We start from the raw sequence: 72089 nt of genomic DNA on the forward strand, positions 1-72089 counted from the left end.
GCAGACTTGGCACTTCCAATGTCCATTTGGAGACCAATTCCTGGTTTCCTGGCCCACACACTGTTGCTGCACTGTGCTGCTTTTAATGTCAGATCTCAGTATCAGAGCTGGGGGTGCAATGAGAAAATTGTGAAGGATCTGGACTGTAGAGAAGGAACATTTCAAGTTCTTCCAGGCATGATGTGATCAAAAAAAAACTGATTTTTTTTTAATAGGCTCACTTAACCTGGCATTATTGTATTGATTTTCTTCCCAACGCTACCAGTACACAGCAGCGCAGCTTCCCTCCACAGGAGCAAGGACACAGCTCACCACGCAGAAAGTCACAAAGTCCTGCTGTGCCATGGATGTGCTGCCTCAGGGCATGCCAAGTAACCAAGCAGAGAGCTCATGAAACTCAGCATCAGTCATCAAATCTTGTGTGCATTTCATTTCCTGTCACACTGATAGCTGGCACCCAAGGAACTGGATGTTGAGACAGTTGACAAGGTGTGCCATATGGAACAAAAAGATAGAAGGAAAAAACAATGATAATTTTAAGCACAGCATTTCAGTTGCTATGGTCTGGGGTAGGCAAAACAAAAGGTGATTTTTTTTGCTCACTCAATCCTGCATCCACTGAAAAGTGTGTGAGCAATATTGATGCAATTAAACATTTGGTGTCAGGGTCATGCCCTGCATCTCTAATTGAGTCACGGCACAGGTACTACCTTAAGCAGACAGTAGCACTCAAAACTGTTGAACTATACTCTTGTTGCAAAATGGAAGGGAGGGAATGAAAACTCAGGTGCATAAATCACCTCCAACTGTAATTTCAGATCTCTGTTAATAGTGGAAGTGTTTGCTGCCTCCCAACTCCTGGCACTCCAAGGATGTCCTATTAATGGGCAGACTCTCTAACTTCCATATAAATCCACAACTGTATTTTCCACCAACTGCTTAGGATTCAATGTGAAAAAACAATAGTTCATTGTCACATCAGCTGCACGCCTTTGTCTGACAGAAAAATAAATCACAGAATGGTTTGGGTAGGAAGGGAACTTAAAGTTCATCCAGTTCTAGATGAGTGACTGAAGGCTCACTCAGTTGACATCCTCATGACAAAGGGGAGGCATCTCACGACTCACTCCTTCAGCCCACATACACAGAGTACCACAGAGCCCACAAGGCAGCACAAGTGCACAGCCCTTCGTGTCCTGTGTTCAGCTATTCCTCTGCTCCAGCTGGCAGAGTCAGCCCTATGGCATAAGCATCTTCAGTTTTACCTGTGCTCCTGTAGAAGCCTTAGGAGGGCTTTAGTTTTACAAAAATAGACAGCAGCAAATAACTGGAAGAGAGATTCAACCCTATCAGGCCTGGGCAGATCCAGCCAAAGCCACTCCCCTCAGATTTCCACAGGGGCTTTTAACTGCTCAGTAGAGCTGTGCTAGATTTAGAAATGTGAAAGGTTCATGTCTGGGCTCACTGATATAACCCAGAACAGGTGGTTCTGAAGAATATCTGTTTGTTGTCCCCTTTAATTTTCTTGACCAGGAGGCCTTTCCACATCTGGGCATTTGCAACGGGCTGGCAGCTCTGAGCACCACTCCTGAGAATTCTGATCTGAGCTCCTTTTGCCATTGCATCTCAGTGTTCAATAGTTTGTGGTGCCAACCTGAATGATCCTCTTGAAATTTCCTGTAAACCTGGCCTTAATGCTCTGGTTATTGATTTTTTAAAATGCTCTTTAGTAAATTTATGTTGGGTGGACGCACTTTTTACATATCTTGCTGATGCAGAAAACACTGTATTAGCAGCCTCTCTTCTGGCTCTTACTCTGGTTCAATACAGTCTGAATTGATTTTCAAGCTGAACCACACACTTTATTTTATTTGTTTATTTTTGTTTAACATTTATATGTTAATTACTTTACTAATTTCTGCTTCAATAAGCATCCTGCTGAAAGCTTAGTTAATTATCTGATGGGTTTGGGAGATCTCAGGTTGCATGCTGAGCACTGTTACTCCTGCAAACACTGCATTACATTGTGTTCTGTTACTGACTATAAACAGGCATTGTCAAACTGAGTAGAAAAGGTTAGAAATGTTACTGTCTTACAGCCTTTGGCACACACTTAACTGCATACACACCTAGAGAAGCTTCCTGCTTCACAGAGTTTACCTGACTGATTCAACAAGTCGACAGGTACCCTGCTGCTGTGACAGGGAGCACCAGACAAGAAAGGGGAGCAAACAGAATAATGCTAGGATTTCCCCAGCCCTTCATCCCCAGAGATTGTGTTAGAAGGGGACACCCAGAGGAATGCTCACATTCACCTCTGAGGCTCCCTGGGTGTCATCATGTCACTGTCTCAGTGTGATTACAGAGTCTTTGATGTGGCTGCCTATTCCAGCAACTCACATGATGTCCCAGCCTAAAAAATCTATCCTGTGCTGTGGGTCTGCCCCAGAGACTGCTGCTCCTGGCCAGGGGGTCGGGGAGAGCAGGGTAGAAAGGCTGCCTCACAACTCCTCAAGCAGAAGTGTTTTGGATGAGACAGCTCGGTCCAACAAATCAATATTTTTACTGGAATATTGTTTCATGGGTCTATTTCCAGCCATATTTAGCAACAGAGCCTTGTCCTCAGGAGCCTTCATGTGCTATTAGAGTTTCTTCAGCTTCCTTCCACAAATGCCCCTGCCCCTTCTAGGCTTATGTAGGGCCAGAAGGCACCTCCCTTGCTGGTGAAACTTTCCCAGTCATGAACAGCCAAGTGCCCATGAGCAGGCCAACTCCTCCCAGAAGGGCAGGAAGAACCGGGTTTCCTGCCTGTATCCATATTTTCACTCTGGGCAAATGAGCTGCTGCTGTCAGTGAAGAAAGTAATCCAAGCATTTTAACTGTGGTGTTTTTCTGGCTGAGCCTTCCCTTTTTCTTCTTTTTTAAACAGAAAGTCATTTAGAAGACTTTGCTACACTTTTAAGATTCCCTCTAAACTTTTCTGCAAGCCACAGGGAGAGGTGCAACTCATCCATGCCTCAGCTGTCTGTCCCCACGTGGCTCCAGAAGGATTGTTCAGTGCCTTGCTTGTTATTTGCTGTAGATAAGAGACATGCACACTGCTCTCGTAACTGTACAAAGTTCACAAATCAGGCAGAGCAATTACTAAAGTAAAGGAAATAAAGAAATGGGTGTGAAAACTAAGCTCAGATTACAATGCTTTGAAAGGTCAAAGGAACATGGAACGAAGAAAACAGGGATTAGAAAGTGCTAGTTTGAAGACATTTTAATGAGGCTCCCAAACAAAAGAGGACATTGAGAGAGACTGAGAGGACTCAGCATTAAATCCATACATCATTTTTTCTAATTCCAAATACCATCAAGCCATGGTGATGACAAAGTCAAAATGAATTTTGTACAAAATCGGTCTTACAGGTGCAATATTGAGAAATAAGCTGGATGTCAGAAGAACAGAATGCCTAAATATTTGACAAATATTTCAACAAAAGTTTAGAGAAGGAACAGCGTAAGTCCCAGACACCTCCTGCTTTCCTGCAGGTTACTGCATGGCCCTGACTGCTGCGAGCTGCAGCCAGCAGAACTCACCCATTTTCATTCCCCAAGCCTAGCAAGGCAGAGAAAGACAGGTTTTCCTCTTTTGTGCTGGAAGGACACACAAACATGTTTTCCTGTGACAAACTGCAGATGTGACCAGAGATTTATAGCAAACAACTGCTACTTTCATGGTCATTTATGGACAGACTCACAGGACTCCAAGAGAAGCCATCCTAGACTGTTTCTTCAATTTAATGATCTCTCCTGCCTGCCTACTTCTCATTGCAATGTATCTGTGAAACAGGACAAATAGCCTACTAAATAAGGCCTATTTGTAAAATATTAGTTTCTTTCCTGAAGCAGTTTAATGTATAAGGAGACATCTTGCTTAAATTTTGAACACTATACAACTACAGTGGCGCTAACAGGAGTTACCTGCAGAAAACTAAGTCCTTTAGATAAACAAAAATAACATTATTCTTATCTGAGTATTTAGCAGCTATCAGAAGAGATTAAATGAATTTTCAATACCACACAGAGTGATGAGCAGAACTAGAAATATACATCTGAATTTGTGACTCCTTGACTCCTCTCTTAAAACAGGAGAAAACTCCTTGTTCTGAGAGAAAGTTTCTCAAATGGGGGAGGTACATCCACCAAACTCCTTAGAGCACCCATCCACCTCAGGCTGTCTGTCTTTCTGGTGGTGGCTGGCATCAGAAGTTTCATGTTCCTGTCCTGTCTCACCTGCAATGATCTCCAGCATTGCCTAGGAAGGGCTGCTGCAGGCAGGCAAAAGCAGAAGTTATCTGGCTCCATCCCTGTCTTAACTATGTTTTGTCTCACGTAAAACGCCAGGCAGCACAGGAGAAGTGTAGCATGATAGTTCCTTGAAGGATGGCTTGCTGAGAAGGGATACAGATGGCTGCAGAGTGTTAGGTGCAAGTTAGAATGAAATACCAAGCCAGAGCTGGAATTAGAAAGGGTGGAAGAGATAGGTTGGCATATAGAGGCTGACAGGGAGGACCCCAGCCACAGCTACTCCCTGACAGCCAGGAAGTGCTCACCTGACCATACAACCTGGGGGCAAAGGCAACACAGGAATCAAGATGGAAGGAAACACTCTAGAAGTGGAGTTGAAACAGAAGAGGGAGGAAAAACACCATGTAAAAGAAAATACATGATATGTCTTCCTATTCATGCCTTTTGATGACAGGCTGTGAATGAATGTCCATGGCACAGAGTAGCACAAGGCACAGCACCACCCTGGGGAGGAAGGAGCCTCGCTGCCAAAGTCAAGATGCTCCCTCCCAGTTCCCAGCACTGCACCTGGGAATGGCAGTGGTTCCCAGGTGGCAAAGACACTGAAGCAGCATTGATTCTCTGCAATAACCGTGCCCACAGGGAGATGCTGACCTTATCTCACACTGATGGAAGCAGGTGCCAGGCACAGCCACCATATGGCAGAGAGATTAACTGCCAGCATGTGCTGAATAGTCACAGTCCCTTATTAGCCAAGCAGGGAACATGCCGTGAGCCGCACACACAGTGCCATTCACAAGCTTTGTTGTCCCTTCCCAGCAGCTCCTTTGTTACTTTTACAGCACAGGTGCTTAAAAATCAGATTTTCTCCACATGAGGCCTGTCTCTGCCTTGTTTTTCTAACTGTGGCTTTGTACTGCTCCCACTCATTTCCATAGCAATACCCTGTCCTCTCACACGGGAGGTTCAGACTTCATGACAGGAAAACACTGTTAGGGTAGGAGTACGAACACAAAGGTTCCAAACTTATAAAGAAAAGGGATTTTTTAAAATATTTTTTTTTGGGGGGGTGTCATGGGTGGGAGAGCAAGATGTCACTTTACTACTGTTATGTAAGCCCACATCAGTCTTACTCTCCTGGTGATCTCCACAAGCACAAAGAGGAAGGCACATCACCCCCTGGTATGTCCAGAACTTCTCACCAAACTGGCAGAGGTACAGCTCACAACAGGGAGAGTTTGAGCCATGGACGGAACAGCAAGCTGAGATCTTCACTAAAAAACACAGTTAATTTAATTTCTAGTTTAATTATTTGTTTCTTTCTTCTCCAATCCAAATTCCTGCTCATTAAAAGATATTCATGAGAAGCACCAGAAAAGAGACATCATGTCTTTTCCTTTACTATTATCCTAAGCAGCACCTGGGGCCAAAAGCAGCTCCCAGCTGCCTCCAGGTATCTCAGAGGTAGCTCAGCTGTTCACAGGCAAATGAACTTGTAGTAGTTCATTATGTTTACAGCTACTGGGGTGACTAGAAACCAGACTATTTTTCTAATCCATTCTCAGCATTTTCTCAGGAAATCCGAGGTCCTTTTAATTGAGCTGGTTTTTCCTCCCATAAAGGAGCAGTCTCTTGCTCCAAAGAAAACATTTCAATGCAGCCCAGCACAATGGATAGCAACTAAGGGAAATATAAACATGCACAAAACTTCTATAGGTCACAAAATCTTCAAGGCAAAATATACAGGAAGAAAGCTTAACTGAATTAGCAACCCTTTTTAATAAGCCAATTTAACAAGCTGTGAGTTGAACCATATCAGAACTGCCCCAGTCTCTCACTGAAGTCTGGCAGTGATGCTCTGGGGCTATTCAGGGGCATATACCCTGTGCAGTTCCCATTCCTGGAAGCACTACCACCATCAGATATTCTGGTGCTCACCCTGATACCAGCTGCCTCATGACTCCTCCCGCTTTCAAACACCTGGATTCCCTGAGAAGCCCACAATAGTCTCATGATTTTGGATCTTGGCTGAGCTGTGTTCAAACCAGAGCAGTGACATCAGTGCCAGCTCCAGCTCCAGCACAGCAGCTGTGGAATTATGTGTGCCATCCCCCAGAACACCACCTCAACCCCTGCCACTTGTGTCTCTTCATTTCCTGCCAAGTATCATGCCAATTTCTTCCACATCAATTTCTAAGCTGAGACCATTTCTCTACTTATGTCTCTCTCCTGCTTGCTATTGGAGATTGGAATGATGGTGAAATGAGACACACAGTGCCACTTTTCATCCCCAGCTCTCTGTCCTGATAGTCTCCCACAATGCTTATTTGTGTACCTCTTCAGCCCCACTTTTAATTGAAGCCATCACATGTCTGAGGCTGTTTCTGCTCTTGGCAGCCTGGGAAGCTGAGGAGTCAGCATAAGGGGAACCCCCCTGCTCCCACAGCTTCAAATCTGCACCACCAGTCTCACAGAATCAAAGAATGGTTTGGGTTGGAAGGAACCTTAAATACCATCTAGCCCCCCTGCCATAGGCAAGGGCACTTTCCACTAGACCAGATTGCTCAGGGCCCTGTCCTGCACATCATTGTCCAAAATCCCTCTTTGAGCTCCTCTGGATGCTGGAAGGATTTATAGGGTCTTCCTGGAGCCTTCTTCAGGCTGAACAATCCCAATTCTTTCAGCTTATCTTCATCAGAGAGGAATACAGGATTTTCACACAAGTCAGGAGTTCTTGAACCCCAGCTGTGTGCATGGGCTGACACAGGAGCTGCCTCCCCCGTGGTCTGCACTCGGTTTCACAGCCAGTGTCTCACCTTGACACTGTTAAAAGCATCACAGAAGCAGTGACCTCAGCCCTGAAGGGAGAGAAAGGCATGGAAGGACAGGCCAGAGGAAGGCAGGGGCCCTTGAGGCTACAGCCCAAGCTATTTACTGGCAAGATTCCAGGCCCACTCTTTCTGTTCCCAAAATAGAGAGAAGTCTGTCCCATTATTAACGATCAATAAACACCAGCTTGGGGACTTTCTCCCCCATCAGGCAAAGCCCTTCAGCCTGCTGGGGAACAGCTTGCAGTGAGTTAAATCCCTCTTTGTCAGACTCAAAATGGGGTCCTTGGAGCCTTGCAGGGTGTCTGCAAGGATACAGAATTATAAAAAGGTATTTGTTTTTGTAAATGAACTGGAAGAGAGTCAGCCCTCCTACCCACCCTTCATGCTGTCCTTTCTGGTTTTTAGCATGCTATAAATGACCAGCTTCTCTGATAATTTATGCATAATTGGGACTGATTTCAGCAAGTGGCCCAACAAAAGCTGCTCTGAACTACTAAGTAATTTACTGATTTTGTTTTCAATTAATATAGTAGCCTTAGGAACAAGCAGCCTGTGTTCCTTTTTTAGGTACAAGATCTCCAGCCTGATGGAGAGACATCCAGAGCTTAAGCAGAATCTAATCAACTGAATACCAGGAAGAAACATGTTCCCACACTCATGTACCTTATTTATTTTTCAGAAGACCCCTCCTAATCTAGAAATTTGTATCCATTTTTATCTGCTTTAGAATTTCCCTTTTTTTTTGTCTCCAGACTATCCCTTTCCTCTTCTCATGGAAATACCATTCCTGCTCTGATCTTTTCCTTGGTTGGGTGTTGGGGATTATTTTGGGTGGAGGGGGTGGTGGAGGGAAGGGCTTTCCTGTGCAAACCTGTCCTAGGAGCTGATCAGCCCACACCTCCTGTGTCTCCATGCAGTCCAACAAAGACAGCAACAAATGCAATACCCCAGTGTACTGTGCCTTGCAATCTGTGCAGGAATCAGGCCAGCCATGAGAGGATGCACATAGGAGGAGAGAGAGAAATTGTGGCTAATTCAGTGTGCTCTGAGCAGGTAGAGCACGGAAGGCACCTCCAGCTGATCCAGTTACATTTCTGCACTCTGATCCCTCGAGGGGACTGGAGAGTGGATCATGGCTGCTGTGAGTGGCACAGAAAAGCCACTCTCACCTGTCCCCTGCTACCTGCATTCCCCCTGCAGGCCAGAGCACAAAGCCTCTTGCTACTGAACCCCTCAGCAGAGCTGTGACTGGCTCTCCAAGGCTCATTTTGTGTGCTGAGGTGCTCTTGGAACCACATCTACCTTGAAATTCTGAAAAGGATGGCCCAGCCTGGCTTGGGCTGGGCACAATTTGTCTTTTGTTTAACAGACCTGGCCTGGGTTTGGCACTGCTACAGTATGAGTGTGATGACATTTATTATGACAAGCCAAGGCTGTGTACAAGTATACTTCTTCACAGACCCAACTCCCATAATTGCAAATGTTGGGTTAACCCTAAAGCTTGTCTTTCCCTTCAAAAATTCACACCAGCAGCAGCACTTAAAATTATTCTATCCGCAATTCACATGCCCACATCTATTCTCGGCTTCTGTTTCCAGCCTTGAGGTTGTCCAGATTGTCCCTTTGTCCTTTTAAGACCTCTGCACTAACCACACTAATCCTCAGTAAGCAATCAAATCTCCCCATCTGTGCTTTTACTATTTCCCTTGGCACCATGCTATGACTTCTCTATTTTAATTAACTTGAGACGGATGCCTTGTCAAGACTTAGCTGCTCTGATTTCTCATTATGTTATCATAATACCATTTAGCAACACCACCCTTCTCAGCAAGGAAAACTGATTCCAGCCCCTTGAAGACAATGTAGTGAAGCACAGAACACTCACCAGGGCCCACAGCAGTATTTGTTCTCATTTTTGTTAACCTGCTGCATTTCCTTCCCAGTGAATGCACGACTTCTGCCTACTCACAAAAGAATACTTTAGGGTATGTTTTCTTCTTTTGTTTTTGATAGTCATGATCACTTAATTTCAACTTTTAACCCCGCTGAGCACTGCTTGAATGCCAACCACATGTACCTTATTAAAAGCAGTTTTAATTTACTCATTGCCAGCTGCAGTTGGTGGTACCCCACACCACTGTTTGCCCTTTTTCTGCCAAGCAACTCATTACTTCAAATTGTCCTGAACCTTTTTCATATTTTGCAGCCATTTAAGACCTGAAGTCCACAGGTCACATCACAAATGAGAAGGAAGGCTTTTGCTTTCATGTCCTTCCATACCTGCAATGCCTCAGCCTCTGTCTCTTCCTCAGGCCTGTTTTCATCTCTTAAATTGCTGTGTGATTGCTGCAGGTGCTGTGAGTTGCCATTTGTGCACAAAGCACCAAGTCGGCACCAAGGACCTGTTTGACACAAACTCCTGGTCAGCTCCTTAATGAAACTCCCTTTGTGAGCACTTGCACAGCAGCAGAATTAGACATTCTGTGCTATACATCCCCCCTCAGGCTGTACCCAGCTTTGTAGTGGTTATGTGCACCTAATGGGCTGTGAATTGTCCTCTGGGAATAAGGAGCACTGAAAAGGCTGTTCAGGCCTCATGGCAGGAAGATGAGACTTGTGTCAAGCATGCAGCAATTTAATGCTAGGCAGCATCAGCAAAATGCAAGGAAGGGCTAATTTGGACAAACAGCAGGGTCTTGGAGGAGCAAACACAAGGAAGTATTCTCTGGCACACTCTAAGGAAGACACCTCCAAAAGCAGCCTCCTGTGGCCTGTCGTAGGCTGAATCAGAGTCAGAAGGGATCTCTCACAAAATTCCTTGACCAAAATCAACACTGAGGTTGTTTATTGCAGTTCTTTAAATGTTAATAATCCTAGTTTACATCCTCTGAAAGTCTAGTTCTGTGTTTTTCCACCCTAGGAAACCCTGCCAGATGTAAATATTTTAAGCAGGACAGGTGCAAGAAACCAACTGAGCAGGATGTAGTATCTCCCTTTTGTTCATGGACACACGCATGAGAATTTCACAGCCTAAAGTCTCTGGTCTTAATTTGTTATACGTGGGTGAAAAGCACATTTAACAGTCACTTTTATAGCTCCCACTTAGGAGAAGGCAGGATTTTAAGCATATATATTCAGGGTACAGGTTGACAGTAAAAAAACCTCACGGTACATTACGGTAGGAAGGCTGCCCAGTTTCAGGACTTTAGATGACTTGAGTTTGCCCTATGCAGATTGTGGAAAAGATGGTTTGTTGACAACACTAAGTGAAATTCAGAGCCAAGAAATTATTTCCGTGCGCTCACAGACACATTTCCAATGTTGGATGTGCAGGGCCATCTAGTGGGAAGTCTCTGTGTGCAACAACAGCCCAAACACAGGCAGCGTTTTATAGCAGCCTGAACAAAGACATCTTTGGCTGTTACATCTCAGAAATGCATTTTATGAGTTTTCCTCTCCAGATGGAATGCTTCCCTGCTGAACCACTAGAGCATCCTCAGGAGAGCCTGTGGAATAAGGAATCGAGCCTGTCTCACTGTAGAATCCTGTGCTGCAAAAGTGTGCATTTCCTAAAATTAATTTCTTTTAACTAATGACTTCGGGAAGCTTTGCTCAAAAAAAAGAAACAACAACAACAAGACCCACCACCCCCCCGCCTAACCCCTCAGTTTCAGGTTTTTTTCTCATTAATACAAGTGCAAGAAAGGCTCAGTGACACTATCAGGCAGCACAGTGATGGAGAAGAAAGGCATTAGTTTATGTGTAACACTCCATCTCTGGTGCTGGATTGAATTAATCAGATAGAGGTGCTGGCTGGGATTTCAGTAATTTTTCACAGAAATAACAAATGTTCTGAGTCAGATTCTCTGGTCAAATGACTGTGATAATCCAGGAAATACTGGTGTCCCTTTGCATTAATTCCCCCATCTGCGCAGCGAGGAGGGTGAGAAGTGGGGGTCTGCAGCACTTGCAGGGTTACCTAAAAATCCCACAGTGAATCTGGAAAACAACTAGGTTTTCCAAAAGCATGGGAAAATAGTTAATATTTAAGTTTTTACCATTTTCTCATGTTTTATTTACTACTATGTTAAAGCTTATAAAAGTGTTGCTGCTTAACAAACAGGTTTCCCCCCCTCTCTGATTTACATATGAAGTAATAGTTCAAGCACTGTAACAAAGCCTTCTTTTCTGGGAACTTGTTAATCAATTGCTTTTGCTAAGGTGTTTACCTGCCAGCAATGCAGCTTTTCTGCTTTCCAATTAAATTGGAGTTTCTTTTCCAGCCTTTTTCCTCCCATGAAGCCTATTACACAGCCTGTCTCTATCTAGTTTCATAAAACCATTAAACAAAGGCAGTATTTTCTGAGGCCTCTCTCAGTATGTCAAGTTAGGCTAAACCTGGCTAATAGTTGTAGAAGTTATTCAAAGGGGGCAAGTAGGTAGGTGCAAAGAACAAGATTTCATAAATTTTTCTGATCTGGAAATTAAGCTAAAAAGAAGCCATAATACTAAGATGAATATTCCTGTTAAAAACTCTTTAATGCTGTGCAACCAATTATTCCATGAAAGCTGACATAGACTATTTACTTCTTCTTTGCTTCAGCTTGGACACTCAAGGGATGTGACAGGCCAGCACCTCGATAATCAGAACTACATCAGACATTTCACCTGGAAACAGCAGCACACATCAGGTAGATCAGGCAAAAATTCACAACTTCTAATACCTGTTGTTGCAAAAAGACCATAATGGCATGGGGAAAACAATATTATTGTCAGAGATCTAGAAGCCCTGAACAGAATGTCTTGGGAGCATGACGCCAGGCACACAGACTCACCTGGAGGCAAAGCAGGTGATTCCTGCCCTCCTGGCTGCCCATTCCTCCTCTCACTGCCACAGGCTGCAGCACTTGTGGGAAGAAGATCACAGCAGTTCAGAGCTGGCCTCCTCCCTGACTCGTGCTTCTCTGCATATTACCTGTGTTCTTCCGCTACTCAGGTTTTGCAGCACCTTGGTATTTTAGGTAATTCTAATTACTGGACAATGCTTCCCAATCTGGAGCAGACTAACCTGGGTTTGATCCATGCTGGCATTAGGGAAAACATCTGTAAAAGAGCCAAAGGCAGGGAAAGCTGCCTCCTCCAGCCCCATCTGGCACTCCTCTGACTGGTTTGCAGGGCGTCCCCACAGATTCCCTCCCCATTGAGTGGGGGGATGCAGAAACACTAAAGCAGAACTTCATACTAAAGCAACAAATGAGGAAACCGAGGTCTTTCACCCTCATACAATTTCTGTGACAACACACGTGCCTATGTGCAAACCCAGACTTCATTCTTCACTGGGCAACTCATTTAATGAGCTGAGGAAGAGGTTAACTCACTTTGTGGCTGGCTTCTGTCCACTTTGGGATACCACTCTGTCAGCTCTGAAAGAACCAGGCTCTCTGAGACACTGCCAAGCTCCAAATGACTTCACAGCTATAACTGTGTGCAGCCAGCAGCACTCTCCACTTCACTCTCATACAGCTCCCACTCAAACTCTGCAATCATCAGTCACCTGCTGCCTTTTCTTTTTACACATAAAATCCCAGCATATCAAAGGCTTTGAAGCACCTTAAAGTGTCTGATTTTCAAGAAAAATTAGACTCCCTGTAAGGTGTTTCAAACCAGGCACATAGAAACAGGTGTATTAAGAATAAACTACTCTTTTTCAAAGGTGCATTTTAGGGCAAGAAATTGCCCTCTCCAAGACCAGGTTGGATGGGGTCTTTGAGTCATCTGGTCTAGTGAAAGACGTCCTGACCATGGCAGGGAGGTTGGAATGAGATGATCTTTAAGGTACTTTCCAACCAAACCATTCTATGATTCTATAACCTCTGTATTAAAGCTCAAGAATAATTTCTGAATCTCTTACCCCAAATCAAAGTGTCTTGTTTACAGGCTTCTCACCCTCCTCAACACACAGCAACAAAGAACAGGGCATCCACCCCACACTAACACAGCCCCACTTGCATGGCCTCACAAGGCTTGGCTCCTGGCTGTCCATCCTTCCAACTACTGTTCCTATCTCCCAGCCCTGCACTGCCACTCGACTACTGCCTCAAAAATGGCTTTTGCACATTTGTTAGAGAAACATGTAACAGATTAATATGCTTGAGTTCTGCCTAGGCCTATCAGCTGGCTCAGAAACATTAATAACCCCTCTGTGAAAAATCAAACCATTGTGAGAGGTTGTTTTGTTGCAGAATGATGGCAGCAGCCAGAACCATGAAAGGATAAACCCAAAGAATAGTACTCAGTAAATCATCCTTCTCTAAATAGCCTGCCAGCTATAAGACACATAAAATATAATATTTTAAAACCTGCTGGTAATTAGTGTAACTGCAAACCAAATTATGACCTTGGCATTGTCAATACTCTTGATCCATTTAGTCAGATGTTGAGTCCTTTCAGTTGTACTGCTTTATTTACTGTTACTGCAAAAAAATATTAATGGTCATATTTCACTAGCATAAGTGCCATGCTCTAGCACAAACAACGTTTGATGATTTCGAGGAGCAGTCAGAGGTTTCACCTTCCAGCTGTGATGGCAGCTCAGGCAGCAGCAGGCAGAAAGCTTCTGGAGTTGGCCACTACCACCCAGGATGTGGAAGGCAGGAGAATAAGAGCAACAAACATTATCTCTAGGTCTGCTAGTAAACTGCATTTAAAACTGTGTGTTTTATTATCTTCTAAGATTTACAACTTGCCACTTCAAAATGAAATCTGGCCCTGACATTGCCACTAACAACATATATCAAACTCACAGATTTATTCCCAAAATGTGTGTTCCACTGAGTAAATCAAGCAGAAGCATTGCTAACAACATTGTTACCAACTGCACTGCTGGCAATTTCAAAGGCTTCATCTCTCATCCATCTTCCAAATGTTCTTTTGTTTGCCTGCATTTAAATACTGCCTGGCAGACCAGTGGGATTTTTACACACAGCAGAGGGCTACTTCTCACAGCTCACAAACTGGCTGTAGCGCTCCTTTTCCTCGAGGACCAACCAACTGCACTCAGTTAAGACGTTTCTTCCCTCAGAACAGCACTTGTGATTTGGTTCCTGGCCTCCATACCAGCCATGAGGACTCCTTTACAAGACCATATGACAGGTATATCTTCTGCAGTGTGAGTAAGCCAGCTGATATGCAACACATGATTATTTATTTCACTGGGATGTGAAACAAAAGCATACAAGCAGTGCAAGGGAGCAGCAGCCTGTCCTGCTCACAGCTCGGTGTACCACTGTTCCTGCATTTAAACCTGAGCCTGCTGTGCCATTGCATTCACCTTCACTAACTTTATCTGACTACTCACTTCTCTCTTATTTAAGCAGTTTTGCTTTTAGGCCTCCTTTGATCCCAACTTTATCATTTGAAAGGCTGTCCCATGAAAAGTACTGGGAGAGTTGCTGGCTCACTGATAGACTATCTATTATTTGAAGCTGTGTATCTATGGCTACTTACACTGATATCTTTCTTTTTCCAGCTTCCTGACTGAGTCTTTAACAAAGTCTTCAGAGCATTTGATCTATTCAGGCAGAGAGCAATATAAAATTAAGCAGGGAAACCAAATCACACAAAACTAATAAAATATTTCCTATAACCTTCCTTCAAGGCATCACAACAGCATCTTCCGCAGCAGAGCTGAGAAAATTTTGCTTGTAGGTTGCACTGGGATGGTTGTGGAATAGCACATTTTGCCATTCTCATGCTTTATGCTGAATTCTTATTTTGCCTTTCAGACAGCAGTGCCTGTTAATGCAGTTCAATAAACTGGAGCTATTCTTGCCTCATCTGGACAGATGTCTATGACACACAAGCATATCTGGAAGGAAGAGGCTTCTGAAAACCTGCCTTGTATATTAACATTTCTGTATTCAAGTCCCTGAGGCCTCTTGTCTCTCTAAGATGTTGTCTCTGGTCTCTAGAGCCTTGGAGTTTTTCATTATTTGGTGAAACAATGCTTTTGACATAGTTCTTCATAGCATGTAATGCAGATAATTTTTCCATATTGATTTTATAGACAAATATTTATTACTCAAGAGCTTTTTGTTTAAAGCAGAAAGTTTAAGGGCAGTCATGACTCCAACACAAGCAGCTGGAGAAATGTCTTCAATACTTTTTTTCCTCAAAAGCCCTTTAAATTCTTTGGAGCAACAAGCAGTTTTAAATCAGTCACCCAGAGTTCCCAGGATAGCAATGATGAGACTGTGATCAGTCCCATTTTTGAGGCACTGGGCACTCCTTCCTGTCTCTGTCGGCATCATTATTGGTGCTGGGTGGCAGCACAGCCAAGCTTTTTAATACCATAATTTGCTCTGGTGACCCTACCTGCTGCACCTCATCATCCCCTTGGCTGCAAATATGGAAACATCAGTGCTTGACAGGGAAGACGAGCAGGAGATGTTGAAGCTGAGTACCCTTGCAGAAATCTGTGGATAAGAATCCTTTCATTTCCTTTGCTAGGTACTGATGTTATTAACAGCAATTCATGATTCTAAAATTTGCAGCATACACTAGCTCACCAAGCAACTGAGAGTGGCAATTAACTTAATGAAAGCCCTAGGAAGCAGTCAGATAAGTAGCAAGGATTGCTCCCTTCAACCTAGGGCAGGCTCCTGCTAGCAATCTGGACAGAAAAAGCTCCATATCCCATTATCAATTCTCTTTGACATGCAAACCCAAGAAATACTGATAAGAATCCATGAATAATTAAGTTTAAACTGATGTTAGCAGAAACTGGACTGGGGATGTTAGACTCTTCGTTAGTTCACTGGTAGGAAATAGCCTGGATCAAATTCAGTCTGTAAGCAATTTCCTGGATACAAATAGAGCTAATTCAGCAAACACTTTAGTTCTGAGTCTCAGGGTTAAAGAATCTGCTACATTCTTCCATGGCAGAAAATTAAAAAGTTGTATAGATTGCTTTTTGTGAGTTGCTTATGCTAATAGTTGTCTTTAATCACTGGATGTAAACATTTCCTACCCACCATGAGGAGACTCAGGCTACCATGTTCTGGGAGACTAGGCCTGCTTCATCTAAAAACTCCCTCCCTGTGTTTCCATACTGCCTCTCATGAGGATTTTCCTCCTCCTTTCCCCAAGGATCCCTGCCACCCCATTCTTCCCTCACCAGGGACTGTGCATTCCTTAGTCCCTCTTCCCTCAAGGGCCCTCCTACTACTCAGCATGCCAAGGGCTGCGTGCATCTGCTAAACCGATGGCAGCTGTGCCACGGGCCCCTCATTTACAGGTTTTTGATTTCCCTTCCCTTTTATGCCCACTGATGCCCTGAACAATTCTGGACAGACTGAATGAGTCAGAATTAATCAGAGAGGATGATTAGGTTCTCCAGTTGCCAACATTTTGAGCCAAGCTGATCAACAGCCATGGTGAAATAGCCTGAAATGAAGTGATAGCAGAAAAAGATAGTTTAGAGAACTGCAAGTTGAGGACTATTTAGGATGTAATAAAAGCTCTGCTGTAATGCATTAGGGCTACCATGGATCAGCTGCTATTCAGCATCCTGTGCATTTATCAGTGTGTACAGTGACACCATGATTTAGGTCCATGCAGGTTATGGCCATGGACAGCTGTGGCCATGGATGGCTGATGGATTTAAGCTACTTCTCATGAAGAAGGGAAATAAAAGGATCTAAAGCTGGAAATTTCTGCCCAAAGGAAACATCCTAAAACCTGGAGATCTCTCATCACAGAAGATATTTTATATGAATCTCCAAGAACAGTTTTGGGTATCTCATCCAGGTCTAGATGGATCCCCTCTAACTTCTGTAGCACAGGGACAACAGCTGCCATTTGTTAGAAATGGGGACACTACATGAGAGCTTTCCCAGTTCCTGAGGAGCAGCAACAGGCTGTTCTAGAGACTGCATGTATGGAAACTACCTGAAACAGTGTTGAAGGTAAGAGGTCCTCTCTGCCCAGGTTATTTTCTCCAAATCTTCATTTCATTGTGCTCAGTTTGAACATGAAGTAGGCCTTAAATGAAATTTTAAGTGTTCTCTGTTGCCTACATCCTTCTTCATATGGCATATTTGGGTATATCTTTACTGATGCCTTTACCTTTAATGCCTACGCTTCAGAGTTCAGAAACTCAGCTCAGAAATTGTATGTATTAATAACTTCCAAATAAAAAAATCTAAGCTCCTAGTTTTGATCAGACAATACGAACACCAGCCTGGAATCAGTGCCAGAATCACAGAATCATTAAGGCTGGAAAAGAGCTGTAAGACCATCCAGACCAAGCAATAACCCAGCACCACCATGATGCTCATGGCTAAACTGTATCCCCAAGTGCCACATCTGCATGCTTTTTGAACACTTCCAGGGATGGGGACTCCACCACTGCCCTGGGCAACCTGCTCCAATGCTTGAAATTCTTTTGGTAAAGAAATTTTTCCTAATATCTAATCTGAACCCTTCCCTGGCATAACTTGAGGCCATTTCCTCCTGTCCTGTTCCATCCCTTTTTACCTGGGAGCAGGGCCCAACCCCCACCTGGCTGCAGCCTCCTCTCAGGGAGTTGTAGAGAGTGAGAAGATTCCCCACAGCCCCCTTCTCTCCAGCTTAAACACCCCCACCTCCCTCAGCTGCTCCTCATCAGACTTGTGCTCCAGCCCCTTCCTCAGCTCCATTCCCCTTTCTGGACACACACCAGCCTCTCACCATTTTTCTTGAGGTGAGGGGCCCAAAACCAGTACTTGAGATTGGCCCCACCAGTGCTCAGCACAGAGGGATGGTCACTGCCCTGGTCCTGCTGGCCACGCTATTGCTGATAAAAGCCAGGATGCCATTGGTCTTCTTGGCCACCTGGGCACAGGTGACAGCTGTCACCTCTGATTGATTCTCATGTCTATAAGCACTTCTAATAAGCTTTGGTGTTACTTGGCTTTAAGAAGGACTTCAGCATTTTATAGGCCTTCTTCTTTCCAAAACAAAGGGGAGGCGCTCAAAAGCAACATCACTGCAGAGCAATGAGGTACCACCTGAAAATTTGGTGGCTTCATATATCACTAATGAAGAAAGGCTTCCTCCTATATTAAAATGAATATCTCATGCAGAATAAAACCCACCAAATCTATTTCTAATTAATGTGTTTCTTCTCATGATTGTTCTTTATCTACTTGCCAGAACTACTAGGATTCACCCACATCCTGTTCTTTCTTCCCACCAGACTCTTGGTAAAGTCACACAAAGGGTTTCTCCATGTTGTGGGTTAGATTTAATCCAGGGTTTTTCTCAAGATGTAATTTTCCCGTCTCTAACATCAGAGACACCTGAGTGGCTTACTGCCTGACATTCAGAGCAGGAGCACTCTGTCTTGCAGGCTTTAAAGTTAACAGGCTGATTTTTCAGCTTTAGAAGCTTAGACAGCACAAAAGTTCAAGCTCCTTTACTCCCCTCTCTCCAAGATTCAGCAAAAGCACACAACGAAAAGGAGGATGAAAACAGGTAGCGGGTTAAGGCTTTTGATCCCTTTCTGCTGTGATGTGGGGACAGTAGATATTAGCTCTCTGACTGATGCACCTGCTCCAGTTGCGAGGGAATGCTCATATTCAGTTCATGCAGAGCTGGAGGTTTTCTAAATGCCTGCAGGGATTGGACTTGTCTGTCTCAGCCATCCAAGAGCTGCCTGTTTGCTGCCCTAGAGCAGCTGTGAAGTAGCCTCTGCATCAGGAGGGCTGCTCCCCTGCAGAACACCAGCCTTCAACAACTGCCATGTTATCCTGAGTGCAGCTCTAAACTCACAGGAGAGCTACTGAAGTGGATTAAGCCACTGCTTCATGGCATCCACTCTGGCTTTTAAGAGGCTCCTATTATGCCCCCAGCAGAGGTGTTTCAATAAGCAGGAGGCCTAGAGAGGCTGATGTAAAGGACTGAGATAGGAATCAATGGGACAATCAAGATACGATCAGATTGGGAGCCCTTCAAGTGGAGAGGGCTGGGGGAAGGATGCCAGCTTTACACTTCTATGAAATTAGAGCCCTGGTGTTTCTGATGGTAGTAAACTCACCTATATAACAAAGAATGATGTTGTAACATCAGATCTTGCCTTTGCTGCACCCTGAAGCAGCAAAAGGAGAATTTGGTAAATGATTTTTGTTGAAGGCAGTATGAGGCTAACAACAGGCACTCCAGCCTTGGGCAGCTGAAATAGTCACTCTTTCCCCTCACACCACTTTGCTTCCACATGAAATCCCTTCTAATTTCAGCTTTTACTCAAGCTCTACAAAGGGTGGCGCAGTCCAATAGCCTGCATATACTGCCGGTGAAGCATCACACTAACCAAAACAGATTCAGATAATTTTTCCTGAATCCTAGTCTGAAACAAAACAACATGTGAGAAATGAAATTAATTTAGATGTATTCCTCCCTACTTAATAAGCAGTCATATAGAGAGGAACCAAAATGCTGGCTCAGAAACTACCGAGCTTACCTCCTTGCTTTTATTCCTAAAGCAAAGGAGGCATTTCCATGGCATCAAGCAGATGGGGGAAATAAGCATCTTTCCTATATCAAGCTCCATGTGGAAGCTTAGAATCTATGTAAGGTACAAAAAAGCTACAAGCTGGAGGAATGAGGGGGTGGGGATAAGGAAGAAGGAGGAGGAAAAGCCAGGGGGTGGAGAGTAACGCTTGAGAGCAGCAGTGGTCCAGCCCCTCAGAATCTGAAAAGCATCACAGGAGTCTCTGGATAAAGACCAGCTTCAGGAGCAAGGCTAGGAGACAGAGGATTTCTGCTCAGTGATAAAACATGGTGAGTAGGATTTTTGTGATCTGCCTCGTTTGCTCTGTGCAATGGCATTTCTTTTGCACTGACACAGCGACTCTGAGTATTATTTTGGGATGACTGCTTGTTTTTGAAGCATTGCTTTTAACTTCTTTTGCCATACATATGGCAAGTCTGTGCCTGTATTTATAAAAATGCACATCCTATGTCATTTTAAAGCAATAAGTGACTGAGGACAGCCAAAGCTGTCAGTGTTAACACTTTGCTGTCTGGTACCAACAGGCTGTTGGTCAGGGCAAGAAAAAAAAGCCCTGTTTCCTTCTCAGGTATGCAGTGGAAATTTCTGCTCTGCTGCCTTATCTTAGCAGTACAGTGATGATTTGAAAGCTCACTGCGCAGGAGTTAAAGCTGCCCTTTACATGATGTAATTGGAACATTTCAAGCCAGTTACATTTCTTTCAGCCTCAGGTATAGAAGAAAACTGAGAGAGGGGTGCAGAGGTTTTGTCAGAGAAAGAGCCTCCTTTTGTCATGGGCTCAGCCTCCTTCTGCCCTGCCACACACCCCATGCGTGGCTGGGGGATGCTGTGGGTGCCCCACATGGAGCCAGGGGATGCTGTGGGTGTCCCAGATGGGGCTGGGGGAAGCACTGGGTGTTGCTGTGCCCCCAGGGATCCCTTCTGTCAGCACACAGCAGGACAGTGAGCTGGAAGTAGAAACGTGGTTAATTTTACTATGAAAAATCCTGAGCTCCACAAAACAGTTGTCAGAGCTTAAAGGAAGGTTCAGACTTCCCTATAGCACATTGCTAATAAGATTAAGCATTTAACTACACATCTTTCTAGTATTCTGCTGGGAGTGTAAGATTTTACTTTGTGTGCTCAGTGGAATGAGGGTTGAATTAAAAACACATCAGTGTGCTTTTTGCTGGTTCTTCATGAGAAAGCCATTGCCTGACCTAAATGTACGTGCAAATAATTAGGCATCCTGGGTTACCCAAGAGAGACAAATGATTAAGGGGAACGGTAAGATACAGCCACTAAGGATGATGAGAGGAGTACTCCTAAGGAGAGGCATGATCTCAATGCAGGTTTGTGTGTCACACAGGTGCCTTTAAAAATAAACATTCTGCTGTTTCCTGAATCACGGCTGTCCCTGATTACATCTTCCATCCTTTCCACCCTGTTCTTTTCTGCTTTCTAATGGAGATGAGATGGTAGCAGGGTAATCAGTTTAAGGGAGAAGATGAGCCCTGCTTTAAAATCCTCTTTGCTTTTTACCAGAAGAACTGTTACGTTTATTTGCTTGCTAGAAACAGTGTTACAATAACTGCAGTTAGAATATCACTGCAATTAAAAATCAAATTAACAGAATGGAATATATGTTCATGATTATTAGTAAGTATTCCCCTTATTAACTTTCATCTTCTCAGATAGAGAGTTAATATTTTTCCCTATAAATAAACAGTCTTATTCCAAAAATCTCCCTCCCACCATACACTTTACTGGGAGCACCAGCTGTTTCTTATGCACTACTAATTGATTAGATACTAAAGATTAAAATTAGTGTTGTTCACTGACTTTAAAAGTAGCTGTGGCTTTCACCACCTCATGCTTGCTTTTTGTATTGTGTATTTGTTTTGTGTATTTTAGGACTTCTAACTGGTGGCCAGTAAAAATCCTCCTGAGGTTAAGAATCAGGAGAGCCTCCCAGAGTGCTCTGTTCTTTTCCCCTTTCCCATTACATGATTTATCAAGAAATATTAAAAAAAAAAAAATCATCTTAAAATGCATGGATCTGAATCTTAATGCATGTCCATATACCCAAACCAGAGAGATGCTTTCAGGAAATTTAATTATGCTACAATTTCTGATGAAAAAGCAGGGTAACATTTTCAAAGGTACCTCTGAAACTCAGCATCTTAAGTCTGATTGATATGAAGCCACTTGTGGAAAAGGGATTTTGGACTCACTCCAAACTTGTGTCTGAAAACATAAAAGCAGTACAAAGAGAGATTTTTCCTTATTTTTTAATTAAAAAGCCTGAGAGACTATTCAGTGTTTATCAACTTTTTCATTTAATAAAAGGAAAATGCTTGGAGCAGGTGAAATTCAGGTGCCAAGTGACATGCAGAACACTGCTTAGCAAGATACAGCATGGCACCACCTCCACAACCTGCCAATTGTAAGAGTAATATAAATGTAAAGAAAGGACCCTTCTATCTCTCCTTCAAAACCACTATATTCTGAATTTTACCTATTTCTATCTCCAAGAGAGATGATTATATATAAATTACACATCAAACAAGCAAGTAAGAGAAGTCGAGGCTGGATAGCTGATAAGATTTTCAATTAAATGCACCTCAATTACATTTTTTCCTACTTGAGCAAAATTATTTTTGAGCCAAACTTGCCAAAGCTGGAGACTTTATCTAAATTTCCTCTTTGTAATAGTACTCTTTCTATCCATACAACCTCACTGAAACAGTTACCTCTACTTTCCCAGTAAGATGGTATTCCTAGAATTACATGCAAGAGGACTGACGTTTTTCCTTTTCTTTGAAGATAGCCTAGACAAACCTTTCTACTGAGTTATAAGCTAGAAAGATACAACAGCTTTGACCCAGCCAAAAACCCAAAGTAAGGCTCTCTCACACCCCCCACAGAGGGAAACTTGTAGATGGCTGGCAGAAAGTGCTGGGGCCAGGGGAAGGGGCAAATGTGACCCTTCTCTTTGACTGACATGACAGAAGCAACATCTGCACAGTTTGAATCCTGCCTCCACCCATTTTCCTAATGAATATCTGGCTCCATTGCACCCCTCTTTGGTCCTTGTATGTTGGCCTAGACTTAGGGACAATTTAGGCCATCTGAATATGGCTCTTATTAACCAGATCAGTTACCTAACTGAGTCTTGCTCAGGTCCTCATAACCCAGATCCAGAAGCAATTGCTTTGATTGTCCTAAAATCAAGTCTCTTCACCCCACAGGAATGTGTTCATCTTTCCATTCTAAAACTTTAATTTACTTTTAGATGAATCACAGACACAGTAAAACCTCCTGGTTTTATGAAAAGGCTGTGATACACCCTTCACAGATGGAATATGTTTGAGCATGAAGCAACTCTGCATTTTATGAGCAATATTATCCAAATTTACAAGAAAACCTTACTTCCATTATAGTATCAGCCTCAAATCCGTGTCTAATTGCCTGCTTAGACACCTGTGAAATCCTAAAAGTAAGCAGCTGGTCTGATCAAGACAGATAAAAAGTACTGTTTACTGTGGATGGGAAACCTCAATGCATCTGCTGCACCCAATCTTGTTGTAAAAGACAACTAAACGGTAGTCCAGTGTAAGATTTGAGGATGTCCTCTATTTATACACATTCCATAAACAATTCTGCAGATCGTAAAAAACCATTTTGTTATTAATGAAGAAAACATGGAGACTCTCAGTACACTGACTGCTAGTTTCCACTGGTTTCTATTCTTTACAGTGACTTTTAATTGCAAGTTGTATTTCCTTTGCAAAGATGGAAATCAGGCCCTCATATATCTTTTATCCCCATGGAAGAAGTGATATCCTGCAAGTCCAAGAGAAGAATAATTGAAAAGGAACAGATTCAGGCACTAGTGTAGCTGAGTGCATGGCTCAAGAAATCCTAAAAAAATGTACTATGTTTTAAATGCCTGTAATAATTTTTTATAGAATTTTGATTTAGCTTTATGTAACTACTGGAGGGTAACTTTCCCTTACAGCACTTTAATCTGTTTCTAACTTCACTGGTACTACTTCTGGGGGTAGAGACAGAACTTGTGTCCCTGCAGAAGAGACAAAAAAAAAAAAAAAAAAACCCACAAAAGGGTATCATGGTATAATTCATTCCATCGAAAAGGGCTAAAAGTATTAATGGATATAGAAAGACAGAATCATCACATAAATAGTTCTGGTCTATTTTTGGAAAGAAGTTCATTGATAGTTTACATCACATGAGTATGAAGAGGAACTCAGATTATGGGAAGTTACAAAACAGCATCTAAGATGAATGTTTTAAAAAATCTGCAGACTATGGTAGTCTGTCCTGAGGAGCCCTCAAAGAGTTGACTGGGGAGGTCCTCTCTTTCTTTTGTTAGTTTTAAATAATATTTTTAATGGGGAAGTTTTACAAAGATATGACTGTCTTAGAATAAGCAGGATGGCACAATGAACTAGATATAAGTCTGGCATGAATCCTGAAGGACTATTAGAAATAGAATAAATAGTAACATTAAATAATTAGAATGCAAATTTGGTGATTATATATATATATATATATATATATATATATATAAGATTTAAAAAAACCCAAACAAACTCAACAAACCGAACCACAAAATCCCCACAAAACCAAAACAACAGCTAACACTTTTTTCCTCATCAGAAGAAATTGAGAAGGCAGCTACCATCAGTGTATCTTACATTATTATACTACAGATATTCTCAGTAAATATGTTACTTGGGCCATTTTGGCTTTCAAGATAAAACTGTTCATCTAATCTATAAAAAAAAAGACAGAACAAGCCTTGAAGTTTCTAGACCCAGTTATCAAACTGTTTATCCATTGTGTTTCTTATCAGGGAGATCCATTACTTTATTCCAAAGATTATCTAATTTCATCCTAAATTCTTAGCTTTAATATGTTGCATACTTGACAGTAAATAAATCCATCCCCAAAAGCCTTTTTAGTGCCTCTGCAGAAAAGTTCCCAATTATGCAATATCCCACAAAAGTGACCTTTGCTGAGTATTACTCAGAATGGGCAGAAACAGCCGCAGGATTTCAAAGAGTCCTACATAACATTGTTGTAAGGTTGGCACTTGCCAATGTCACAGACCTCTGAGGAACTTCTTGGCAGCATCAGGGACACAGGGACACAGTACCTATTTCTGCACTTGCAAAGGACTGAGGTGTCAGACATTCTGTTTCTGGGATATTAATAACTGGTCTTACATTAGGTTTTTCTGATTATTTTCACAACTCTGCTGGAGTTCTGCATGTTGAATTGCTTGTCGATCAGACCTTGCTTTTCAGAAGAGGAGTGTAATCGTGTCCCAGTGACCTATTTCTAAATATGCAAAACAAGTTTCCCGCAGCATCAGTGAACTCCAGATAGCTGACAGGGTAGTAAAATGTTTACTGGCTTTCATTAAGAATGTTCTGTAACACTCACATGGAGTGCCAAGTGCAAATGAATGTGCCAACATCTCAATCAGACTGATAGATGCCTATCTATCACTACCCACCATGTTTCCACCACATATCAAATATTCACACTTTGCCCTTATGTTCTCTACCTTTTGTCACTGACCTACATTTATTTGTAAATATTGCTAATCTCCCGTTAGTTTGCAGCTTCTAGAAGGAAGGGGCTGTCACTGATCTGCCTGCTGGAGAAGTGCTCCCAAATACACTGTCCTGCATCTTGTGAGGTGATGGTCAGACTGTGGCTGTTCCAGCAAGGCCTGACAACTGGAAAGCTTCTGGAGGCTACAGACAGCTGTTACAGTTCACAATAGCCCGAAGACTGCTTTAAGTTCTATTTTAGGAGTACAAAGCCTAGGCTTGGTGCTGAATTTAAAATCTTCTGTTCAGTGTCTCCAGTTGTTTAGTTAAGTCTAACCAATTTAAAACAAGATAAATCATTAAATGAGGTTTCATTCGGGAGAGATCCAAGCATGTTCTTTCAAGAACAGGACTTGGAGTTATTGTGCTGTTTCCCACCAAGTAAAAATTTGGTTGGTCCAACAGCTTTTAGGCAGTGCTTGCTTCATCCCTGACCTACCTTTATGGGAATCCATTGACTTACTCAATATTCAAGTTGATGCATGACAGGAAAGTATCAGAGCTTTCTACAAAAGAACTGGAAAAAAGAAAACTGGAAGGGACATGGCTAAAATAATTAATGACTAATTAGATATATGAAAACATAAAACAGGTTCAATACTAAACTATATAGGCAGAGCCTGGAACTGGCATTGATACAGATACTAGAGTATTTTTAGAAATAGCTAATCAATGCACAGTGTAGACTCAATATGGCAATGCCTCTGTGTGTTACGCTGGTCTTTGTAAATTGAAGATGACACTTTTGTCATGACTAACAATGATTTTCAATGTGGCATTTTTGATTTTTGACAATAAAAGTAGCAGCATAGAAAATGATATATTATGCTCAGAGGGGAGCAAAACCAGTAATTCAGTCTCTGCATGCTTCCAGGGTAGTACCAAGGTTTATGGATTTTCTATTCACAGATAAGGATTATTTTAATATAAAGTGAGCGTTGTGTGTCGAAAGTTTGATCCGTTTTCTCAGGAGATTTCCCAACGTAAGATTTTTGTCCTCTTCTAAGGTACAGATCTATGAACTGCTGCCTACCTGATACACACATTTGCATGTTGAAGTTTCTCAGGCATTGCTTTTTGTTGATGCCTCTTCTACCTTCAGAACAGGACCTTTACCTTGTCAAAAGCCATCCTGAAGGTCAAAATCCTCAATGCAAATCTGTTTATTTCTAACAGACGAAATATTCTCTGAGCCTCAACTACCAACCCATAATGTGCACTGTTTTCTCCATGTTGAATCTCCCAGCCAACACACCTTTAGTTTCACTCAATCTGTTTCTTATGCAGTACCATGACTCAATGGAAATGTCTGATGGCAGAAAAGCTCAGTTTTATAATGCTTAATGTCCCTTCCTTTGTTCTCCAGTTGCGTTCAAAATTTACAAGTGCTACCCACCAACCTCACAATATTTGTTTTCTGCTGTTTTCTTTACAGAAACAGATGTGAGGAAGCAGTATGGAGCTCAAGAGAGGAAAGACCTTCATAAAATCCAATGTGCATCATGAGAAAGTGCCACCAGTGCATGCAGCTCCTACCAACAAAGATGAGATGGGCAAAGACAAAAAGGCGGCTCTGGAGGGAAATCAAAGTGTGGCCGAAGTCCAGCTGGCATGTTTGGCCACACACAAGAACTACAGATTTTCTACCAGAGCAGCAAGGAATGGAGCTGGTGGTCACAACCTGGAAAAATCATCTGGCTCCTCCTACAAGCTTATAAGGAAGAGTAAAACCCATGACTGCGTTGCTGAGGCGGACAAAACAGAGAACTCCAGCCCCAGCAGCAGGGCTTGTGAGGAGGGCTTTGTTGGAAAGGGCAAGGGCCGACTTGTCAATAGCATCAGCTTTTCAGGGATGTCCAGCTCCAGCAGTAAGAAGGAGTGTGTGGTCAGCCCCAGCCAGTCTGCATGCAGCAGTCAGATGATCGATTACAGGAACTTTGTGCCACAGATGCCGTTTGTACCAGCTGTTGCAAAAACTATTCCCAGGAAGAGAATTTCCCTCAAGAGATCTAAGAAAGGGCTCAGAGATATATTTCATATAAGAAAAAATAAACCAGACAGACTCTCATTTCTGGTGGAGAAGGACAAGAACCTATCCTCTCCAGGCTGCAAGAGTGAGTTATCTGGATGTCTAGCAAAGTATCTTTTCAAAACTGGAGAAACTTGTGCAGCTGATTGCTTGTCACAGGACTGCTCAGACAGTGAACTGCAGTCTGACTCCTCCTACGACTATTGCAATGCCTTGTGTGAAGATGTTGCCTCCCTGAAGAGCTTTGACTCCCTCACTGGCTGTGGGGAAATCTTTGCTGATGAGAGCTCTGCTCACCTGGAGCTGGAGAACAGCAAAGACCTTTTGCTGAGGCGAAGCAAGCACAAAGACAGCCCTGGCATGGGCTCCTTCCAAGGTGGGGTGGAGCAGCTGGCCTCTCCTGGCCAGAATGAGACAGTGGAATTTGCAAAGTTTTGGGACAACATCAACAAATCAGTAAGGCTGCATCAGAGTGCTCTCTTTGAAAAGAAGTTACTGAAGATACCTGGTTCTGACACAGAAAAGGATAGAAGTCAGGCTGCTGTACTGGTCACAGACCCCCAGGTGTCACCTGATAAAGAAGGTGACGATTCCAAAGCCAGCTCCACAGAAACAGAAACACCAAAAAGTGAAAACCAGGAAACCACATCCACGAGTGATGAAGGCTACTATGATTCATTCTCTCCTGGACAAGATGGTGAACTGAAGGGAGCTCAGACCCCTGGTGTCCCAGGTAGATTTCCAAGAGACAGCTACAGTGGAGATGCCCTTTATGAGCTCTTCTATGACCCAAATGAAGTAAAAGTAAACCCTATCCTTGATGATGACTTGTGTGCCTCTGAAAGTGTTTCAGAGCAAGCCATTGAAATCCCTTTGTCCATTTACAGCTTTCATGTTGGAGCTGAGGAGAACATGGCTTCTCAACCAACTCTAGACATCATTAGCCAGGGTTTTTTTCACAGCACATGGAAAGGCAAAGAATGTTTGCTAAAGCTCTGCGATACTGAGCTTTCACTGACCATGGGGATAATAAACTGGCTACGAAAACACTCGGGACTCATCTCCTCCCCTGACTCTCTTCAGAGTCCTCAATCACAGCCAGAAAAATCTAATGATTCATTGATCCTGCCCAGTCACAGTCCAGAGCAGAAAGGCAGCACAGAAGCTCAGCAGGAGACACCAGGCAAGGGTGAATCTAATACATTTAATGTATGTGTGCCTTTGGAGGAAAGCAAACATGCAACCCAGGCCTCTTCAGTAAACATTGCTGGAAGAGACCACAGCCTGGACACATCTGATCTGGATTTCCAAGGAAGAGAAGGGAGTCACCACACGGACTTATCTACAGTGCCTGGGACTGTGGAAACCACCAGATCATCAAGTTATGCACCGCAATTGCAGGCTAACAGAGACAATCTGCAGACATCTTCAACTGAGAATGAGAAGATAGCAATTTCCCTGGGATGTGAGACAACCCGAGATAAAAACCCACTGCCAGAAACGCTGAACAGAGACAGTGGCTCCCAGAGCTCTGAAAATCCTTCGTTAGATGATAATCAGGAAGTAGAATCATGTTACTCCTACAAGACTGCTGCAACCTCACTCCAAGATCCCCTTGAGAGGGAAGACAGAAATAAACCAATGTATCACTCTCTCTCTATTTCCTGTGACAAACCACCGCAGCAGCCTCTAACCCTCAATCACTTCCAGAGCTACATGAGCCCCACACCAACAGAGAGCAGCACTAACATAGTGCAGCTCTTAGAGCACTGTGTAACACAGGTGGCATCATTAAAAATCAGCTATGAAAACAAGCACCTGGAAGACAAATACATTGGGAATGAAATGAACAGTATCATTCATAAGATGTCTCAGTACAAAAACAAGTTATTGCTGCACAATGAATGCAGCTGCATTGCTCAAATTCCAGAATATCCCAGCATTTCTAGCACAAACCAATACAACTATGAGACAAGTTTCCAATCTAGCAATCTGTATCATTTGAAGCAAAATGGGGAGCAAATTTGCTCTGAAGATCAGAAAAGTAGAGCAAAAATCCTAGATGGGGTTACTCAAAGCAAGATCAATTTTGAATATGCCCAGCTGAATAATCAAGCACTCTCCTATTTAAGGGACTTTGGTCCTGAGACATCTCCTAGTAGACCAACATTTTTACCTCTTTTTAACTCTGTCTGCCCAGACATAGCTGGTACCCTCTCACAGGGCTCACACAGCACGGCTGTCTGTCTGTCTGACCCGCTGCAGCCTGAGGAGGGCAAGCAGTGCAGCCCAGGGCCCTGGAACTGTGTGGAGAGCCCCTGCCATGGCCTTGCTGCAGCGACTGCTCTGTCCCCTCTCCTAGAGGCAGTGGCCCGGGATACAGCTGTGGCAGCCAGGAACCATCAGTGACACACCTGCATGGAGAAGGTGAGTGCTTAGGAGAAGGGTGAAATTAAATGTGAAACAATTCAATCTGTTCCATTTTCACAGAGGGAGATTTAACAGAAGTAGAGGCGGAGGGATTCAGGGTCTGTCATTTATGCAGGGGGTCGCATGAGAAAGCCAGGGATCTGGAGTGTGAAATCACAGTGCAGATGTGCCCTGTCCTGCAGGTGCACACATATGGGGTGCTCTCAAGCACAAGGGAAAGGCCACAGTGCTGTGCTGGTCCTCCTAAGTGCACCAAAAGTGTGGTCCTCTTTCTTCCAAACATGAAGCGTTTCTTCAGAAGGTGGAGGTTGTCTCCAGCCAAACTGTGCCGTGGCACAGCAAGAGCTGAAACCAAGACATTCTCCACATGCAGGGCTTGGCAGGCATTTCAAGAGAGGAATTACAGGGTCTGTGCATTTGAAAATCCTTCAGCCACACTCACATAGCCTAAGGAGAGTCAGAATCTGCCCTGTAAGAGGGGTAAGAAACACCTTTGCTGCAAATCAGAAGCAGCTGATGGAGCACAGCGATTGTGCCGGTTCAGGTTTGCCTGTCACACGAGGCTTTAGGCCAGAGCAGCACTATCTGTACAGAGTTCTGACTCTGTGCCAGCTGAGAAATCCTCTGGCTTCCAGCTGCTGAGAGAAATTTGTTGTAAAAGTATGAAACTTGGGTAAATTCTCTGTCATGTGCCCTGCCAAATCTGACAGATTGGCTGGACTCTGCCCAGCCTTGGCCTCTGAGAAGGCCCCTTTGGAGGTGGTGGAAGACAAAGAGGCCAGGTGGAAGACAAGGGCCAGGACAGAGAATTAAGGAACAGCTCACTATTGAACAGAAGGATACAGGGAACACAACATTCCTTTTGCTCTTGCCGTTCACAGCAGTGCGACTGCTTTTCTGGTCATCCCAAGCAGCACAAACAAAAAAGGACAGTGTTTCTCTCTGCATGAGGCAAGAACACCCTTCCATTTTCAAGTCTGGGTAGATTCAGCCACCCTCATTTCTATTTATGTCATTATGAAAATGACCTTGCCCACTAACAAGTCTTCCATTGCAGAGAGGGATATTTTTCAGGGGTCTGCATGGAGCTAAGGGCCAGAGACTGCCAGTCTTCCATATCCTTAACAAACACATTGTTAAGTTATAATATGTTCATCAGTAAATTAGGTCTTTCTCAACTGAAAGAAGTGATCTTGGTTTTTTTCCCATTTTTGTTGTAAACAATACTGCATTTGTGGTGGTTCTGCTGATTAGCAACTCACCTTCTTGTGTCACTAGAATTTTTAGCAGAACTTGCCATCCAAGGACACACCATAGTCCTTAGAACTACTCATCTCTTAGATATTTCTGAAATTATAAACTGAGTACAGATGAGGCAAGGTTTGTGCTTACAGCTAATATATATATGGAACCAGGACTAGGCACAGCTGCTTGGGGTTAGGAGAACAGATCAGTGTATGCATTGGCCTGATATTTTTATTTTGCTGTGAATATTAATCCACAGGGTACTGCTAGGAATATCGCTGCCTTTGCAGGCTAGAAATGGAAAAGAATTCTAATTTTGAGGAGTGGAATGATAGAGAAGGGAGCTGTGTGACTGTCAGGAGTGGTAACAGACTGTATCTTTACACTGCACAAGACATAACACAAGTAGACAATACTGGACCTGGGGCACATTCTTTGCATTGTATCAAGTGGCAGCTGCTGTGTGCCACCATGTACCAGCACTGATAATACCTGCCATGGCAGGAATGTGATCAGGTCACGCTTCCACCTGAGTCCCAGAGAAGACAATTCAAGCTTTTTATCCAAGAGGGAACTGCTGATTTTTGATAAAGGTTTCTCAAACAGCAAAATAAATGAAATTTTAGAATATGGATGGGATTTACATATTCATAAAGTGACTTTGAGGACTGGGCTCATTTTAAGGAATCATTTAACGGCAAGGTTGCCATTTGTTACGATTTTTTACAGAAAAAGAATTTAGACAATAGTTAAAATGTCATTTAAAAGAATTGGCTGTGGGGACAGATACAAACACTGGTGTGTGACTGAGTTTTCCTACCCGATATTTTCTTGCCTGCCCACATTAAAAGATGGCCTACAGGTTTGCCGGAAATTTTAAATCTTTGTGAAGATAACTCAGGAGCTTTGCCTCAGTCATGGGGGTGGTAGAGCAGGAGAGGCAGTGTACAAACACAGTGTCACCTCCGAATCCATGGAGACAGACAGCCCTGAGAAACACTCCTACGCTGGGCATGACTCTGCAAACTGCGAGATCTTAGACAACAAAGAGAGCTCTAAAATGCCACATCTAGGAGCTGTGAGACAAGTGACAGATCCAGAGGTGGATCCTGCTTTGTCCCTCAGAACAAATGCAGCCCCTGATGCTGCCATGGACTCCCAGGTCTGACCTGAAGGAGGTGGGAAGAAAGTCACCTTTCTTGCCATTTGTCACAGGGCAAAGGAAAAACCCTTATCAAAAGTGATTAAAATCTCCAGGTCTTGTCAGCCCATCTCAACATATCCCAGGACCCACAGTGACAAACAAGCCCAATCTCTCTGCTCCAAAAGTTGTGCAGGGTTCCCCTGGGTCATGCCTGGTCTCTTGGGCTTTGCTACCCTGACAAGCATAGACACAGGACTGTGATGAAGAGTGGTACAAGAAATGTCAGTCACAGCTCCTCTTCCATTTCTCCCTTCCCTGGCCTTTTAGAGAGAAATCCACAAATGCCTTCTATCTGAGCTCACCAGGAACCCCAGGCTCCCTCACATGGGAATATTGAAGGCTTATGTAGAAAGTGATAATTACAGATAAAAAATGCAATGAAAAGTATAATTTTCATTCTTCAGTATCTAAAGGTTAGGACTTAAAAGTGAACACAGTCCAACCACTGAATACAGAGAAGATTCCTAGATCTGTACATTCATGGATCATAGAAAACAAGCTGCAGAAATTTGTGATTTTCAACCACATGTTTTTCATGAGGAAACTTCATTTTCAGAAAGGAAGCACAGTCCTCAAGCAATGCATTGGGAGGTCTTTTCCTGACTCTTAAAACCCCTGGAACTGACCAAACAGACAACACTGGATGTCATAGCAATTGGACACATGTAGAACAAAACACTCTCTGCAAACGGCAGCATTTCAGACCACTTAGCCATTTCTACCAGTTAATGGGGTTTGAGCTGCATCTTCCATTAACTGGTAGATGTGGCAGAGCAACAAAACCTCTTGTGCCCCCAACAATATGTGCTCACTTCATTCAAATGCTGAACAGCCACATTATGCACCAGTTGAAGATTTTGGATGTGTTTCAGTGATAGCCCTGAAAGGAGTGCATTGCAATAAGCTTGCCCTCAGGTCAGAAAAAAATACATAACTGTCAATCAAACATGGATTGCTATAATGGATAGAGCAGATGTAGATAAAAGAAGACAGTATTGCATATTTGGTTGCTGTTATCAAGGAGCTGAGATTCAGAAGCAGATAAAATGCAGCCTAGGCACTGCAAAGTGACAGAGGAATGTGTATCTGATCCTCATCAACTGAAGGGCTACTCACAGTCTAGGCAATTCCTGTAATGCTTTTTATTCCCTCCTGGTTCAGCTTCACTCCCTCTCTCTTAAATAAGGTTGTATTTCTCCCAGGCAGATAATTTCTCTATCTGATAGGCATAGAGAAGGCAGACTGCAATATTTGGATTTGATAAAAAGGAAAAGCAGAATGAAGTCTCATCTGCATATAGGCAGTTTTCTGCTCAAGTAGGGTATTATTTCTCAAAATGGTCAGAGAGATACCTTAACAGGTGAAAAAATAAAGACAGAACCTCTATGCACACAGCAGGAAAAGTGTGTGATAGCTTTTGAAGTCTGGTGTAAGAAATCCTCCTATTTCCATGCTCCTTCCATGGCATGGTAAAGGGATGGTCTCTCAAGCTGCACATGACGAAATGTAACAAGAATACAGCACAGAGACAGCCAGCACATTTTCTGCACTGGAAATGCCTCTGGCTCTGAAATACACACCTGTATAAAATCAGTTACCCAGACCATGTTGCAGTGGCTATAGAAATCTCATCTGACAGCCCACCAACCATGCACACATGCACACTCCTGATCAGACAAATGCATCACAAGGTACAAATGTTGTGTTTGTCACACGTGGTACCACGGAAGCAAAGAGCAGGGAGACAGAGGTGACAGGTCACTGCCTCTGCTGATACATTTGAATTTTAGTCACCATGTGCCCAGATACTTGGGCTAAATGCTGAATTAAATTATTTTCTCCTTCATTAAATGCTGTTGCTTCTGGACTTGGCTCAGTTTCACTGCATTGTCTTCATGGTACTTTGTCATCAGTGCTCATTCCCAAAATCAGAATTCTGTCAGGGTGAAGAAATGTTCTTGCCAGTGTACTTGCTAGAGGAGGGCTTTTCCACACAGTATCAGCACAGATAATCTCTTAAATGCCAGATGCACTATAATGTGTTTCATTTAAAACTGAAGAAATTGATTTGCTGCTTTACCCGCTATTGCAGCAGGATGGTTTCCATGGATACAGCCTTATAGGGACTCTATTTTCCCCCTGTTGACAACAGTACAGAAAGCTAAATTCTCATGTTCACTGCACCAGCATGAATTTGAAGCTAGGGCAATGATTCCCAGATTTAACCCTGAGAGCAGAAGTTGGCTCCCAGTCTCCTTCAACCTTAAACTTGAGATTTCTGAGGGGATAGCAATGGAGGGAAAAAAGAAAAAGAACAGCAGCATGGTCTGAGGGACAGGACATATGAAAGATATAGTGCCTCTGTATGAGAAATGGGGAGAAGTCAAGGCAGAATGCAAACACACTAACTGCTTATTCAGTGGCTTAGTGCCTTGCCAGGCATTTAAGTGCAAAAATACAAGTCAGATTTGGGCTACAAAAGTTTGGCTATAGAATTATGGAATTGGGCCCTTTTTGTTTAAATGAATCAGTAGTTACCATTCTGAAGAAAACCTGCTTCACTTCAGGTCAGGAAGGCATAAGAATGGGAAGCAGGGGAAAGTGAGAACCTTGTATCCAGAGCAGGCTGCTTCTTTCATACAGGAGAGCAGACTCTGGCCCCCTCTCTGGAATACAGTCATGGAGAAAATGCAAAGGAGATCCTCACCTTGAGAATGGGCTGTAAGAGTCGGATGGCATTTATAGTCACAAGCCAGCAAGTAAAAAAGGAAAAAGATGAAGAGCCTGGTAACCTCAGCTTTTGGATCTCAAGTATAAAATATTTTGTTCCATTTCTTCCATCAGAAAATGCAGAGGGGCAGAAACAGAGGCCTCCAGAAAACTCTGCATTCTTCCTCTGCCCATGGGCTGCAGTATGTGTTTGGAAAAGGAGTGTCAAAAACGGGCAAATGGAGAATTTGGAAACCTGAAATAATCAATCTCCTATCTTCTGGCAACCAGCACTGTCTGAGCTAGACCTTGGCTCCTTCTGGGTGTCTGGGTTTGATGCTCCCTTTTCCAAATGCCCTTAAGCATAGGAACTTCAAAGCCTTCTAATTTCTGTTATAAACCTTTCATAGTTTAATGTCTTTAAGGCACCTCTTACAATCTTGTGTCTTTTGTGCCATACTTATCAGTTTTGATTTGCAAAACATAAAAAATATTCCTTTTGAATTTTCTAAAACAGGCATTGTCCCTTTTGTGGTCTAGCAACACTGGGGAGATTACAGACTTTTTGTGATTCAAGGCAGAGGCCATGCCTCAGTACTTAAGTCTGGGGTCTCTGTAAATGAAGACAGAGTTCAGAGAGAAGGAAAGCACAGAATTCCCCAGCATCAATAGATTTTCTGTATTTTTTCTAAAAAAAAAACCCCAAAACCCCACCAAACAAACAAACCCAACCCAAAAACAACAAGAAGAAAACCCAAAACCCCAAACCCAAACAGATAGTTTTAAATCTGGCTAAATTAAGAGCAAAAAATTGGACCATCCAGTGAAAGGCATAAAAGACCATTGTCATGAGCATTGGAGCACTGGGAGCCTGCACGGTTTTAATGAAATGCCCAAAATGAACACAATTCCCCATCAGGTCTTATGGAAGACTGCCCTGTTTTAAGCAAACTCTCCTGCTGGTCAGTTCTTCCAGGAAGACTGGACTGTATACATCTGGTGTGACAAGTTTCTTTCTGACTGGACTGTATATATCTGGTGTGACTGCATACATCTGGTGTGGCAAGTTTCTTCTGTCACTCAAATCATGGGGACTGCATCTCTTTTACATTTGAAGGTGAGAAAGATATTCACAGTTCCTGGACAGAAATAGAGCTCAGGAGAGAGGGACACAAAGAAGTGCTGTATGTTGTGGTTTTCCTGTGGAGTAAGGCAATGTTCTGAGCTTCCCTCTACATGTATGTGGCAGGCCTGCTCAGGGAAAGCTTAAAAGATCTTGTGGCACTTAAAAATAGTGTGATCCAGGGATGACAACTGCACAAATGATACCAAGATACTAGAGCCAGCAATTTCTCTCTTCCCACAATCAGCTATCCTCCACCTTGGGGTGATTATATTATCCAAGGGGAAACTGTTGGTCAGCAGATGAAGATACAGGAAAGATTACTGGTGAACCATAAAAAGGAAGGTCCTCTTTGTCTTATGGAGAACAAAGAAGGGGTTTTTCTCCATCTTCTCTTCACTAGTCTTCTCCAACTCCAATACTTTCCATGACAACTTTCCATTTACCTTGCTCCAGACAGGCTCAACTCTTCCCTATCACATGATTTAAATTCCTTCTGCCCCCTCTTGGAGACTGAACCTACTTCAAAACTCTTTTTCCTTTCCCATGTGCCTGTGAAGCTGAGACTTCCAGGCAGCTCATTACCCTTACCAGACAATTCTCCCTACCCTCAAGAGCCTGGAAACCCCTCTTCAGGCAAATCCTGCAAATGCCAGCCAAGATCAACTCCCCAGAACTTGGGCTCTGTGCTTTGCTCACACTGCACAGGTGCAGACAGTCACTGAAGGACATGGAAGGATCACAACCTATGGCCAGGCAAGATTAAGGAATTTTGACACCCCTCAACCCCTTTGTTATGTTTCTCCATGTCAGTGCCAACACAGGGGAAAAAAATCAAGTCAAGGTGGCTTTGGGTCTGTGATACACAGCCAGGGAGCTGCAGAGAAATCAATGGCAAGAGAAATTTTATCTGATGTCAGTCGGATGGAGAGGGACCCTGATTTGCAGCAGGAGACACAAGAGTGCATCAGAAATTTTCACAGCTCCAGCTTTTCAAAGAGATTGTGCCCTCTGCTTTCAGCTGCGCTTTTAGGAAAAATCTGATTGGGTGTTAGCCTTAATTAACCCTAGTGCAGTTGCATTTCTGAAGTAAGGGAAGGTTGTATTTTACTCAAGCATCAAATGGGGCTTCTCAGCAGCAAAAAAAAAAAACCACTGAGGAAAAGGAGCAGCTCTTCCATCTGTGTACTTTAAATAGAGGATGCTGCAATTTATGGCTCTTGGAGAAATAAAAGCTCAATTTCACTTCCTTAGCCATTCTGTTTTCCCTTGAACATACAGACAAGTAGGGTTTCACTCTGAAAAAAGCACTAAATAGACTGTTGCTATAGCAACCAACTCCCTGAAACCCATTTTTAATTAAGATAGTGGTCTAACCACCCAAATAATACATCCTGCAAAACCCCCCAGTTTGTTGCTTCCCAAATAACAACTGTGTGTTTTTACAGTGAGTCCATCAGATTAGGGCAAGGTTGGTTAGGTGGGATTGCAAGAGTGATTATTTCTTTGGAAGTGGTTTGCTACTGAGATAGCAAAAGGATGCCATGAAACAGCAGGGTTGCAATGCGAGGTGCTTTTTTTGGCTAGATTTCTTAAAGTTTCAATCAGTAATAAGACAGTACTTGAATCATCTCAGATCTCAAAAACACTCTCAACTATAATCTGTACAATTTTGAATAATACTTACAAATTTAAAAATGCCCTCAGCTTTTTTTTCCCCAAAATTCAAAAGCTGTTTTATATTAAAATCATGGACTATAACTAATTAATAATTTTTCTGCTAGAAAAAGGAATGTCAGTTTTCCCATTAGTGTTTATTAGAAGTGATGAGAGTTAAACTGTATGATTGAATGCAATCCTTGAAACATAAATTAAGAATGGATGAGGTTATTTTAAAAATGACATTTGTTGCTGAGGGTCATATAATGTGAATGATAGAAACGTGAAAGTTTTATGAGATTTTATAGATATAAATATATGAACAGACACTTAAAAGGAAGACTTCTCTCTATTGCGCTCTTGACCTCTAAACTTCACATTTTATATTGTTAAAGATAAATAAACTGTACCTACCAGTCTCTCTAGAAACTGTAATGCCCTCGACCCACAGTGGTTCAATAAAATAGCGCTCCACCCATGCAAACATAAAATGCTGGGGCAGCTTACTGTTTCTAAAGAAAGACTAGTGACTCTTGCAGCATGTTGCAAAAGTTACTCAATTAAAGGGCCATTAAGGTCTTAAATATTAAAAAATAATCCAAATACAAAGCAAGCTTTGAAAAGAAGTCCAGAGCCCAGGCAACTTTCATTTAACTGAAATTAAATAAAATTAAGTCTAAATATTGAATGTTGATATTTTGCTCCCATTTTCCTACTTTTTGTTTTCTTGAAAAAATGTCTTTCTTTCTGTTTCCTTAATTATTTAATCAGCCATGGTTTAAAATTTTATAGACCAGTACTAACCTCAGAACCATGAACTGGCAAACCGCTGCCCTGCAGTGTACTTTCAAAAATTCTGGATTTCATGGTCAGAAAAGAAAGGTTCCACTTTTCTAATCCCTTTCCAATAAAAGATTCTTCTTTCTAGCTTGGTTCTACCCCTTATTAGTCACCACTGTCTGCCACAACACTGTTTCCATCCTGCTGCTCCTCTCTATGCCATAACTTTTTTAGGGAAGCTGTATTATTGTAAGGCTGAACCCTGTGTCTCATTTTTAGACTAACAACCAGTAAACACAATTAGCAATTTTTATTGATTGAAACTGATACGATACTGCTCTTAATACCTGTGGGATTTTGTCAGAAATCAATTTCACTTATTGCCATCACGTACATGCTCATGTGAGCCACACTGTGTTCTATTTCCCAGATCAGCAGGGTGGCATTCTTCCCTGCACTGAAATGTGACCTGTGTCAGGAGGTGTGCTGTCTCCCTTGATTTGATAAGGAGAAAATGAAAAAATCTGTAATTGCATTAACTATTATTGGATACTATTATTGCCTTAATCCTGAGTAGCAAAGTGACCTCAGATGTGTTTTGAATTCTCTACAGACAGACAATTGAACTTCCAAGTTGCCCACACAGGCAAAACACCAAACAACTCCCCAAAAAAACCACCAAACAACCAAACCTCACAATCCTAAAAACAACCTACATCCCAGTTTCTCCATTTCTTTATCTAATACTATACCTTACAGTCTATCAAAAGGAATGGAAAGTGAGGCAACTTACATGAATGTACATAAATCATCTGGCTGCACATAGACTATAATTACAATTTTTCATCTAGGAAACACAAAAATCTTTATGCTAAAAGTCAACAGTGAATAATAAATCATTACATTTACCCATTTGATACACTTCAAGCCTTGGAGATAAATTCTTATAAGGTACAACCAGTCTCCTGTAGAATTGCACTGTAAAAGTAGCTACTTTTGAAAAGTAGTTACTTTTCTAAAAGTATCTAATGCCCCCCAGATACTTGGGGGGGCTTGGGGATTAAGGGCAGGAGAGAACCAGAGCAGCACAGCTGAGTTTTCTTCACCTGCGCTGAGCACCAGGCAAGCCAGCAGTGAGCAATCACCAAAGGGAGGACACAGTCCCGGCAAGCCAGCACCCCTTGGCTTGGGCAGGATGCACACTGTACACCAGCTGGACCTTTTGGCAAACCAGGAGGCCATGGGCTGAATTTGGAAATGGAGGTGGTGGCCAGACCTGTGCTGAGCTGCAGTTACTGTAGCTGAGCTGACTAAGGCAGGAAGTAAGGAAGGTTACAACCTATGTAACCTTAAAAAAGGCAATGAAGATTTTTATGAAGCACTGGTAGCTGGGAGAACTACCAGTGAAACATTGGCAACAATCTAAGCAGCAAATTTGGCTACAGGCACTTCTTTGGTTAGACTTCTCAAGATCACATACCTCTTTCCTGCATATACCCAGGACACACACACGGTGTATAAGACAGCTGGTCCTCCTCAGCCAACAAAACATCTGGTTTTGGGTTCCATAGATTTCTTCAAGTGCTCTCCATGATTTGGTCTTTTCAGTGGGCTGGGAACAACTGGATAGTGAGAAAAACAAAGAAAATAGGGGGTTTTGTGAGAGCACTGCAGTAGGACCAAACATGTTTTGCATGGAAAAACTTCCATTTGCCTGGCCTGCCAGAGCAGCTGAGGACCACAAGCCAGAGTTCTGGGAGAGCAGAAGCCCAGACACAGCACATTCCCATGGATTTGCATTGTGAGGCACCTTGGCTAGCCCTGCGTGTGCAGTCTGCTTAATCCTCACTCCACGGATCATGGAGCATGAACTGTCACTGGCCATCTACCGGTCCCCTCTGAATCCATGCAGGGATTTGCTGGGAAGCATTGTTCCCTGCAGAGCACAGGCCCTGCACTGTGCTTTCACATTCCCTGTTCACAATCTGCTTCAGTGCCCAGCCATGCCATTGCTGTCCATGCTGGGCTGCCTGTGGGATGGACTGGGCATGGGCTCTGGCCCAGCGATCCCAGTGCTCCAAGCAGCCCAATTGTTTTGTCACTGGGGCCGGTTCTATTAATAACTGCAGTGCTAGTCACTGCCATTTCTGATGGGATGCTCCATGCTTAAAAGAGGGAGCGCTGCACATAGGTTCCAATTAGCTGGGAAATATTTTCTGGTTCTTTGCCTAGAAGGACAGAGACAACAGTAGTATTGTTTGCAATGAACTGCCACCTCCTAATGTTGAGTTACAAGAATTAGTGGGTTACTAAACTACCACTGACCTTATTTTATTTTTTTCTTAATTACTCATGAAAGCTTTGAAAAATTCTATTAAAAAGATGTTTAAAATTAACAGAAATTGGGAGAGAATGTATTTAGAATAGATGAGTTTATTTGCACCTTTATGGGACCAAACTATTGTTAAGTAAAAAAAGGGACAGGAATCCTAAATATGTTTTAGACTGACTTCCTCACTGCTCTGTAACAAACCTGTTCAGAACAAACAGTCTTTTTAAAAATATCTGCCTTTAGGCAATTGTAGACCCTGAGCATCCTCCATCAAGGTATGATGCCAAATTTTCTTCCTTCTATTCATCAGACTCAACCTCTTCACAATATTGTGCTATGCCCTGCTTCTGCCTCCTCTTTCAGCTTTCTTAGCCCTGGTTCCTTTCTGTAGGGAGGGGAAGAGATGCAGACCTGCTCCCAGGAAAGAGGCTGCAGAGAGGGTAGCTCATTACCCACCTCTCTCTGTCTTTGCTTGTGTGTTGTTTGGACACTAAGCCACAAGGCTTCAGGAAGGTCTTCCAGGAAGGGACTTACAGATCATGTTCTGCTGGTGCATCTGCTCTCCTCTTTATGGTGTCTCTGCCTTGAAGCAGAGAGGGTGTCCAACCTTCAACCTGACCAGAGGCATTGTTGTCTCAATCCTGATTTTATTTAATCAGCTCAGGAAATCTATAGAAAGTATTCTGTTACCGAATGAGAACGTCATATGGCAATCATCCACAGCACAGGGATCAATAAACTTCCCCTAGCAGCAATTTATCACTCAGTGTATCACACAGCAATCCTCTGGGTGCTATAACTGAAGGCACAGAAATTTAAAGTGAGCACAATACAGTGAGGAATAATGGCCCAGTACAAACCACTTCATAGGTGGAAAAAAATCCTACCATGAAGGCAGCCTTCTCTAGCACCTGGGAAAGAAAACGTTACCTCAGTTAAGACCTAACTATTAATAAAATAAGTGACACAAATACTGAAAACCTTGTTTTACTGTGCTTTCTGAGAGGGGATTCATGACTTTTTAGAGGAACTACTTACTTAGTCTACAGTAACATAAATATCCAAAGCAGCATAATCAACTGAAAAATCTGCTAAGTTATTGACACACAGAATATTTCTTTGTGTTCTTGAGGCATACCTGAAAAATCCATCTCAGTGAGAATAAAAAAATGTATGTTCATGCAAAAAATCAGAAAAGTTCACCCCTGTAACTTTAATTATTTTCTTCACATTTCGACTTGTGCAGTTCCAATATTAGAGTATTGAAAAAATAATGGGTAAAGTCCCATTATTAGAACAATCTGCCAATATTTCAGGAGTGCTTTCAAATTTCTCTTTCATTAATTGGCAGAACTAGTATTTCCCCAGGTTTACCTGAGAAGTAGAGATTTGTCCATTTGGTTATTTATTGGGCAGTGGTGCTATTTCTGCTTCTTCAGGAAAACTCAGTTCTGATTTCCTGTGACCACTGTTTGATCTCTCTTGTTGAAAGTTTGAACATTTAAAATTGTTACTGGTAAGAGGCTAATCTCCCTTCTACTGAACCTTGCTGAAGATCAACCCAATGTTAGGGAAAAGCATAAACCAATCAATGCTGGCTAACAACAGATCTGATTTTGCCTAAAGGTTAGGGTTTTCTTCAAACCCATCTTCTCATGATGGGAAGGGGTCAGTGGTGGGACTGATTTCTGGTTTCCACTCCACTGTCAAATACTTGTAATGTGGCAACTCTGAATCAGTTTATAACTTGGCATTATTTCTTAACTGCTTTTCCATACCTAAGAGTGAAGCACACTGCATGTAGTCCTTCACTGATTTCTCGAAGTCCTGTGTGTTTTATGCCATGGGAGCTAACCAAAACCAAAATCTTTGTGTTTTTATCACAGTTCCAAGTTTGGAAAACATCTATCATATCAATGAGGTTTGCTTCAAAGAATAGCAAAGTATGAAGGCTTAGACTCAATTTGTAGAAAAAAAACCAAAACCAAACAACTAGAAATTACAAGATTCTGGAATTTCTTCTTAGTAATTCACAAGGCTGAATTCACACCTTCCATAATTCAAGAATACTTCTGAGTAATTCTGTTCTCATAAATGAGAGAGGAAGAGAGAGACAGTTATTATGATCAGACAGATACAATAGACAGAAATAGACTCCTGTCAGGGAGTTGTGGAGAGCAAGAAGGTTCCCCTGCACCTCCTTTTCTCCTGCCTGAGCCCCCTCAGCCACTCCTCATCAGACTTGTGCTCCAGCCCCTTCACCAGCTCTGGTCCCTTCTCTGGACTCACTCCAGCTCCTCAATGTCTTTCTTATTATGAGAGGTCCAAAACTCCCAGGACTGGAGGTGCCTTAGCAGTGCCCAGCACAGGGGAACAATCACTGCCCTAGTCCTACTGCCACACTATTTCTGACATATGAAGGAATTGCAGTAAGCTACCTACTGGTGGAACTGAGGTGTCATATGGTATCACTTTCTCATCTTCTCCAAGTTTTTTTTAGAAATTTTAGCCATAAAATATAGAAAACTTACTCCTGCTTACTGTGTCCTTTTTACCTCTTAAGCGACTTTCTGAAGAGGATGCAAATGGGAACTTGAAATAAGACACATGATTGAGTTATGATGTCTAAGTAGCCACTTTTCATCTTTTAAATAAAACAGGATGGTCACATACGGCATAGATCAGCTTTTACACTGTGGGAACCTTTTAGCTGATTCATCTGCTGGAATACAAATGCTTACTAAACACAAATTATAACTGTGTAAGTACTCTGCTTTATCAAGTAGAGTTCCCTTCCCCAGAAGGTCAGGAGGAAGAAGAATGCCATATTCAGCTGATTGGAATTAATTTCCCAGATACTGCAACCGATTCTATATTGACATCATTTAATGGACATGCAAGTTTACAATACAATGTGTCCTAATTTTTTGACTTGGGGGGGAAGGGCTACAAAACAGCCTGTGCTGGATTATGACATGAAAACAGGTCAGTGATTCAATATTTTCTTACAAAGCACTGTCTGAACAATATTAACTGGCAGTAAAGGTGATAGTAAGTGACAGGACAGATTCTTAAGATTGATTAAGGACCATAAATCCCCTGGATCCTCTCTTCAAAGACTGCCAGTGTGGCAAGGCAGTACTTGGGTGGCTAGGAAAAAGCATTCAACAGTATAATCAAAAACTGGCAACATCTCTGTCACACATTCATATTGGCCAATTTCCAGTTGGCAGAGCAGCTCTATAGGGTCTGAAACGAGAGCACAGAGAAGCCTACATTGATGACTGAAAAATAGGAATGCAAAGATACAGAAATACTGTCTTCTCCATTTGGTGCAGTGCTGGGCATAGCTCAAGTGCCGCTGAAGAAAACTCAGCTGCACTTGTGCTCCTGTCTTTTCATTTCCCTCTGGGTTGAGCCTGCTTTTAGAGCAGAACCAGTAACCCCAGTAGTACCTTGCACATTCTTCATTGTTATTGAAGCAGGTCTGCCTAGATCCAAGATCTGTTGCTCCAATACCAGACTCCTGGTAATAACTATTAACAAAAATACCTGCTAGACTTCCCACAGAAATGGTGTGTTTAACATTTAGCATTAGGAGAAAGCTTATGGTGTCCCAAGAGGAGTGTGTTAAACCACAGAAGGGTTTGCAGAATAACTTACCTAAAATGAGGTTTTCACCTGGCTGAAAAGCCAAGGATTGCTTAAGTTCTGTTGCACTCAGGACTACCAGAGTGTGAAGGAGGCACTCATTTCTCTTCAAGAGAAAGGGAAATGAGCTCATCTCTGGCACAAAATCTGCCCCACTGTTCACAGCCCTTGTGATCTGTTGTACCCCATCACTGGCAATACAAACAATTTAATCTGGCAGGAACCTAGAGGTTACAAAGCTCAAAGGAAGTAATTTGGGCATTTGCACTTTGCCTACCCCGGGGTATTTACCAAGGCACATCGTAGATGACTCACTGCTTTTCCTTCCTTTTTTTTTCCTTCAGGAGACTGCTATTGCATAAAACCCACAAAGCCATACAGGCAGTTCTAAATAACACATCATAAAACGTAAAGAACTTACTACAGCCCAACACAATTGCTGTATTTATGTCATGAACACTGCTAAACATAGCACAGGAAGACTTCCTTTTCCCTTCCTCCCCACCCCACGCATGGCTGACAGGTACGTTTTTTAGATTCACAGCCTCACAGTTAAAAAAAGAAGTTAACTACCAAAATTAAAATCACCTCCTTCAGCAATGTGAAGAGAGTCACTTATACTAGTTAAGATGTAATTTATATGCCTCTCTCTTGTTATGTGTATGACATATACTGAACCTAAAAGGAAGTTTTGAAAATAGATCTTTTTAATTCATACTAAAAGTGAAAAATTCCTAGAATATTTGCCTTTTTATCCTGCCAGAGGCAACTGAGTTTCTTTAACAATGAAAAACCTGATCTGTTGCTGGCGTTTGACTTACAATACCAAAAAAGGGCAAAATTACAACGCCAATACTTCAGAATCCTGCAGAAACTGTCTTTAAAAAAACACCAAAATGGATCAGTTCTAAACTGCAAGCTTAAAGCACTCAAAGACTTTAGCACCCTCAGTGCTTTTTCTTATAGACCTTATCAGACCATGAAGACTAAAATTTACAGTCTTGTGTGCCTAAATTTAGCTTTTAAAAGCAGATCTAAAATGCTGACTCAGCTTATATATTTCAGCTCTACATATTCCATTGGGTCAGACTATCAGGCCATAAAACAGGGAAATTCTAATTACATGAATAAAAGAAATGGAGGAATAGTCAAAATCATCCTGCTATTGAGCTAACTGCAGGCAACAGGGAGGGCATTAAGTAGATCAGTTCATCAATGATGGAATATGGAGACTTTCAGCACTAAGTAGGTCAGTGGTACATATTTCTGGTTTACCCTTGAATAGTCACTCAGTAGCCTACTCAGAGTGAACTCCCACTGCCTTCCTTTTCTTCTTACCAGACAGTCTTTAGCATCACAAAATTCACCAAATCCTCCCATCCCTGTAGAGAACTCATGATCTGAAAAATGTGTGGGGATTGGAGCTGGATATTGAAGCTGTCATCCAGGGAGGTTGCCTTGAGAGGTGCATTGTAATTGTTTATTCTCTGTCAGCTAGGGGTTTGTAAGGAAACTGCCCTTTGTGACTGCTAACAGGTACAATTCCACATAATTCCAATCCTGACTTCTGTATTTAATGGAATGCCTCCCATTATCAGATATTGCAGAGACTGTTACAAGTCCATGGGATTTTTTCAGAGATTTGAGCGGGTTCTAAATCAATGCCTAACATGACTAAACCATAACATTTTGTGGTACTTATATGAAGCAATACTGGTGACTGTGTTACTGTTGGTTCTTTGGCTAATAAAATACCAGCAGAAGAATGGAAATGCATTATTTTGAAAGTTCTACTTTTCCTTAGAAGCTGTAATATATTATTTTTCATTATTTCAGTTAAAGGAAATTTGCTCTTCCTCTTTTTCAAATTGTTGCCACAGGGATGTAAGTAGAAAACTGCCCAGCCAGCCTACCTGATACTTGCTGAGTCTGTGCTGAAATTATTTCAAAGCTGACAGAAGAGGAGCTGTCCAGTTCAAAGCCAACATCATTCAGCCCTGCAGGAGGGTAGCACAAGTGGAAATGCAGAAGTAACTGTGTATTCCAAATTGTAGGCAACCACGACATCAAATGCCTCCTTGTAGGAATTGACTGACTTAAGAAATCTGCAGCAGAATCCTTGCTAGCCACATTAATAAGAGAGGAGAGCCAAAGGCTGTGTAGAAAGTCATACAAATTACTAATCCCTGAAAAGAGTTAATGGGCAATATTTTTACTGTCACCAAACTAAATAGGAAAAACAAAACCAACCAAAGTTATTATTTTTCTGGGACTACATAGATGGTGACAGCTTAGTGTGGCATACCACATATAGGAAAACTGAGGGATTCAATAACATCATAATTCTAAAGAGTAGGTATTAGTCAGTCTGGCAATTTCAGCTGTTAAATAACACTTCTTATTTGGGTTAGTATGGGCACAAGCTAATACAGGACAAAGTTGTTCTCTATTCATAGGTTTCACTGAGAGTATCATAAAAGACAGTCTATTCCTATCTCCTGAACTCTACAAAACATTCCTTATTACTTCTTTTAAATCAAAACATTTATTTGAAAATGCATCTAAAATTAATAAATTTTCTAGAACATAAAAAGTTTAAGTCTAATGTATTTGCCACCCCAGGGTGCTTTTAATTTGTTCTCCTCACTCTTCTTAACTGAACAAGTAATTTATGTGAGTAATAAAAATAATCTTATTGAGTAGCTTTTAATCTATTATTCAATAGCTAAAAGGAAAGTAAAAGTCACCCCTTCTATCAATAATTCAGCCTTGGTGCTAATGCAGCCATTCAGCTGCCCCCCTCACAAGGGCCTTGTGCATTTTTAATGAGTTGCCTCTTTGTTAGGAGGTCAAAATATTCCTATTGCAAGTGAAACTGGCAGAAGCATAAAGGAAAACTGCACAGTAGGGTCTTCAGTGCCTGACTTTGCTGAGGACCAAAAAGTTGCCAAGGCTGGTAAAGAACTGGGACCTCTCAGCAGTGCCAGTGGAGCTGAACAAACTTCAGCCAGGTTGGTCTGATGGGGTCACAAAGGATGTGCCCCAATTCAGCCTCTCCTCAGGTATTGTTTGTTCCCCTACCTGGATCCAAATTCACGTGCTGGGACAGGCACTCTCTCCAAGAGCACCACAGAGGTCAAGGGTCTGATGACAGCAGTATTTCCCTCAGAGCCAAATTTTTACCAGTTTGGATATTGCTATAATTTGGATACCTGCCAAAAACTTCAAACCTGGGCTGCCTGGATCAGATCTCATCATCTAATTAATCCACCTGATCTCTTTAGCCTTACTTCCACAGAGGCATTTTTGAAGGATTGCTTCTTAAACACCACAACAATTTTGAAAGCCCCAGGGCTTCCTTGGTCTACCTTTCTTGCAATGTGTGAATCAAGCACCTGCAAGAAAAAGAACTTAGCAAGGCTTTTTTGTCTGCTAATAAATCCCTCTGAGAGCGTAATTTTCTCTAATAGTATGCTTGTCTTCTTTGGAAAAGATTAGCATGTCAAGAAGCCTCTTCAGAAGGATTCCGGAACCTCTGAGCACAGGCAGGCACCATCTCTTCTCAAGGGTGGCACAGAAAACTCCTGAACTGATACTAGAAAGACAGATGAACTTTTAGACCTCTCCAAAGAAGAGATGCATGTCACCCTGGCACCAAGCAGCTGCTGGTATCTTTGCAGGGCTTCCCATTCTATCAGACTGAGGGGTTCTGGTAGAAATTGAACCCGGCGCACGTGTTTCTGGAATAAAGTATTCCTTCCCCAGTATGACAGGCTGTCCCAATCAATGTTACTCCTCTGCTAAAGGGTTGACAAGTCAGCTGATCTTCTGTACTGGAAATAGTTCCATTTTGTTTTTACATCTTTAGGTTTAAACTTTGCATGACCCAGCATGGTTTAGGGCAGAAAAAGTAAAGGATTTGCCTTATTTCATCATGGCTCAAAATGAAGTCGATACATTATCATGTAATATTTGGCAATTTCTCTCTTGTTCTATTTATTGCTGTCCAGCCTTCTTCCATAGGAGGAAGTGATATTAATTTGTTACCGATAGTGGAAGAATTCATTTTTCATCTGGAACTGTTCCAGATGGAAAATAAGTCTTGCTCCACTGTGTGTCACATCATTGCTTCATGTAGATTTCCATTCCAGTGGAGCTTAGCAGAAACTTATACAGACCTATATAATGGTTGTTTACGACCAAAACACACAGTTAGCCTTATAAATATATTAAGAGGTAAAAATGAGGAGGATTTTGTAAGCTCTAGCACCAAGTTGACCATAGAAAACCTTCAGGCATAAGTAAATTGCAATTTCAGTTTTGCAGGAGCAAATAATAAAGATCATGTAACCATTTCTGTTGCTGCCATAACCACATATTCCAGACCTGAATGTCTGATTTCCTGGCCTTTACCCTCCTTCTCCTCACATGTTAAATGCTGTATAAATCAGGATCAAGTTTTGGGGATGTACTCCAAAGGGCTAGAAATTATGTCTAGAAATGACAATGCAAAACAAACACCCACAAATAGATACACACAAATGGAACAGTACAAGAAAAATGACAGCACCCTTTGGTCCTTCAGAATTTGAAGTTTCATCAAGGTTTTCATACCTTTAGGGATGGACTTCCAAACACAAGAAGCCCCATGGAACACAACATGACATTTCTTCATTGGAAGTGTAATAAGGAAGAGGGCAGACTCTGATTGTTGACTAATCATAAACAACAATCAGTATTTAAGTAGACTAGGATACAACTGACAGGCTGAGATTGGCCTCAGAAGCCTTGGAAGGGGTGTCAACCACGAAATCATGGGTCTTACAGAGTAAGATAAATGAGGGAAAATACACAAAGCAACACGTATTTGGGTTTGCATAATCAGACAGAAAAATAATGACTTCAAATGACAGTATTCTGAGTAGATATGAGCAGGCAAGACTGTGCTTATCAAGGCCAGAGGAAAGGCAAATTTTGATACCTTAGAAGTAATATAAACAGAACATGATCTACAGCTTTAGACACATGGACAAAAGGATTTTATGCACAGAATAAAACAGATGCAGACACAGCCTGCATATGAGAACAGACAGAGAATTTTGAGTCAGAGCAGTGCAGTGACTTGCAAGATAGTGGGGCTGTAAGAGCAAAAGAAAAAGACTTGTCTCAGAACAATTAATTGCAAACATACTTAGAGCAGTTTGCTACTTACTTTTGGTTGCTGGGAGCTTGTTTGCTGACCCTAACTTTAGCAAGTGAGCAAATACACCATAGATGTGAAACACAAAGATGACATAGGGTTCATTGCAAGCCAGACTGACTGTGCCCTGCAGACACAGCCAGCTTGTACTTGGCAATCAATGAGCCAGATGCAGCTGGAACACTGCTAACTGCCTGTAAATGATGCGCTTTTTAAAAAACTGAACCATTTGAGAGACTGTATTGCATTCATTACCATTTCAATCAACAGCAGCACAATGCAGCACTGACGAGATTTAAATGACTAGCCAATATAAATAATCTGAAAGGCTCGCGATAGCTGGGGCAGAGATTATTTACAGATTATTTCATTATAGGCTTCCTATTTGGCTAAGATTTTGCACATGTGAACTTGTCCCATGCTTCAGCCTTAGCTGTGTAGGCAGCTCTTTCAGTGAGAGAGATAAGAAAAGAAATAAGGTTGAGGAAGGCATAATGGAGGCATGGAAAATTGATTTTCAGACTGTGACCTTGACTCAGGTTGAATGTGAGCTGTGAAGCAGACAATGACGACAGGAAGAAGATGCAGACAGCAGAACAGCAAACTTTGTTTGGAATTAGAGATTAAAGACTAATTCTGACGGCCTGTCCCTGCCCCCATAATCAAGTGCAGTAAGCATGTGATGATATTTTAACTTGCAGGGATCGTTGGGTATTTATGAAAGCAGAACAGCTCACACACTGTTTTCCTCTCAGAGATAGCATTTCAGAAGGATGTCATTCAAGCCACTTGAGACAAAGAAAAAATGAAGAGAAATTTCTATACAATACATCAGTTATTTTATTGCATTCTGATAATTTAATTTGTTCACATGCTCATAAAATATTTAATCTAACTAATTTTCTGCTCTGAATTTTTTTATGATGGGTATGAAGTAAACAAAGTTTTACAGAAAGAATGTCATAATGAAGGAAGAGAACACTGGTTTCTGATAGGCCACATGTGATGTAGTTAAGAAAAGCAGGGAAAAGTGGCTAGAATGATTTAAAATTTGCAGTTTGCCAATGAGTTAGGGGGTCAGACACAAGCTGTTCAGAACTAGAGAAGAGCCAAGGACCACATTACTATTACGGGACTGTTTCTCCAGCAAGAAGCAGTTAAAGAGGCTTTGTCTTTTATTTTCTTTCTGTGCCTTTTCTATTGTGTAGCTCAGGGAAAGAAGGAGCTAGCAAGTTAGGGTAGGTCCACACTAAGAATGCATTGTCAGCACAGGATCATGTATTATAATGTTATGCAGTATATTATGCTGACACAGCATTTCAATGCAAATGCAGCTTATAACAGTGGAAAAAAGGTTTTTATAGTATAACCTCCTGATTACCTGGGAGTGACAAGTTGGTTTTTTGTGCACAAGTGACTTCTGACAACATAACTATTTGTCAGGTCACACCCCAGGTGCTGATCTGTGCATAACTCTGCCATCACAAAATCTGTAGAGCAGTCCTGGCCTTTGAACCATGGGGGAACCTCTACTCTACCTAGAAAACACTGCTTGGGCTTCTTAAAACCTCTGGAGTGGCATATAAAGGTTGGAGGAGGACAGGGAATATGAAATAGACTTTTTCTAAAGCTCATTCTGACATAGACTGAGAATTTGAGTTCCACAAGCAAACAAAACTGCATAGTGTGCAGACATATAATATTACAGCATCAAGATCCTCTGTCCCTTACACAAAGATCCTCTGAGCTCACAGAGCACCAGCACAGCTGCAGTATTTCTATGTGAGTGGTCAGTCTTCAACAGGATTGAAATCCAATCCAGTAGTATTCGGAATTTCCTAGTGTGCAGTAGTGTGCTCAAGGTGCCATTCTGAAATGGTACATACCCTGAAACTGAAGCGACTAGAAAATAAAAACCCTCATTTAAAAAAAAAAAATCAGGCCAATTCATGATTACAGTTTTTTAAAACAATACTTTTTTACGGAAAGGGAGTTTTTGCATATCTCCACAGCACACCATTAAGATAGAATATCTTTCTGTTCTGTGTCTGCTGATTATGATCAATTCTGTTCTACTGTAAAATCTTCTAGGTAGTGAGGCATTTTTTCTATTTTCCTGGGAGCATATTTTATTGTTCTAGTAAAACTGAGTTTTCACAAATAACATTTAAACTTTTGAAAGGCAGCATATTCCCCATCTGAAAATCATTCCATCATAAAATTCCCAGCTAACTGTCAATCTACACAACCAGCCAGGGCAATTGGCTCTGCATGATAGCAGAGCTGTTAAATAACCTTGCATCAAGGTTACAGCAGTTCAATGACCAGGCTAGACAAAATATGCTTCAGGGCATTCCCTCATGGTAGAGACAGCTCTTGCAAAGGGCCTGCCTCAGTTTCCCATTTCCAATGCCTACTAAGTTGATCAGCTTTTTTTCTTTGTGGGGGTGGCAGGGGTGGTGGGGCAGAGGTGGGGGGCACTGAAGTCTCTATTCATCTCTTAACTGATGTTGTTATTTAGCTTCCAGTTCAGACTTCTTGACTTAGAATCAGCTTCTCCTAACTGCTATCAGCAGGTTTTCTCCAGCTTGGAACATCCATAATAGTCCAATCTTCCATCAGATACATGTAGAACTTCACTCATCCAATCACTCTCGATTCTCAGGCTGACATAACAGGCATATCTTTGTGCCAGATGAGAGAAGGAGAAATCTTACAATGCAAGATTCTGCAACCCAAGCCGTCAGGGGGACAGCGGCCCTACATTCTAACTTGCTTCCAAGTCTATTATTGTAACTAATAACTCCCAAGACACTTTTGTCTCCAGCAAAGGCTACATCAAATATTTTTTAAACAGATTTCCTTAGACGCACGAGCAATTGATCTTGCAAAACATCCCTTCTGGTCTTAAAGGCCCAGTGTTCAAAGTCTGTACAATAAGGCTTATAAATTAAAATGATAAAAGTCACACCAGAAAAAAAGAGAAAAAACATGTAGGAGGAAGGAACTGAGAGTTGAACATCACTGGGTCTATCACAGTTTTAATTTGCAGGTAGAGTGAAGATGTCATGAAAACTTCATCATAAAAGGGGACCAGCTCAGGAACTGAGCCATTTAATAATGCCAATAAGGACTGAGCTGATATTCACTCATAAACTCTAGCAAATCTGCAGATGGAATGACTGGGCTGCTGCCTAGGAAATACTAAAACGTCAGGTGTTCTGCGAGAGAACAGAAGTTAGTAGGGATGATGATATCAGAACTTACATGCTGCAATTGCCAGACACACAGTCAGGACCTGAAAAATTCAGCTACCAGACCTTCCCGTGACCCTGCTGCAACCCTCTCTTTTTCCCCCCTACTGCTGTTCTGCTGTGCCACCTCGTGCTCACCAACTGACACTGCTGCATGGAACGGGACACCTGCACATCATTAAAATCCTTCATGCTGGGCTTTGTGGGACCAGAGCAATGTTCACCTGTGCCGGCTGACACAGCTGTAAACAGGACATGTGAACGTGGAATGCTGTTACTGTCAAAATCTTTTCTGTATTCTTGTGAAGGCCGAGATGCTCACCGATGTTTTCAGACTTTCAGTGATTACAGGCAGAATTTTGAGTTCATTGCAATTCAAATCGTTAGGTAAGACCTGTATGGTGGACATTTTCCACAACTGCTACCAGAGCCATTGCACTGTCTGCCGTCCTTGTCCTCTGGGCTGTGTAGCAGCATCTCCCAGGGCCCAGAGCAAGGAACACACATTAAGAAATTCCCTATCCTTTAGCAACTTTGATGCCGATACGTAGTATTTTGAATAACCACATGACTACCTCGTGTTTTTTACTTACCTCACTGTAAAATGGATGACACTTATTTATTTCACCAGAGTGACAGAGCTTTGGCATGATTTTTCACAGCAGATGGGGCTTTAGAGATCTGCAAATGACATTGCTTTTACAAACTGGCAGAAACACCTTTCTGATGACAGGGCACACACTGGGAGCTTCGCAGAGTACCCTTAACAGAAGGAAGCACAGCAATCCAAACAGCTTTTGCATTTAGCAGATTTTCATAACATTTGTCCAGACATATTCATATTCTTTGACTTTTTCAGGAACTGCCGACATTCAGGTTACATGGGGACTTTCAGGTGCCAAACCCCTCACTTTAGGCAAGCATCCTGAATGACTTGACACGACAAAGAAACTCTTCCTCTAAGCAAAAAATTGTAGAAATTGTACAGCTTGGGAGCCAACCTGACAAACTCCTCACTGCAGTCGACCTGGCCTCATCAACCCTGTCATGGAAAGCCCAGTCGCAAAATATAACTATTCTATACAAACGCTGCAGCTCGGACCCAGCAGCTCAGCCGCGAGAGGTCAGTGCTCCACCAGCAGAGCTGCGCTTGGGCTCCGCAGGGAAAATCCGCTCAGCGCTGGGAGCGGACACGCGCCGCAGCTCCTGCCGGCACCGCACAGTGCGAGAGGGGGAAACTGCTTCATCAGTGCCTTCTAACCCGTGGAAAAACAGCCTCCAGATCAAGGAAAACAAACCGTAGCAAGCTTATGAATATCACAAATTCCTGTGCTGGCCTGCCAAATACCGCTGCAGGATTTGTGTTTGGGATTCTCAAAGGATTAGGCCTCCTCCTTGCTTGGGAAGCATGCCTGGGTCAGCAGAGCAGGCAGGAATGCAGCTATTCCCAGCACTTCGAGCACGGGCACAAACTGGGGAGTCATTTCTGCTACTGCCTAGGGACACTGACAAGTTGATTGTGGTCAGGAGACCCTTAGCATCAGTTTCTGAGTAAGAATAACTCCTTGAGTATTAAAGGAGTATAATGATGTCTTATATTTATATTTACAGTTACATGAAATATAAAGATAGTAAGAGGACAATAACTACTTTTTACTTAAGTAAGCTACCTCTAAGCACGTTTAAAATTTTTTCTGTTTTCTGGAGTGACTTTTATCAGTTGAATTTCTAACCCTATTTTACAAGTTTGAGAGCTTTCACTGAGAATTGGAAAGAGCGAGCTCCCACTGCCACAGAGATGGCTTTGGTGACCATGTTCCCCCCTGTACTTCAGTCAGGCTGCCCAGTCACAGTTCTGGTGCCTACTCCTCACAATCGGCAGAGGTTGCAGCTGGCACAAAGAAATCAAGAGTGCAGCAAGAGCCACACTCTGAATCGCATCCACAAGAGCCTGTTAGTCCCAATACGCCAGAGAGGTCTGTCTCAGCTGATCTGGTAATATTTTTTAGGAGTTCCTTAGGCAGGTACTTGACAAGAGCCATCCAGGGGAGGAGTAGGCATATCCTTTCCTCTACTGCCTCATTCAACCTGGTCTTCTTTACATTAGTGCCTTCCACATGAAGAGAGTAATTTAGATGAGCTCAAGAAAAGGACACTGCCTGCAAGGGGACACAAATGACACCAGAAACAGACTGATCTGTCCAAATGTATTTGGTCTGTTTTAGTGCCACTGCTGCCTGTGACAGCAGCAGAGATGGAGATGTCACAGGATAGGAACAGGACAAAAACAAAGGAAGGGAAAGCTGAGAGGTCTGGGCTGGGTTGGAGGGGCAGTGGGAAAGCTGCAGTTGGTAGGAGAATATTAAAGCAAAACAGAACTGATTGTAGCTTTCCACCTTCGGTTCTTTAAGTGAGGTTCCTCTGCAAAAAGACTGTGGGAAACTATTGCACTGCATCACTGGAAAGAATAATGGGAAACTATAAGCACATTTTTAGAAATAGTAAGGGCTTTGGGGCTTGCTTTACTTATCTTATGAAAATTCAGAAGCCTAATGACAAAACTCCTGCTAAAAAAACACTTGCAGGAAGATGCAGATGGCATATGGTACACAGTCAGTCTAGATTAGTTTGTCTAAACAACAGGAAATTCTTATGTCATAGTTAATCTGACCCTGGTTGCATTCTGGTGGTAGCTAATTTTTATTTTTGGTTTTCGTTATTTTCCTTCATTCACTCACCAATATATTTTAAATAAAAACCTGAAACAAATGTGCCAACATTTAAGATGTTTTTGCTTATATTGCAGGTACAACACTGAAGAATCTGTTTGTAGATATGGAAGCACCCCCAACACAGCATAGCATGGCAGTTCTGTGACACTATACCAAGACCAGAATCAACAAGGGTTTCTCTCTGGAGATTTCACCAGAAGTGTTACAGCAGAAAATCATGCCAGTCTGTTGGAATGATAGGCACAGTTAGGAGTTCTGAACAACCACATACCCCTGAAGCCATAGTTGCAGATGGCTGGTAACTAATACTCTTTTTTAAAAACAAAACCAAACCCAAGTTCAGTAGGATTGTGAAAAAATTCATGCCACGATAAGGTTTAAGAAAAAAATGATAGCATATTTCTCTCATATCATACCACACAACAATTGAAAATATCACTATATTTTTAAAACACAGGTATGTGCAGAATGAGCTTTCATTTGGGAAGCTGTTATGAAGAGGTAAAATAGTTTTCTGTTGTACTAATTTTTCTTTAATTTTAGCAAAAAGCTTTATATATTTTATGGCTACAAAGCCACAAGGTTCTAGTGCAGATTACACTGGTATGGCAAGATACTGCCTAAGAAAAGGTATTTTTTAAACAAACAAAAATATCCGGAAGCAGAATATAGTATGCCCTATATTGTCCAAAAACATGTGTTTATCATAGCAGAAATTGTGAGTAGAATAATTAGTTATATGTGAAAATCACCATCAAAAAGATAAATTGATACCATTTTAAATGTGAGAAAACATGTTCTTAATATCCATTATAACAGCTGCACTTAACCTTATATGAAGTCTTCCTTTTCTAATTGAAAAACTGTTCTCAAAGTACTAGACAAGATATGGTGTTAACCCAGTTTTTTTTTTTTTTGTTTTGTTTTGTTTTGTTGGCTTTCTTGGAGTTACTTTAAGAGTCATTTTCATACCTCAGTTTGAACCTGGTCTTGGCTGTCTTATATTTTGAGAATGAATGGAAAAACCCCCTATGCTTTATAGATGAAACCTGATGATTAAATGGTCTCCTGTGGCCATGGTGTTTTTATAGAGATCTTTACAACCTCCTTGTTAGTATCCTGCTTTGGACAGTATTTAGGGGCAGTATCTTTGCCCTAAGATTTGCTGTCATGGGGAAAAGTGGAAGAAGGATATGAGGCTGGGAACTGCAGCAAGGGAAAACTACCTTAGATTAGATGCCTGAATTTTGATGTCAAAAGTTAATTTCTACCTTTGATCATTAATAATGTAAAAAATATATAACCACAGTATTTAAGAGATGTCTGCATTTTGCAGAATCTGGGTTTTAAAAAGCATGACATAACAGAACTAGGGAGCTATAAAGTGAAATCACATCCCCTAGCTATGGAGCTTTCTCAGTATTACTCGAGACTTACAAAGAGCAGAGATTCCCTCTCCAATGCTCCAAGACTCTCAGCACAAATCAACTTTGAGAATGCACTCATTTTACCACAAGTATCTCCTAAAAATATAGATTATAAGCATCTAAGACCCTCTTTCATGGCACACAATAGTATTTCTGAAGACTGCTTTGAAGCTGTCATTTAACCTACAAAAGCCTGAGACGCCAAGGAATTCGTCTTACAGGCATTCCCCCCTAAAATACTAAGTGACACATTAGAACTGAGGCAACCAAATAATAATTAACATAGGGCTTAATATTCCAGCAACAGACAGTCTGCACAAGAATTAATTATTCCTCACACAAGTGATCCCTTTCCTTTTGCAATTACCACAGTAGCCTCCTTCAGCTCACCAACATGTCTTGTAATGAAGAGCCCAGAACCTTGAGGACCAGAGGCAGAATTTCTCCTTGCAGCACACTGCACATCTCTTCCCTGGGTTTCAGGCTGAGTAACCCACTTCATGCAGGAAAACAAAGGCAACAGGAAGAAAAAAGTCCTCGTGCTCTCACATACCAAAGGAGACGGTATTTCAGTGGACACTATTCTTTTTCCCACCCTACAGGCACAGAGCAACAAATGATTTGTCTAACTTTATTTACCTCCAGGGTGTCTTTCTCCTGCTGCTGCTCTTCTCCCTCTAAGCCCAGCTCATCTGTAACAGCTAACCAGCCTCTGCTGCTGCTGTCCGCAAACCAGAGGGAAAAGGTGCAGACAAGACAGATGGGCTTTTACTGCATTGTCCAGCATTGACATAAATAGCCTGTCCAGGTCCCTTTGGATGGCATTCCTTCCCTCCAGCATGTTGATTGCTCCGTATATCTTGGTGTCACTGGCAAACTTGCTGAGGTGCACTTGGTCCCACTGTCCATGTTAAACAGGGCCAGTCCCAAAGCCAGCCCTGGAGGAATGTCACTTGTCACTCTCCAATTGGACATCAAGCTGTTGACCACCACACTTTGAGCATGACCATCCAGCTACTTCTGTACCCACTGAGTGGTCCTTCCACTTTCCAGTTAAAAGCCAAGGATGTCACGTGGGACAGAGTCAAATACTCTGCACAGGTTCACATAGATGTGACTTGCTCTCCCCTTGTCCACTACTGCTGTAACACCACCAAATTTGTCAGGCATGATTTGCCCTCACTGAAGTCATGCTAGCTGTCCCAATCACTTCCAGTGTTTTCTACATGCCTTAGCACAGTTTCCACAATGATCTGTGCCATGACCTTGCTGGGCACAGACTGACTGGTCTGTAGTTCTCCAAGTCTCCCATTTTAAGGATGAGTGTTATGTTTCCCCTTTTACAATCATTGGGAACTTCACTGGACTGCTGTGACTTCTTAAATATGATTGATAGTGGCTCATCCACTTCTTCCACTGGTTCCCTTAGGACCTGCAAATGAATCTCATCAGATTCCATGATCCTTTGCACCTTCAGGTGGCTTAGATGTTCTTGAACATGATCTCCTCCTACAGTGCACAGCTCTTCATTTTCCCAGCCCTTGCCTTTGCCTTCTGTGACTCAGCCAGTGTGGCTGGAGCACCTGTTGGTGAAAACCAATGAAAAAAAGTCTGAGTAAGTCAGCATTCTCTGCATCCCGAGTAACCAGGTGTAATGTTTCCTTCCAGACAGGGCTCATGGTTTCCCTAATCTTTCTTTTATCACTGACATACCTATGGAAGCTATTCTTGGTGCCCTTGATGTCCCTGACCAGATTTAATTTTATCAGAATTTTAGCTTTCCTCACCTAATACTCTAATATCTGCTTGGACAGTGCTGGTGAGGACAATTTCTGTGTATTCCTACCAGACTACCTTTTCTTGCTTCCATCCTCACTGACTTATTTTTTTTGTGTTTGTTCAGGAGCTTCTTGTTCATCCGTGCAGGCTTCCTGGCCTTTTTACCTCGTTGCCTCTTTTTTGGGATGCATTTCTCCTGAGCTTGGAGGAGATGATCCTTGAGTATCAACCAGCTTTCTTGGACCCCTCTTCTCTCCAGGGCTTTACTTCATGGCATCCTAGCAAGCAGATCCCTCCTTAAGAGGCCAAAATCTGTTCTCCAGAAGTCCAGGGTAGTGATCTTGCTGTGCAGCCTCCTCACACTTGCACGCTGACACTCTAAGGTCCTGGGTTCAATCCATGTTTTCAAAAGAACAACTGTGGATCTGCATTACACACCATGGAAAAAATGCTTGTGGGTAGTCTGTTCTAGTTCTCCCTGTGGAGTTGCATGGTTGCTGATGCAATGTTGGGGAAAGCTCAGAAATCTTTGGGGTTTAATCAATCTCCATTTAAAGAACCAACAGAAAATTTCCCTCCTTGAGGTCATATTAAATAAGGTCTTTACTAAGATTGTCTGTACATGAGTTTAAAGGAGAACCTTTAAATTAAACTTGTTACGTTACCCAAGAAACATCTCTTTAACAAATGAAGACAGGCTGGTAAATTAATATGAATTTTAAATATTCACTGCATGTAAGTATTCAATTTCTCATGCAGTATGTAGCCCTGAGAACAGCTTTCTTCAGCCTGCATTCAGCCTAACATACTGTCATTCCCCTTTGGTGTCAGATGGATTTTTTTTTTTACTTTTCAACTGATGCAACAGAAAATTTAAGATAAAACATGAAAACTTTTTCAGATTTTTGTGGGTACAAAACTTCAAAGCAGCTTGTATGAAACTGTTCACCTACCTCCTGTCCTGTTTTTGCAAGACTGGAAGCAGTGACCGGTTGTGTCCAGACAAAGATCAGAATAAGAATTAAAAGAACAATAACTTTATGCTGAAGACAACCTCCAAAAAGGAAGAAAGGGGTTTCCCCCTCCCCTCATCTTATGGTTCATTAAAATGTAAGAAAAATTGTTCTGGAAAAATTATTTAAAATAAACCTATATTCTTCTCAAGACATCAGTTCTTGACATTCCTTCTTTTAATGCAGAATTCATTGGAATTCCCAGCACAAAGACCAGGTACCTGAGTACCCTTAACAAACCCACATGTACTGCTATGAGTAGAGAGAGCACTCACCCCTTTAAAAAAATGCAGTGCAAATAATGTCATACTAGTAAAAATGTCTGGAAAAAAATGTAGGAAGAAACACATGAATTGTCAGGTAAGTGTTCCTTCCAAAAGCAAAGTATTAAAATGGCAGTCAGGTATCCCAGTCAGATGTAAGAAATGGGAACTTAGGCGCAAGTCCCAGAGCAATACTTTGCTTCGCTCATAATATTCCTTTGTTCTCAGTAAGTTGGAGCATTTGGTGGCAGGATTTTGGAAATGCTGACATTTTACAGCGAATGCACAGAACGCACAATAAAATTACAAGTAAAATGAGGAATATTTAAGAGAGAACAATGTTACATATTCTGATTTCTACTTAAGGAAAAGAATAAAACTTCTTGATCGACAATGTATATGCATGGTACAAATATATCTATAATAATATAATAATAATAAGTGTGGATACACACACTTTAAAAAAGGATTTGTGCAAACTTAAGTTCCAGAAGAGGGAAGAAATCTCAAGCAGGTAGCTTTTGAAAATCTGAGTAGCAGATTAATAAAATTTCAGTACAAACATGGTTTATTATGTAACTAAGATACATGCATTTATATGCTGTTTAACCTATTTTGTTAACTATTTTTCATATATGTCATAGCTAATGTACATATGCTTTATGTATTATATTTTAGTTACCATATTCTACATTACATATTAAAGTCACTTGGATTCAACATTGTTTGGTCTCTAGTCAATATCACATTATTGTTTTATATGATGTTATTGAACTACTCTTTCCAACTCTGCAAATTCTTTATTCAGAGAAAAACCCCCTCCTAGTGCTTATGAATAATTTATTTTCTTTAAATCCCCAGCCTATATCAAAGGGATAAAGAGGCAAAATTCACTTCTCTCATTCTTCTCCTCTGCATAGGGCTGCCTTATCAGTCAATCAGCACTGGAAGAATCAGAATATCAAGATCAAATTACTGTAATCTTATGCTGATAGTCTTATATTGAATATTTAAATTGATTCAGTCATAAGCACGTGTCACTCAATTACAAGGACTTTTAAAGTCCTTTTAACAATTTGCTTAATGTTAGCATAATTGTAACCCTGCATTAATGCTCCTAAGTAGAAAATTGCAGAAAGGGAAGGAAGGAGCCTAGATTTTCCCATGATGGAACACCAATATAATGAAAGCTGGCACAACCTGAAATGCAACAGCAGTCATACAAGTGCAAGAAAGTACCAACCCACATATTCCTATCAGGGATGCTTTAGAAGGTGCATCTTGAGAAATGAGGAAGGCAATAATAATGAAAATGAAGGGAATATGACTCAGTTGATGATGCATTAAGAGAGAGCATCTTGTTTAAGACACATAGAACAAAGAAAGGCATGTTGCTGTCATTGCAGAAATTAACAAAACACACACCAGGCGGTGTGCTAGGGATGTGCCAGGTAACAACCCACGGTGCTCTTCGGTACCTTCTGGCTGGGCATGTGTTGGCACAAGCAGGGCTGAAGCACTCACCTGACGCTGCAGAACTCTGCTCTCTGACATGCGTGACTCCCACCCACGGAGCGCTCAGCCAATCACACACAAACGGCTTCCACCTCTGTCACATAATTCCTACAAACAAACAGCCCCAACTGTTTCCAGCTGAGCAGCTTGTGCCCCAGCTTCTATCACGGCACCCAGGAAGCATGAAGCGCTTTGAACACACTAACTCGAAAGGCTCTGCCAAGCTGTAGAGAGCAAGGCTCATGCCTGACTGCTCACCTCCCCTCGGGGATGCTTCTCCAAGGCAGCCCCAGATCCTCGGCTCGCCAAGACCTGCCTTGAACCAGACTGCCCAGGTCTCTTCTACCACGGGGATTCACCTGCTCGGCACCTGTGCCCACCCGCCCCTCATGGCACCTGTGTTCCCTGTCCTCATGGCACCTGTGCCTGCCTGTCCCTCACAATACCTGTGTTCCCTGCCCCTCACGGCACCTGTGCCTGCCTGTCCCTCACAATACCTGTGTCCCCTGTCCCTCATGGCACCTGTGCCTGCCTGCCCCTCATGGTACCTGTGTCCCCTGTCCTTCATGGCACCTGTGCCTGCCTGCCCCTCACGGTACCTGTGTCCCCTGTCCCTCACAGCACTCCCTGGTGGGATGTTGCTCACACCTGCCTCACCCCATGAGGTCCCCAAATCATGCACGAGGACTAAGGGATTGGTGTTCCCGGAGGATGGGCTGGAGAGGAACCTGAGGGTGCCGACCTTCTGCTCCCTTGAGAGCAGCGGGGGTTGCAGCTGCAGCCGAATGGGCCCATCTTCCACCTTCCCTCAGCACTGTGGGGAGGCAGCTCCCTGCAGTATCGCGGGGAGAGGACTCGGCTCTTCCATTGCTGGTGGACAGGAAGGCTCTGAAGAAGGATCTGGATGGGCTGAAGTCAACCGCATGAGGTACAAGATGGCCGTGCCACACATTCCCACAACAGCCCCCTGCAGCACTACAGGCTGGGGACAGAGAGGCTGGAATGTGGCCCAGAGGAAAAGGCCCTGGGGGTGCTGGTCAATAGTGGCTGAACATGAGCCCAGGTGTGCCCAGGTGGCCAAGAAGGCCAAAGGCACCTGGCCTGTGTCAGCAATGGTCAGCAGGACCAGGGCAGTGATGAGGCCACACCTCGTATGCTGTGTCCCATTCTGAGCCCCTGAATTCAGCACTGAAGTGCTGGAACCAGTCCAGAGAGGGGAATGGAGCTGGGGAAGGGGCTGGAGCACAAGTCCCGTGAGGAGCAGCTGGAGGAGCTGGGGGTGTTTAGCCTGGAGAAAAGGAGGCTCAGGGGGGAACCTTATGGCTCTGCACAGCTCCCTGACCAGGAGGCTGTAGCCAGGTGGGAGCTGGCCCTGCTCTCAGGGAACAAGGGGCAGGATGAGAGGACATAGCTTTAAGCTGTGCTCGAGGTTCAGGTTAAAGACTAGGAAGAAATTCTTCACAGAAGGGGTGATTAGATGTTGTAATGGACTTCGCAGAGAGGTTGTGGAGTCATTGTTCCTGAAGGTGTTTAAGGAAAGACTGGGTGTGGTGCTCAGTGCCATGGTTGACTTGATAAGGTGGTGTTAGGCCATAGATTGGACTCAGTGATCTCAGAGGTCTTTTCCAGCTTTATTAATTATGTTACTTAATTCCCAGGACATCATTAGGGAGTGAGTTCACCCCACAGCCCCTCTGGAAGGCTGCACAGGAACCCCTCAGGAGGGCGGTGGGGGATTGCTCTAGAATGCCACACGAGAACACAGTGCTGGGCTGGGATAAGGCTCTTGGATGCCAGCAGCATCTGTGAGAACATGTATTTTCAGAGATCCTGGGGATCTGCCAGCAAACTTCAGGGCCCTGCTCTGGCTGGGGCACAAGGGCTGTGTGGGGTAGCTCAGGGTGGGAGGCTCGGAGACATGAGGTAAAAGGCATGAGGCCCTCAGCAGAGATCCAGCAGCATGTATGAAAACATGCTCACTTTCTCCCTCTCCCCTGGCACATATAGCAATGATTTCAAAGCTATCTCAGACAGTGGAGAAAACATGTATTTACTGCCACTCCTCCACACCAAATCCCAGGGCACTTGTAATAAGTTCAGAGTAAGGATGAATGCTTGAGCAGGTGGCCAGAGGTCTCCAAAGAAGAGTAATACTTGCCAAGGGTGTTTACATCCTGCTCTGAACTAGAATAGTCTCTTTCACACCAAACCACAAACTGCTGGTTGAAACCTGAGCTGAACTTCCTTGATGATCAGAGGAGCCTGGCTAACTTTCAGCACAGCCAGTTTTCATTTTTACACCTCTCCAAACTTGCTGGGACAAGAACCAAATGTATAAGCACAGAGTGAACTCCGATTCCTAGGACATTGCTGACCCAATCTCAAACAGCATGTGTCAGAATATGCTAAAAAAAGGTTGTTTTCTCTCAAAAGTTTTCCCAGTTTGGCTCTTTGAGGCTTATGTGGTTTCTGCTGTTCACATAAACTACAGTTTTGGTCATCTGCATTTAGGTAAACCATAGCTTAAACTCATAGAGGCTTTCATCTGAGAAAGCCTCACATCTTTCATGGCACCCAGCTTTTTCCCTTAATTGAAAAGCAAATGTTGATTCAATGCACACAAAGGCTGCACATTCCCCAGAACACTGTGCAGAGATCTGCTCCTCCTGGCTTTTCATGCGCTGATATTGCTGATGTATCTGCACACACGCGGGCTACCAGATTCTTTCCAGTGGATTTTTTTAATTCTCAGTGGATTTTGCACAGCCTGAGCTAAGTCTGGAGTTTTACTGCTGGGCACACATACCAGTTAACTAGCACCATCTTGGGTGCTTTTACGTGTCACAACTTCAGTTCCATGCAGACAGATGTCTGTTCTTTATATCCCAGTGCAGGTTTTATGGATGGCCATCCAGCAATGACTAACTCATGCAAGAAATAGCTTAAATACTCCGGTGCATTTGTGAATAAGTATAAAGTGCTACAAAGCTCAGAGTAGTGTCCTGGGAAATAGTCCAGCCAGATGGAAACAGTCCATCAAATACCACAAGAAGCCCAGTGCATCTCTTCCCTGTGCAGATTAGGGAGGCTTTTCGGCCTTAGATGCTGAATAAATGTAAGCACTACTGCAGGATTGCTAGAAGTTCAAAATAATCACAAATATCATGTGTCCTCGACTGTTTGGAGGGGATTTCTCAGACAGTTGAAGAATTCTCCTTAGGGCTCCCCTGTAGCTCCTTTTAGGATTTCTGGTAGCCAAAATGCATTTTTTACTCAAAACTTCAGTGCCTTTAGCCCTACAAATAGCAACAAATCAAAATCTTTTAGCAAAAGGCAGTAAGAAAGGCAGGAAAGACAACAGCTTCCCTGAAGGTTAGTTGCACCCTGTTACCATGCATGTTAAGGCATGTATAGCTTGGGTAATGAAAAGGGAAAGGGGATTCAGACAAGACTAGAGGATGAGAGGTTCTGGAGCTTCAAGAGAGCCATGAAGCTGCTGCAGAAATACTGGAAAGTGTATGGAGGACCAGTGCTGCTCATGATAAAACTGGTACCTCTAAACAAGAGAGATACTGTATTAATGCTTCCCTCTGCATAATCAAGCAACTTTTGAGGAGCCAGGGCTCTTGTTTTAAACAGATTTCTGACCATCACAGTTGTGGTAGAAATATAGGATGTTCTGAAATACAGATTCAAGAAACTTCTTTCTGGTGGTGGGAGGGGAGCCATTACCCTACCAGCTCTGAAACTTGGCTTGTGGTCACTGGGCACCTGACGCTGGTCACTGAGCAGGAAAGGACAATGCTCTGGCACTTAATAAAGAAGTGAAGTCCTCATCAGGAACAGACAGGGTTACATTCTGTTTCATGTCTTAAGCTCTCTTCTCCTAGAAGGATTTATTTCAGTCTCTCACCTGTATCTAAACCATAATAATGAAAAAAAAAATTCTTCCAGTTAAAAAAACTGTAGAAAAACAAGTAGAAAAATCTCCATTGTGCTAGTGATAGAATAACTTGCAGTGAGAGGTGGCATGATTTAGAATTATTTTTTGCAAATATTCTAGACACCATTTATATTAGTGCCAGCTTAAAAGTGTCTGATTGCTACTGTTGTTGCTAGAGCTAAGGCTGATAAAAGGAATAATCACTCACGATAGGACTGAAATGGGCTATACACTGTCTGAAGGTTTTATTTCTACAGATTCTGGACAGTTTATAGAAATTTTAAATGCTGTTTAAATTGCCATTCAGTGGGCCATTCAACTGAGCATTATAGAGTCTGTGACCATCAGTTACCTAAAACCTGCTTATATCAGCTACTTACCTATGGTAAGTAGTGTAAATATGCATAGATTATGTACATATAAACTCAAATGGTACTCTACATGCAATTAGATATTTACTATAAATCATTCTAAGCTGGAGCTCTACTATGATACACAACCCTGAGATATCTGTTTCAGCTATACAAACCTGCTAGGGAAACACCAGGGCTGAGCAGCCAGCTGGGTAAAGTTGAGGTTAACTGCATTCCCAGGGCTCTGAGATTTAATTAAAATTACTGGAGCTTGTGGAGGTGGAAGTGTAATGTCAGTGCTGTGTTCCCTTCCCCACTTCAAAAATATACCATTGTAGAATCTGGCAGGGAAAGCATAAAGTCTCAACAAATCAGTCATTGTGGATTGACTTCTTAAGCTAGATGATCAGGTAAACTGACATGTCAGTACTGTTACCCATTTGCTCTTCATAACTGAAACAGCTTCTCAAATGCTTTGTGTCCTGTTCCCTTGTGTCTGAAGAATCTATTACCTTACCTGTCAATCCATTAGCTTTTAGCAGCTGGCCCTTCAAAAATCCCGTTCTTCTGAAATTTCTTCACTTCCTCTCTACTGCCTCCAGTTATTAATATGGAATTGTGACCATTTCAAGGTCAAACATGTTTGATCTCTTTAAATACCTCAGATTGTAGCTACTGAATGCTACAGTAATACTGAAGGTTTTTAACAGGCCAGGGATAAGTCAGGATGGCTACAAAAACACTGGATCAAGGACTTTAGAAGTTACTTTCTGAGCTCCTTTTGCTCTAAGTCTGCCGCCGTGCCTGCCCTGAAGCTCCCTGGCTTCGCCTGCCCGCCGAGCAGCGGGGGACACTCCCCTGTTTCTCGAGGAGATTCGGGGAGCAGCTAAGACAAAGCGCTTCGCTGTTTGCCTTGTTAGGAGGAGAGGCGGCGTCCGAGGAGGTAATGAGGGAGTCGACTCAAGGCTGGGGAAAAGGTCTCAAGTTTAATGCAAGCTCCGGGAAGCTCTGAATGCCATTCTCCCGGCGGCGGCCAAAAGTGGCCTCGAGACTCTCACAACTGTCTTAAGTACTGGGGCAGTAACCAGGGGGAAGGGACACCCACCACCCAATGGGGGAATTCGGAGGAGTGGAAGGCAAAAGGACAGACAGACACACAAACCAATGGGTAAAGTTTAAGGGAGGGACCCCTGGCCCTCGTCCACTCACTCGATGCGCAAGGTGCAAGATTTTGGGAGAGTGGGATTAGGAGCTGAGTGATGGACAAGGTACCAGCGAGGGGACAGGGGAATGACTGAGCATTTTCAGGGAGATCGGCATTGAGGGAAAGGCGGGAAAGCTCAGGGTGGAACCATTGGGAGACAATGGGGGGTGAAGGGGCAAACCATTACAGGACTGTTACAAAGAGATAAAAACATGATACAACAAAAGTCTTCTTACAATATACTTAGAAACACATGGGACAATGAGGTAGAGGTGAGGATAATAGAAATAAAACCTGTGGGGTGCTTTGGGGTTTTGTTAGGTTTTTTTATTTGAATGGTTGAGTGGTTTTGTTTTAGTTTATTTGTTCAGGTTTTTGTTGTGGGCTTTTCTTAGGTGGGGAGGGTTGGTTGTATTTTTGAGGGTCCAGAGTAGGTTGGTTTAAAATCTTGAGATAGGGAAGCATAGTCCTGAAACAGAGTTTTTGGAGTTTACTTAAGTTAACAAAATGAATTAAGCATTTATATTTTAGCTTGTAGAGTTATGTATTGAATTTTAACCTTTTACTTAAGAAAGTAAGTCTGCCTGGTACAAAGAGCATAAGAAAATGCAAAATCCTGAAGCTTCTTGCATAAAGAACAATACCAGAGGAGGCAAAGAACCCAGATAAAGAAGCTCCTCTGTCTCCAAGCCTATCAAGACTGACAGACGTACTCAGATAAGCACCAAAGGACCGAAAGCGCACGCGCAGAGAGGAAAAGTTCAAAAGTTCAGTCATGAGGAAGACCACAATCTTCAGCCTCAGGACCACCGAGAGACCCCCGTACAACCACCACAGCAAAACACGCGTGCCCAGAAAGGCGTGGACTTATTTAGCATGAGAGGTGAGGACAGGCGGGGCCAGGGGTTGAATATGCGTGAAAAAGTTGTGCAATGTATTGCATATGGAACACCTTTGGGAATAAAGGTGTGGGTCAGACTGAGGCTCGGGGCACAAGTTTTGGAGAGCTATCTCACTTGTGTCGGGCGCTAACATACATACCCACTTCATAACTACCCTGGGTTGTGGAGTCTATTTATTTATTCCACGTATCACTTCAGTCCTATCTAGAACTCTTGTAAGCAGCTGTTCTTCAGGCTAAGCAGAACTGAATAGGGAACTGGGTATTGGCTGCCAAGAGCTTATATGCACTCCTCTGGAGTGTAATATGCTTCTGCTATGATTCATTTTTAATTTAAAATAGGAAAACAAAAAATCTGGACCCATTCTTCTGTACTACCCTTTGTACTAACAAAGCTGGGGGAGCTGCTCAGTAATTGTATCTGGCAAGAAAAGCTGTTTCCAAATGTGAATAAAGTCCAACAGAAAACAAAATTTGACTTGTGACTACAGGCTGTGAAGGGAAAATTACTTATCCCAGTGTGGTGCTAAAATTAATTCTTCCTAATTGCAAAAAATTATCAAGTTATAACAGAAAGTTACTATTTGGAATACTTGTTTTATCTTAGGATTTTGAAGCCATTTGAGATACTGAACACTATGAAAAGAAGCAAACCCAGTAACTGGATACTGCATGCAGACTGCTTTTTAACTCCCCTTAAGGATTCCAGATCGTGGACACTTAAGGCTTGATCCAAGTCTATGTGATTTATTGTCCTAAAATTGCTGAGATCTGCTATCATAGCTTCTGCTTGGGATAGAAATGCTAGGAATGAAGGTGAATGCTGACTATCTGAAGGATGTAGTAAGCAGATCTGATTTTAAATATAATTTCATTTTCACTCCCAGGGTTGGGAAATAGCTTAGGCAGACTTGTCTTTGTTGGTTCATATCTCATTAGTTACATCATAAATGCCAAGGATTAGAGAAGAAATACTAGGGTTGAAAATATCTCATGCAGAAACTTCTTAGTGGTTAGAATCAAATAATTGGGAGGCAACAGAAAGATGAAAATAATATGACTCTGTCAGTATGTGGCAATGTCATGGCCTTCTGCGAACAGACTACCAGAAAATACCTTAGTAATACATGCAGTTTTCATCTGCCTCCACCCTTGTAATTTTCTCAGCTGACAGTGTTTTACAAGTTTATAAGATGCCTCAGTCATCTGCTTCTTGACATTTCTTTGGTTTGACTTCTCCTTTCCTATAATTTTCTATGTGAAGTGTTCTTTATCTGCGTTTAAAATTGGCAGCAACAGTGAGCAGGCTTTTGGCATGGCCACAATTGCTTCCAAACAATGGTAGTAATCTTCTCACCCCTAGGGGCAGGAGAGCAGGCGAGAGCTGCGGAACTTTCCTCTCCGTGAACTACTCCGCTTTCATGCTAGTCAGTTTATCTCTTAGGGGTGAGGAGTGCTGACTTGTCCCTGTGCAGGGGAGGCTGCCACACAAGGACCCCGCCTGCTGACATTTGGGTGCATGAGTGGTACCCTAATCCCCTGCAGGTGGGAAAACGTGGGGATTCCTGCTGAGGATTATTCAGAAGTTGTGTTATGTCAGAGTGAGCACTGTGTGGGAATTGCAGGCTCATGTTGACAGCAGAGGGATGTGTCCAGGAGTGAGCACTGGGATGCTGTCCAACTCCTTTGCAGTTGCTACAGCCAGCTTGCCTTCAACACCTGTACTCAGGATTGCCTGCAGGAAGAGAAACTATGTTCCACTTTATGCTAGCAATCTGTCTCAAGAAGGTTTGGATCTCCAATTCATTGTATTTTCTCCTTCTCAAATTTGTGTGAACATGAAAAGAGGGAAAGAGTGGCAGCTGTATGCATCAGAGGAACCAGATGAGCCACACACCTTGCAAAATATATCAGACAAAGAAATGGGTATGATTTCTGCAGTTCATTTGCCTTTTCTCGTGGACAGACTGTATATGGGTGTCTAGCAATTTTGTTTTTACCTTTTGTTTTCTGAAACACCCATTCCAATAATAAAATTGTGTATGACACAGAAAGCCCTATTCAAGACACTGAGATTAAGTCAAGGCAGTGTTTAATATGATTAAAGATTGTAAATTTGGATGGTAAGCATTTACTGAATAACTGCCATGAGATGCTTGAAGGTGGTCTAAGAGGATGGAACCTTTGGGTATTAGATCCTCTGTATGTCAAAAAGGGAAATGTTCCAATGTTCCACTCTTGATTAATTCTTCAACAAACCACACTGATATCTTCCTTTATTCCTCTCTGTGGTGGGGGAAATGATTTGTAGAAAGTGTTTTTGCATGAAGTTACCAGTCAAGTTAATCCAGTTCATTAAAATAATGCCTTTTAGATGTTGATGCTGTTGAATTTTGGTAATTGAAACAGCTAAACCTAAAACTTTAGGTCTTTTCTAACTGTCACTAAGAGTAGGCTAAAGGTCTTTGAAATTTTTCTTAATGTGCAAGTTTGAGCTGTCACAATGAAGAGATGAGCTGCTTAATGTTTAACTAAAAATTACTTAGTTGATCTCTTGCGTATTTTCTTTATGTTTTGGCCTATGGAAGGCCTGTTCATTAATTCAGAATGTCTTGGCTCCAGTCCATCTGCAAGACCTCATTTTTCTTTTGAAATTTGTAGTCTTCACAAGCTTGGCATCTGTGATATCACAAACAATGAATTACTATGACTGGAAGTCTCTGGAATTAAAAAAACCCTCCTCCATAAGAACATAATTTTTTTTTTTTTTACAGAATTGGGATTTGTTCTGAGGAAACATTGTTGACAAAAAAAAATTTCAAAGATAACAGATTTTTCATCTTCTGATGAAAAAACAAACTGAAGTCCTGATGCCGAGGACTTGCTCTTTAAATAAATGGGATCTTTCTCTCCTCTCTTGGCAAGAGCAGGAGTATTCTTGTGCTGTATGACAGGGCTAGCTGGTGCTATATTTGTCTTGTAGCTGTACACACATTTGCAAGAGGTTTAATAAGAGAAAGGCAAAAAGCCAATACAGTTTAAAGAAAGTTTATTCTACCACAGCCTGAACTTTCTGGGTTGGCTTAAACACAAGTCTACATACTTGTGGAGGATTAGGGAATATCATTATTGATATGAAATTAAAACTTTCCTGAGTTGTCTCTGGAAAGATCAGGGCTTTGTGAAGAAGGAGGGGAGCCTGGGGGTGTGACACCATGGACATTTTTAAAATGGAGTTCAATAGATGTTTGTGTGCATCAGCAGAAGAGGAGAAAGGAAGACAAGAGGGTGTGGAAGAAGATATTAATAATGCTGGCAGTAGTGCTGTCCATGAAGAGCTGGATTTGGGACAAATGTACCTTACCTGTTTGCCTGAACAGTATATGAGAGTGAAACTCACTCAAACAGTGTACCTGATATGCTGGCTGTTGTTGAAACTCTTCAAGGTAAGAAATTTTAATACAAGTCTGTGATATTTTTAGTTGACTTCTTTTGTGCTTAAAATACAATGATTTCAAAATCTCTGCTGAAGGATTTGAGAATTCATTACTATGTACCATGCAGTTTCTTCCATGGTTTATTAGTAGCAGGAGCTTTGTAAATATTGATGTTATACATTGAAACAGGAGATCCAACAAGGGAAACTTGTAGGGGCTACTCATGGAATACTACACAAAGCAATACATTAGTAATTGCTAGTCAGTTTATCTCTGTACACTGTTACATAATTGCAAGGGTTCCAAGACGATTTTAGATTAATTTCTAGGTGCAATTTCTTGTCATGTTCTTCGCTGATTTACATTAATCTCTTGTGTTGGATGAGCACTGGAATGTATTTTAATTCTGAAAATGTGAACCTTATAAAAGTAAAGAATTGGGTGGGGGTTTGGAAGATTTTTGTCAAATATAATGGAGTTTTTGAAGTTGTGGTGGGACTTATTTTAAATTTGATCTGGCCACATCTAATAAACATACTTTTGCCTAATGTATTACTGGATAGGGAAGCAACAAGGCAATGGATCAGGTATAAATGCTGTAGTTA

The 72089-nt window shown here is 42.3% G+C and overlaps 1 protein-coding gene across 1 annotated transcript; it reads left to right on the top strand.

Moving 5' to 3' along the window:
* The first annotated feature begins 26757 nt into the window (after positions 1-26757).
* Positions 26758-29739, top strand: AMER3 (APC membrane recruitment protein 3). Its single transcript, XM_053986721.1, has one exon. It carries the CDS (start codon positions 26758-26760, stop codon positions 29737-29739), a length of 2982 nt encoding a protein of 993 aa, XP_053842696.1.
* The last annotated feature ends 42350 nt before the right edge of the window (positions 29740-72089 follow it).

This window comes from Vidua macroura, chromosome 10 (assembly GCF_024509145.1).
Source record: "Vidua macroura isolate BioBank_ID:100142 chromosome 10, ASM2450914v1, whole genome shotgun sequence".
Taxonomy (NCBI): domain Eukaryota; kingdom Metazoa; phylum Chordata; class Aves; order Passeriformes; family Viduidae; genus Vidua; species Vidua macroura.

What these genes read in the sequence shown, in the direction of transcription:
- AMER3 (XM_053986721.1), top strand. Translation starts at nt 26,758, where the DNA reads ATGGAGCTCAAGAGAGGAAAGACCTTCATAAAATCCAATGTGCATCAT.